The 72,089-nt window shown below is 37.5% G+C and overlaps 3 protein-coding genes across 6 annotated transcripts; 2 read left to right on the top strand and 1 right to left on the bottom strand.

Moving 5' to 3' along the window:
* Positions 1 to 10,354: 10,354 nt before the first annotated feature.
* On the top strand, positions 10,355 to 24,511 carry LOC146002549 (AP-4 complex subunit beta-1-like). Of its 4 annotated transcripts, none has more exons than XM_083140474.1 (3): positions 10,355 to 10,501; positions 19,115 to 19,230; positions 22,993 to 24,511. In XM_083140474.1, the coding sequence occupies exons 1-3, from the start codon at positions 10,406 to 10,408 to the stop codon at positions 24,383 to 24,385; spliced, it is 1,605 nt and encodes a 534-aa protein (XP_082996600.1). In that variant the 5' UTR covers positions 10,355 to 10,405; the 3' UTR covers positions 24,386 to 24,511. The 4 variants fall into 4 exon arrangements, 3 of the variants coding, with proteins under 3 accessions (XP_082996600.1, XP_082996602.1, XP_082996601.1); XR_014443723.1 differs by lacking the exon at positions 10,355 to 10,501 and adding an exon at positions 10,975 to 13,302 and having other exon boundaries at positions 22,993 to 23,010; XM_083140476.1 differs by lacking the exon at positions 10,355 to 10,501 and adding an exon at positions 13,175 to 13,302.
* A 13,116-nt stretch (positions 24,512 to 37,627) lies between these two features.
* Positions 37,628 to 53,724, bottom strand: Chmp1 (charged multivesicular body protein 1). The gene is made up of 4 exons (XM_083140473.1): positions 53,509 to 53,724; positions 45,228 to 45,472; positions 41,277 to 41,497; positions 37,628 to 38,138 (listed from the first exon to the last, which is right to left on the bottom strand). The coding sequence occupies exons 1-4, from the start codon at positions 53,528 to 53,530 to the stop codon at positions 38,021 to 38,023; spliced, it is 606 nt and encodes a 201-aa protein (XP_082996599.1). The 5' UTR covers positions 53,531 to 53,724; the 3' UTR covers positions 37,628 to 38,020.
* A 1,244-nt stretch (positions 53,725 to 54,968) lies between these two features.
* Positions 54,969 to 67,405, top strand: Polr2F (RNA polymerase II subunit RpII18). Its single transcript, XM_083139737.1, has 4 exons — positions 54,969 to 55,102; positions 57,700 to 57,763; positions 62,877 to 62,968; positions 66,920 to 67,405. The coding sequence occupies exons 1-4, from the start codon at positions 55,074 to 55,076 to the stop codon at positions 67,128 to 67,130; spliced, it is 396 nt and encodes a 131-aa protein (XP_082995863.1). The 5' UTR covers positions 54,969 to 55,073; the 3' UTR covers positions 67,131 to 67,405.
* Positions 67,406 to 72,089: the final 4,684 nt, after the last annotated feature.

The raw sequence follows: 72,089 nt of genomic DNA, 5'->3' as shown, positions 1-72,089 counted from the left end.
TTTCTTCATGTAATGGATTAAATATGGTGCATTTAAGGTGTATTCTTTTTACATATATTTTAGAAAAAATATAGTATAAATGTTGAATTTTATATTATTTGAAGGGAAAAAATCCCCCCCCTGTGTGCACCCCTGTGATTAGGTAAATTTTGAGGTGCATTGGAATCATACAGACCCTTTATAATGTTAATATATATGTGTGCGAGGGTAGTGACAGTCGGTCATACGTAAGGTTGGAATAGAGAAGCATCTGCTTCTACCCTTGAATTTTTGGAAAGTTCGCCTTCAAACTCGGGAATTATACTTGAACTTTATCCTGATCCTAGTGACCACCCTGAAACTTTTTCATGTTATCCACAGTCAAACTCCGTCTTTTGTCTGTGAGGGTCATTTCATATGCTGACAATTATCTTTCAACAGAAACATACTCAGTAGTGCAAATTCGAATGCTGCTACGTTACTTCGTAAGGTGTGAATGTCACAAAAGGGCAGAATTGACGCGAAAGTTAATAAAACCAAACGGATCAGGAGTTTGCACTTTGGACTAAGGCGTAACTGGAAAAGAGAGCAAGGACAGTTTACTTTCTCTTAGTAGACAAGGCTTATTAGCATTTAAAGTCCATATAGTGCTGCGGGGGGGGGGTGGAGGGTGGAGGGAACTTCCCCCTCTAATCGCCACCACTGTGTGCAGGTAACAGTGTCGTCAGACGCTTTGTTTAGAGCTTTGTAAAACATCATAGGCTTGGAGAGAGGAAAATCGACAGAAAATATGTTTCAAACATCAGTCATTGAATGTATTGTTTCGTCACCAAACCAAGAAAATGCCTCTGAGAGATATAAAAATTCTGTAAAACCTAAAACATTATATAAAAACCTAAAAAAAAGGTTTAACAAGCAGAAATTGGTTATTTTAGGCACTATAAAACTTCGTCAGTTATTGGACTTTTTATTGAAATGCTGACATAACGTGTTATTTCATATTTACCTGCAAAGGAAAAATAGGTTAAAAATCTAAAACCCGATGTCTAGTCATAACCCCATTTGACCAAGTATTCCTTAAACAAAAAACCTCAAAGAGGGCCTCCCTGATGGCGCAGTGGTAGCGTCGTTGCCTTGTAATCAAGGGGTCCCGGGTTCGATAACCGGTGGAGACACATGGCACAGTGGTTCGGATCCCATTTTAAACCGTAGGTCCAGTCCCGATTAGTCTTACTGTGCATAAAGTGAACTTAAAACACCATACCAAGAACGTCAAAGACAGAAAAGATAGCAAAATATGAGGACAAATCACAAAAAATTGTGTTCATAACCTGTCTCCCTTCCAAAAATTTTGGGCACGCCACTCTGTATCTCGGACACATTTGTTTTTAAATCAGCTCACCAGAGTTTTTATCATTTCGTATTTGAGACTGAAGTAAGATGTGTTCTTCCTGCAGGTTTGGTTATTATCCTTTAGGGTGCTGTCACCTATCTTCGCACCTAACCTTAACAAAGCCCTAATTTCCTCATCCTTGTGACTTGGATCTTCAAGACTTAGGAATATTTCAGACCGCAGGAACATGCGATACATGTCGTTTGGAATGAGCCAATCAACAGCAACGTTTCGCACAGTAGCGACACAAAAGACCGCACAAACCTACGTTAAACTTGTGGAATCCTTAGGCGATACGGTGTGAAATCTCCCTTAGTAGGCCACTGTCATCGTCCGTCACCTCGAAGCGGCAGCTCGGAAAATGTCTCCTCAACCGGGGGGAATGCCCCTCAGTTTTCTTCTTTCCCCTTTATTTTCTGTGCTTGTCAGTGACGTGCACTGAGGAGTAGCTAGTCTAGCAGAGATAGATCAATCAATCTCAAATCTCGAATTATTTTCAAATCACAATATTTATTGTTTTGTTGAAGCTACAGTTCATATGCAACACTTTTTTTTCACGCGCTTCTCGTCCCTCGGTGCGTTCAGCGGCCTAGCTCGCTCTTTCTCCGCCTCACAGTTCCAGGTAGAAACGGGTTTTCGAAGGGAAAGGGAAGATTTCTGCCTGTACCTCCCTTGCCCCCTCGCCCCCGCTCCAATGGTTGAAAGCCCGTGCTTTCAGGTCCTCCAGTCTATCTCCTATAGGACATAGGGGATTGGATTCCCTTCGCTTCCTTTGTAAATCCTCTAAAGAACTAAGGGGAAATTTTTCTGCAGTACTTCTGTCCTCTGTATTTACACCACTTTTTACACGTTGTACAATATGTATGTATAATATGGGATGTACTTTTATTATTTATGCAATTGGAACGTCTTATGTGCAGACAAAAATTTTATGTTTTTTTTTTTTTAATATGGAATATATATTGATTAAATAACAAATATTTGCTCACGCTCTCTCTTGCTCTCGTTTTAGTAGTGTTTTATTTAAATATACTAATCTCTTGGCCTCCAATAAAAAAAATGGATAAGCTAAACAATCATAAATACGGATGTATTTATTTGGGGAAGTGAACGCACGTTCTAATTCTTGTTGTTGGTTTGGTTTATTTTACTTCGCTTTTCTGCCACATTTGGTTATCGCGAAAATGAGGATGAGTGATGATATAATGAAATTGATGAAGGGACCTCGCAAAGAACAATTCAGGCCGGGATTCCTGACGAGCGTGCATTCTTGTTCTTATGTGTTGTACTCTGCTTGCAGTGAATAATGAGAAAATTAGAAATGAAAAATGTATCCCAGAACTCAAAAAGCCAAATGAATATCATTGAAAAAAGTACAAAAAGGTGTGTTTAAAGTTGTGTTTTGTTACCCATCGCTTTTTCTAGCTGTATAGATTTAATCGGAATAAGTAGCTAACAGCTTGGAAAATCGTGAGGGACAATCATAAACAGAGAATTCTAGGCTCTTGATTTCACAGTGCCCTGCAGATGCACTGGGAAGAAATTATTTGTATTTTCTTCTCTCTTCCATCGCTTTACCTAATTTCTGCCATGACGATGAACGTTGATTAAATTAAACGGGTGAAGAGTGGTTGCAAAGAAACACTCATGCAAAGGCCAGGGCTCGAGCCCGGATCCTTCAGTAACGAGATCGTGAGATGGGGAAATTATGGAAATGAAGCAATGCAAAATTTTTGGAAAAACGTTAATCATATATAAAGATGGTATTTCAAAAATTCAATTGAAAATTACTACTCAGGAAAAATACGGTTTTCTTTACCGATACCCACGTATCCGAATTGTTAGCGCTTTCCTCTCTTGTTTGTTGTCGGCCGACCTCCGTGGAGTAGTGCAAGTGGTCCCGGATCTGTACCCGATGGAGGCATATAGTGGTTCGGATCCCACATTAAACTATAGGTCTAGTTCCGATTAGCCTTTCTGTGTATAAAGTGGACTTAAAAACGTCAAATCAACCATCAAATCAACCAACCGTGGGGGAGTGGTTACCACAGCGCGCTACAACACCAGAAGTTCCTGGTTCGAACCCCTACCTGGATATGGGTGTTCTTTGTGTTTGTCCCTTCATTAATTTTGTCGTATCATCTTCGCGATTAACCAAATGTATAAAAAAGCGAATCAAATCAAATCATTGATTGATTGATTGTTTGATTTGGTTGATTTTACTTCGCTTTCCGCCATATTTGGCTAATCGCGAAGACGATACGATAAAATTGATGAAGGGGCACACACACAAAGATCACCCATTGCCAAGCCGAGATTCAAACCCGGCATCTCTGGCTCAGTAGTCAAATCAAAACGTTTTTGATTTTCGAAAGTGGGTGGAAGTTATGTGTACAATTTTTTGTAGTCATTCTTAACTTTGCAATTTTTCCTGTATTTGACATTCTTCTTTTAGGAATACTGGGACCTAAAATGGGGAGGGGATTATGAACCGTTGGGCACGCCACTCATTTCTACCCCAAGTGTCGACGTCACCGCACGTCACTGGTGCTTGTTCATTATACAGGCAACATCTTACGATTTGACATACAACACAGGACATGTACAGAGTGTCCGAAAAGTCACGCAACCCGGTGTTTACGACCGTATAACGGAATAGCGAAACGGAATTAGAAGAAACGCTTTCTGCCAAGAGAATGCCCTGTATATTGGGAAAATTTAGAGAGAAAAACATATGTAAGAACATGCATGTTTTAATAGCAAATAAGCAAAGTGTTGCCAAAGGCGGAAAAAAAATATTTGCAAATCTTGTGTATTGATGCACAGAACTCACTGAGGTAAATTATTGCAACATTTCACAATACCAACGAACAATTTGGATGGCCATCTATTGAATTTGACAGAAAAAGAACTTTGACGAAGTTTCAAAAACATTGCAGAAGGGAATAAATGGGCTGTTCCAAAAATCGATGTTTTCACAATATTACGAGGGACACTGGCAACACTGTTGGTGTCACGTGTCACTAACAGACGTGTTTCACCTCAGGCTATCACACTAAGTCACTTTTAACGACAAAGGAGAAAGTTGGTTATTCTCGAACATATGCAATAAATTACATACACCTTGTAACCCTGAAATGTGTGTTCAGAAGAACGTGTATCAATTGTCATGTTTTCTCTGCCTTAGGTGGTTGCTGTTTGCCGCGAACGGCATTCCAGATTGTGTCTACTTATGCTGACGTCGTGTGTGTGTTTTTAAAATGCCATATTCTACACAGGAAAGAGTGTTTATTGTTGAAGAATATATCCGAACATCGTCATATTCTTGCGTAAGAGAAGCATTTAGGGATACTCACATTTCAGGGTTGCAAGGTGTATGTAATTTATTGCATATGTTCGAGAATAACCAACTTTCTCCTTTGTCGTTAAAAGTGACTTAGTGTGATAGCCTGAGGTGAAACACGTCTGTTAGTGACACGTGACACCAACAGTGTTGCCAGTGTCCCTCGTAATATTGTGAAAACATCGATTTTTGGAACAGCCCATTTATTCCCTTCTGCAATGTTTTTGAAACTTCGTCAAAGTTCTTTTTCTGTCAAATTCAATAGATGGCCATCCAAATTGTTCGTTGGTATTGTGAAATGTTGCAATAATTTACCTCAGTGAGTTCTGTGCAACAATACACACGATTTGCAAATATTTTTTTTCCGCCTTTGGCAACACTTTGCTTATTTGTTATTAAAACATGCATGTTCTTACATATGTTTGTCTCTCTAAATTTTCCCAATATACAGGGCATTCTCTTGGCAGAAAGCGTTTCTTCTAATTCCGTTTCGCTATTCCGTTATACGGTCGTAAACACCGGGTTGCGTGACTTTTCGGACACTCTGTACTATGTAGACGTTTTAGCGAAAAATCATTCAAAGTTCAAGGGTGGCTCAGTTGGTATGTCAGAGTCCTGATTCGGGTCCTGGTAGAACCTGCAATATCCTCTAAAATGTCTAGATATGCAACATCTTGCTCTCTCTTCTCGACATTCATAATATTTTCGGCTCTCCCTTCATGATAGTTAAGTGTTTGAGTGTGTGTCGAACCCAGTAGGCTTAAAACAAAAGTATTTTTTTATTCCATGAAATTATCGGACAGCATACACAAAATTTTGTCTGGGCACAACTAAATCATCACTCAAAACTTTTATATTCTGTTGATCTGTGCAGCTTATTTATTTTTTAATAAACCGGTCCAACACCCGGTCCTGCTGAAACATTCACTTTAGAGAGAGAGAGAGAGAGACCTTCGATCTCTTCGGCCCTCGACCCGAACTATACCGCGTTTGTTACAACCTGTCCCGGTTCCCGCGCTAGCTGATCGCTGGCTATTCTCGGTGCTGGAGAAAGTCAAAGCCAGGCAGCCAATTAAAATACGCAACGTGGCAACAGCGTCTAAGTAAGCGCCTCTCTTCTGGCTTCCATTCGCTCCTCGCTGTCCAGCAGACGATTTTTTCCTCGTTTCTCATTGGCACCGAAACTGTCGAGCGATCGCTAGCGCGGGAAACGTGATATGATATATCAAATCAGGCTAGAATTTCACGAGAAATGCAATGGTGGAGGTTTTTTCGACGTACCTTTAACCAGTAAAAAGTTATGACTGAATTCTTGTACCAATTTGCTCCTTTTCGAGGTGTTAGAAAAATGCCTTAAAATTTGTTTAGCGCATCGGTAATATATCGAGATCAAAGTGATGTCTAGGGAGAGAAGTTCGCATGCCATTGCACAAGATTTTAATCGGATACATCCAAGAAGAGCTGAGCATTATGAATGGTTGTCGCGAACAATTTACAGTGTGACGCTTCCATTGAATTAATAGTCCTTCACAGTGACAAGGCTAATGTTTATGTTCATAAGGAAGTTCATAAACAGAATATGCTGATAACTAACTTTTGGACAGAAACTGCTTCACAACGTTCCCATAGTGTTCTGGTGTTCCTCCCTATTGAAAAAAACTCTGTAAAAAGTACCTTCTTCCATAATCAAGGATGAAAAAAACCTGTTTATTTAACAAATCCAAGTAGCCCTAAGCATTTAAGGTTCCGTTCATGGAAAATTGACTAACCAATCGTGTTCCACACAGCACGCCACACCATTAACTTACCATCCCTAACCATTCAGCTTTGATCTGATGAAAATGAGTTGTCAGATAAAAAGCATCGAATATTCTGTTTATGAACATAAACATTAGCCTTGTCACTCTGAAGGACTTTTCATCTAATGGAAGCGTCACACTGTAATTGTTCGCGACAAACATTGTTCATTAACAATAACAAAAGTGACATAAAATGTAGGAGGAGAAGATTCTTGGCTTGATTGAGAATTACATTAGAGATGTACAGGTTAGGAAAGGGGAGGGAGAATTCCCTGTCTTCTTCCTCTTCAGCGCGAACCCTGCCTCCTACTTCTACATGTCCATTCAAAATGTCTTCTTAGTTTCGGATATATTTTGCCTCCCCTATTCGCGATTAAAATTACCACCTGAGCGCTAGTGTCGCTTCCAATATGGCCGCTCTAAGTAGGATAGATCTTTGTTTACATTCAGCAGTAGTACAAAAGAGCAGCGTGTTGTCATGACTGGTATGGTAGAAAACGTTTAAATTACGCATTCTTTTTAAATATTGCGAATGCGATGTGAATTCCAGGTACTCTAACAAACGTGAAGCTGTACTGAGAACGAAGCATTTAATTATGATAGGCAAAAATAACACGGAAAATGCAGACGAAACTATGTATACGCACTGGTTGTCCAAAGCAGTGCTGTATCATCTGCACGTCATGTAACTGGGGTTTTCGGAAATTATTTGAAAATAAAGGAATTGAAATTGACCTGTACTTGAAAAGCTGGGACAGGAGAAAATTGCGAACATATCGTTGCAGTTCTTTCTCGAAAGAGAAAGGCTGGTTTAGTAATAATATTCATGATTTCATGACCAGGCTATACTCACTGAAAAATGACATCGTACTGAATGACACAGTAACATTAGCATATCCACTTTTTTTCTGGTTACATTTGACATTTATTCATTCTCAAACTATTTTCATCTTCCCTCTTAATCGACTTGCACCTGTTCCAAATTTCACACATACGTAACACCGGTAATACATGGACGCATTGGTTAAGACGCTTCATGATTTTTCGGAAAAAAAAGCTTTATTTATAAAGTACAATTTAAAACTTTACTTTCATGGAAATATATATTTATCTCTCGATAAATAAAGTAAGCAGACTCGTGCATTCTTCGTAATTTCCTTGCCGAATTACAGTGTTATATCCCCCATACCAATCTTCTGTCAATTACGTTTTCCCTGATTTATTAACAAATTTCATTTTGTTGATTCCACGGGGTGGAAACACATGAAAACTTTTAATTTGTTCTGACCCATAAAACTATTTAGAGCAAAAAAAAAAAAAAAAAAACCTGAACAGTAAACCTTACTTTCTCGCATATTCACCATGCTTTAAACGACTTCAACACAACGTATCCTACTTAGAGTACTTCCTGAAAATCCCGGCAGATGGCATATCGGTTAATTTTAATCGCAAATAGCGTAATGGTAAAGATGACCCTCGTAATGTCAAAAGGTCCCGAGTTTGGTACCTGGTGGACGCCCAATAGTTCAATCCCACTATAAATGTAGGTCCAGTCCCGATTAGCCTATCTATACATAAAGTAGACTTACAGAAACTCAAATTCAAGATACTCAAACGACCGGCATAGGGTTGACGGCGCTTGGTGCTGTGAGAGAGCCCCCTTTGCCAAATCAAAATTAGGAAACAAAAACTTATCTTCAATTGTTCCCCACTTTTTCGTCATTAGATGCTGTTCTGCATCGTGACCGTACGGTCTAATGCTTCATGCTTTGGGCTCCAGCTACGGGACGCGCGCAGGTTCGAGTCTCGTGGATGAAGCGTAACAACTTATCTCCTGATATTTCGGCCAGTCAAACTTGCGGTCCGCGGGCCGCATGTGGGCCCCAGCATCCGTTAATACGGCCCGCCTTGGCCCCACTTAACACTTCATGGTTGAAATTATCTATACATTTGTAGTTATCCCGTTTTCTCTTTTCTCGTGATACAAGACCAGACTCATCCAAACTTCAACACATTGACCAATTTTTCCTACACAGATATACATTCCATTATAGACTAGGTGTTGTGTCAACTAAGCAAGCTGATTGACAGGTTACTTCTGAAGTACGAAAATATCTTGCCAGCTGGGGGAGAGCAGCGTGCATACTTTCTGTCGCCTATGAGTCTGTTTCTTGATTTTCAAGGATTTGCCTGGAAGAAAAGCCAGTTTCTGTAAAAGTTTCAGAGAACCATATCGCTGCCCAAACTTCGTTGGAGTAAGAAAAGGACTATGGAAGAGGAATGTAGATTTTTCAAGTGAAATGCTCACTTTCGTTGTGAAGTGAATAGCGAAAAACGTAGAAATTTTGTACCCTGATAAAGTCAATTCGTTCAGAAGTATTTCTTTATCACGAAATAAATTTGCCAGCCAGCAGTGAATATTTTGGCAGTGGAGAAATCTTGAAACAAGCCAGAACCAGAATGAAATGAAACACTTTCGCAGCTGTCACGGATGGGTGGGGGTGGAGAAGGCAGGGAGGAGGCATAGTGGAAAGTCTTTCCACCATGGGGGGGAGGTCCTCTGGCCCACGGCCTGTGCTCTGGCCTGTGGTTTAGGACACAACAGAGAAGAATTCCTACCTAGACACTAAAAATAGTGTCCACCCCCCCCTCGAAAGGAATTCCTGGATACGTGCCTGGGGAGCCATGCCGCCTCCGGAAAATGAATGTCCACCTAAAACGTAAGTATTTCTCATAATGTCATTTCAGTCACAGTGATTTATGTTAATTATTATTGTTATAAGGGTGTTAAAGGAACATGATAATTTCAGACTGAAGCAGTGTCTTTTAAGGGAGCATCACTATTATTACGTCCTTTGCCAGCTGATATTCAGGACATTGGTCTTCCAGAAAATTTTAATCTAAGGCTGTGTCCAAAAGGTACAAAGTACATACTTGAAGTACAGTCTTGACGGAAGTGACGTCACCTAGTGCAGTTCGAAAGCGCCAAGCAAACGAGTGTACAAGACCAGAGGACGCAGCACACGAGCGGTGCACACTTGCGATCTGTGCTTGCTTTTCATTTGTTAAAAAAATGGACGTCTGAAGTCAATCAGCTGGTAGTTGTAGTTCTTCCATTGTGTGGAAATGTAAGTAAACAAGCTTTTAAAATACTATGTATTTTTATTTATTGGTTTTATTCATATATGCGTGGTTTCTTTCTTCTATAGTGAGAAGGTGTTTAAAAGTGAGAAAACAATTTCTTTTCCCGCGATCGTAAACCATGTTGCGGAATGTGTGAAAATTAATTTGAAAGAGCAAATTTCTTTCATATTTCTATAATTAATAACGTGCTGTGTTATATAAACTGCACGCCGAGTCATGTGTGTGTTGTTCACGGAAAACAAGAGTGGCACATACAGTCGATGTTTGATAATTTTAGTTTCGAAGCAACTTTTGTTGCATTCCTCACTTGTGTTGGCGCTGCAGTCGAAGTGCAGTTCGAAAGCTTTCCGCTTCCAGGCTTCAAGACCGCACTGCGAGTATGCTCTCGAAGTATGCTCGCTTCAAGTATGGTCTTGCAGCTTTCGGACACAGCCTCAAGGCTTTGAAAGCTGTAAAGAAATCTCCATGAATTTTATTCTTCATTATTTCCTAGTTCGATCTCCGATGGACGCATATTGCATTGATTCGCATTCCATTTTGAACTGAAGATACAGTTCCGATTAGACTATCTGAGTATATACGAACCTTGACAAATGTTTTTTTCTATTATTTTCTTTTTCTTTCCCCCCCCCCTTCCCGAATATCTAGTATCAGCATCGGCGTGGTTCTTTTATATATCTTATGTGGCAACACTGTTGTCGCGAAATGAAGTCAAGCTAAATACCACAGTTTTTTTATCTATGCTGTATGTTTTGTCGGTTGTCAGACATGGAGGATCTCGCTTCACAACTTCATCGAGCAATTCAAAACAACAGCCCCACTCTGAAGACTTTGCTTACACAGGTAAAAAAACTAGTTAAAGTTATAATGAAATGAAACTAAACAAAGCAGACATTAATGGCCGCCAAAGTTTTTGTTCCAAAGAATTCAATTTATTTAGCCTTTGTAAAGAAAGCAAATTTTAAAAGGTTATTGATAATACAACAAAGTAATGATTGCTTCATATCAAGATATTAGAGATGATAAAATTATAATTACTTATTATGTTTATTTTTTACAAACATCTTTTCCAGAGTGCTGAGTTGCCAAAAGTGCACTTATCTTATTTAATTTGTATTGATTACGTAAAATGATGCTGCACGTAATGAAAATAATAAGATCTATTTTAAATGGTTTTAGTGTGTGTGCTGAAATTTGTCAAGTAATAATTTTTACTAGTTTCCTGCAAATAAAGGTTTGGTGCAAATGTGAATGTCCACCCTCCAAAATTAAATTTGGCAACATCAGTAAGCCGAAGGCGCGTGAATCTGTGGTCATTATAAGTGAACTAGTGAAGTGATTGCAAATGTTAGCTGAATGCTATCTTATGCATGCAGTAATACAATTATACATTGTGTGTAACATAGCTCGAAAAGCTCTTTCAATAGACATAAGTGTGTGTCCACTGAATCCTTACTTCCCTGTGTTTTCTTTTACGCATGTATGTCTAAAATGACCGAACCATCAATGCAGCCACAAGATATAATCCAAGAACTCTTAGAAAAACCATTCCGTGGTCGTACTTCTGAAGAACAGTTGTTAATAGTGGACAAAGGTAGACCGTGCCCTGAGTTACCTGATTTAGTATGCACTTACAAAGGTACTAAACGCTCGTTTAACAGGCGCTTCAATATTTCCCATTACAAACATTGCCCGTGGCTAGCTGGAAGTAAAATATTAAACAAACTCTTCTGTTGGCCATGTCTATTGTTTTCAGAAGAAAACTCTGTGTGGAACAAATTTGGATATGATCAGTTACATCACTTGTGTACATCTCAACAAAAACATGAGAAGTCTCTAAATCACATGCGTTGTGTTCTGAAGGAGAAAACATTTAATAAGGAAGGAGTAAGTTTAGTTTACAGCGAGCAAATTCAGATAGATAAAAGCCAATGCAATGAGCAGGTAAAAAAGAATAGAGACATACTCACACGAATAATTGATGTCGTTTGCTATTGTGTGCAGCAAGAAATTTCAGTTTCAAGTCATTGTGACGATTCTCAGATTTCATCAATTTCACGTGATGGGATTATTATTTCAATGATAGATCTTCTGAGAATTTACGATCCTCTCTTGGATAGTATTTTTAAAACCACTAGTGAAAGTTTTCCTTCTTACTCTGCTATCATAGATGATATTATCAAAGCTATATCTGATGTACTTAAAGTTGAAATAAAAGATGAAATTAAAGATGCTCCTTTTGTAACAGTCATGGTTGATGAAACTACAAATGTTTCGTCAGAATCACTACTATCAACTGTTTTAAGATATTATTCGAAAGGTGGCATTTGTGAGAGATTTGTTGGTTTTATTGAAAGTGATGAAAGAACTGCTAACAGTTTACTTAGTCATGTTTTAGATACAGTTGAAGAATTTATGTTCGGAGACAAATTCATTGCACAATCTTATGATGGCGGGTGTGTGTTAGGTTCTCAACTAAATCACCTGCAAAAGAAGGTATTTGAGGTTTATCCTAGAGCACGATTAATGCATTGCTATGCACATGTGCTGCATTTAGTTCTTCAGCAAAGCCTTATGTGCATACCAGAGTGCAATATTTTCTTCAAGACTTTGGATTGCCTTGCACTTTTTTTCTCTAATTCTTCAAAAAGAAAACAGGCATTGAATGATTTTGTTGGAGAACGACTCACCAAAGCAAACCCTGAACAATGGAATTTTACCACTAGGGTGCTTCATACAACAAAGAGGTTCAGACCTGAATTGATTAAATTTTTAGAGTCAATAATTTCCTCTTGTGACAAATGGGATAGTGATTCTATTTTAAAAGCACGTGGGTTTGTTGTGTTTTTGAACAGTTTCCAAACTGTGTTTCTGCTTGAAGTATTTGTGAAGTTATTCGGCTACGCTGAAGTGTTGGAGGAAGAAAGGTTTGATGTGTATGAAAATGTTGTACAAAAGTTGCAAAACATACAAGAATCTGCATTTGAGGAAGTATATGAACAAGCTCTTAGTAAGCAGCTTGTTTCAGATGAACCTCCATGCAAGAAGCGTGCTGGTGATCCTTCAGAAAAGGAAATTTATTTCAAGTTATTCTGTAAGATTGTGTTAGAGATTTGTGTTCAAATCATAACAAGGTACGAAAACTTCGATAATCTGGAATTTTGCCACCTATTTTTACCTAAGAAGATTGCTAAATATACAAAGAAATTTCCACTTACGGTATTAGAAAAATTGAGGGAGGTGTATGGTTCTGTGTTTGACTGCTGCCGTTTAAAGAATGAACTTCAGGTGCTGTATTCATCTCGTGTTTTATCTGGAAAAAATTTGCCTGAGATGGTTGAATTCTTGAATGCAGCTGATCTTAGTGATGGATTTAGGGAAGTGTTCAGGTTGATTCAGCTTGTGATGACCATGCCACTGAAGATTGGCATGTGTGGGTCATCTTTCTCACCAGCATTGAAGCGTGTGAAAGCATATTACCAACATTCAACAGGACAAGAAGAGAGGGTAAAGTTTGGTTTCCTTTCAATAGAAAAAGACTTGCTTGCACAAGTACAGAAGAGGAGTACCTTTCATGAAGACGTTATTGAAAACTTTGCATCCCTACAAACTGGGATGGATCTTCATTACATCTGAATTATTTTGTAAGTGAATGATAAGTGAAGAATCAATCTCTTTCTGTGAACAAAATTCGGTACTACTTTACTATAGGGGTGACACCTATAAGTCATTTATTTCACACTTTTTTTACATTGCTAACGTAGTATTCTGCATTGCGGAACATTTCTTTAGGTGAAATAATGAATTTCTAAGGAAAATAATGTCTATTTCTTACATTTACGAGTACTTACTGTTACTCGTTATTTCAATTCTGTAACACACATTATGGCAATAGTGTACTGGTTCATCGTGCGTTGTGAGTGTTTTGTCGATTTATGCAGTGTTGCAACCTTGTTAACCGGAAAATACCTACGTTCGTGCCTGGATATGAAATTATGCTAATACCTCGCAAACCATTGACGTTAGGCAAACAAATTTTAAATAAAATTAAAAATGCATGTTATAGTGAAAACATGGCAAGTTTGAAATACTGACTATGGGGTTTACGTCATCTAACACACACAATATTGTGCTCTTGCGCAGAATGCAAATGACGGCAGCAGAAACAGCGTGTCGGACAGAGATTTTCGCAGAACACAACATGCATTCGCATTAAAATGGATCAAAACTACATTCACGAACTTCCACAACGCTACAGAAAATGATTTGCGTAAGTACTTTCTCCTGTAAAAAGTATGAAATCCGTCACCCCTATAGTAAAGTGTTACCCAAAATTCATATTGTCTAATTTGCATCCACTCAGTTATATTATGACACCATTCTCTATCAATTGCTGTTGCTTTTCAATTTTTATACTATAAAAATATATATTTGTTCTTGAAGATATTTTTTTTCCATAATTTTATCCTTAGTATTTTGCCAAACAACATTTTTTCCAATAGCTGTTAAGGCTCTTGGTTGTTTAGTCGGTAGGATGTGTGACTGCCATGCGGGAGACCCAGGGTGAGTGATGTAAGGTCAGAATTTTTCCAGCTTTGTTCCTGAATAAAGTGGCTCTGAGGGGGGGAGGGGTAGGATCCCACACATTCTTGCTCTCTTGCCATTTTGGAGGTGATGTGATGAGGACAATGCTCCGGTCGCCTTTACTCCCCAGGATTGCCCTCGGGTACCCATTTCATTGAGGCTGGGTGAGCCCCAGATCCACTTTATGTGGGGACAAGGCCAGAAAATTTCCGACCTTAGATTGACCAGCCCGGGTCTTCCATGTCGTAGACAGACACCTTACTGAGACCACCGTGCCTCTCATTTATAATAGCGATGGACCAATATGAATTTTTTTGTTGCTACCAATAAAATACCGTACTGATATTCTATTGATCCGATATATTGTAAATGCTCCTTTAAATACATGAATGGTTTATATACTTTACCAAACTCTTGCTTTATCTTGTTTACATCCACAAAAATAACAAAATGGCAGAATTTTGCACTAAATTACATTCTATTTATACATATGTTGGACCAGTAGAATTATTGGTAATTCAATTTATATTACCACCTGGATTTAAGTTGAGGTGTCTGCCAGCAAAGATATAATAATGGCAATATTTAAATACTTTAATAATTCTATATTCTCAGCTTTAGTAGGCTGCTGTTCCATATATGTACCAGCTCTACATGACAGCAATTAATATGTCATTTTCCTGAAAGTACACATTATATTTGGGTTCTTTTATGGATTTTTCGCTTTTAGGTAATTTTTTCGGTATTTTTTGCAGTTTGTTGCATTTTTCTTCATTTTTTTAGGTTTGTTTTTCTCCCCACATGTTGTTTCATGAATTTTAAATGCATTTGCTAGCGTAACTTAGGCATGAGTTTACAATACCGGACCACTCTCCAATTTCTATAAAATTTCGCCTACTTACTAATTTCGATGTCCTGATGACGTATCTGTAGTTCATATTTGGCGGTCACTTGTTAAAACTGTACATTTACGTGTACAACTTGTAAAATAACCTTGCGATTTACCACGGTGATTGTCCATACACAGCAATTCGGAACCATCTTTCTTTCGCAATTAATTACCTAATGGTCTTCCTTTACGCACAACAATCTTGTTGACGACAGACGAGGAATGCCTACGAGGTTAGGTTAGGCCTGTTAGGTTAGGTTCCATTAGCATAAATACAAAGAAAAATTAATATTTTAGCTAAGAGAACTATACCTTATCTTGCCTGTTGATTTCTTCATGTTGGGAAAATGGCGTCTTCCGTGGAGCTATTGTTCTTATGGTAGGGTTACGTTACGTTAAGAAAACATAGTTTCTTTCATTTTTTTCTCGATTTCCATACTTGACCGCCAATTATTACATTCAGATTCGTGATTAGGAGTTCACAATTAGTGAGTAGGCGAAATTTCATAGAAATTGGAGAGTGGTCCGGTATTGTAAACTCGTTCCGTAACTTACACTTGAATCTATGGTTTTAAAGTAAAATTTGTCACTATTTAAAAAAATAAATATATATTCTGATGTACATGAAATACAATTCCTTTTATCACTTTGCTTCAGTAGTTTAAACCACCAAACAACAGGTTTTATCAAATTATTCAACTATTCTCCTGTAATGTAGGAAAAATCAAGCTTTCACTTTCAGAGCGAAAATTATTTTTAGGTCAAATTTTAATAATTTAAGGTCATTCTATAGAGCATTTTTAACATTTTTTAGGTCATCAGCTTCCGAGCCCTAGTCATAATGAATTTTAAAGAGACTACTTTTCAAATGCATTGAAATGTTTTTAAAAAATGGTATATTAAGAACTATTGGTCATGGAGAGTTGAAGTTTGTTTCATTTTTGATTGGATGGCTAAGACTTTTACACAGTGTTAATGTTCCATTTTGATACATTAGAAACATCAAAATATTTCAGAAACCCCCGGCCACCCCCACATTAAACCGCAGAGAAAATAATAATTCTGAAATGTAGCACTGCTATGTACCTACAATTGTAAAATTGTCCCACAGTTTATCATAAAAATTAATAATTAAAATATATTATGCAATATAATAGTGTTACCAACTTAGCTAAGTAGGTTATTGGTCCAGCAACAGGCTGTGTAGTTGAATTTACATGATATAAAAGACCACTCTTTTGAGAAAATATTACTTTTTAATATTTTTTAAATCTCTTGTTCATCCCCCCTTTTTTTTAGCCCAAGCTGAAGAAAAGTCTGTGATAGCAGGATGTACATATCTATACATGGTACCTACAATAAAACCAAATTTATCTAGTGTACTCGTAGACTAGGATACTTATGATCATCTTTATTATTATTGCATAATACCGTGTAAAAATTTATTACAATGAACAATTATCAACACAGCTTTGCGCAGTTGTAAGATGCTGATGGAACTACAGTTTAAATTTATTTAACCACGGTAGTCTATTTTTTGTGTAGGCTGTGGTAGCTCAGTTCGTAGAGCATCTAGCTACCACACGGAAGACCAGGGTTCGAACACCAGGGCAGGTGATCTAAACCATGATTTTTTTTTCCAGTCATTTCGCTGTTTCTGCATGGCTCTGAGGCCCACCCAGCCTCATATCAATGGGTATTGTGTAGTAAAGGCAGCCAGTTGTGATGCTGATCACATCATCCCGACTATGGCTGAGATCAAGAATATGTGGAGCACTACCTCCACATCGCCCAATATTCCTTCATGGCATGTGTGCACATGCACAGGGGTCCCTTTACCTTACTGTAGCTATTGTGAAGCCTCACTACCTCTCTAAGTAGGATTTTTTGTGTACAAATGTGAAGTTCCTTCTTCTTGTAATTGTGTTTTTTTTTTGAGATTTTGGAGAAGGGTATATAATTTCACTTCCTGGAAGAGCGTGATTTTTTTTTTGGGGGGGGGGATACAACCCCAACTGTCCACAGTAAGTTGTTTCTCTTCTACAATTTTCTTTTTGTGCTGCACTGCACATTTGAGAAGCACATACTTGAATGTACCTAGACAAGAGGTAGGTAAAGTTCCTTGTGCATGTAGCGCCATGCCATGAAGGCACATTTAGGGGATGTGTGTGTAGCGCCCCACACATTCTCGATCTTGCCAATTTTGGAGCTGATGTAATCAGCACCATGCTCCAGCTGCCTTTACCCAAGGGATGCGCTGAAGCCGATTACAGATGTATGAAAATTGGCAGAAATTGATATATCGGGATCAGCAAAAATCCGATATTTAAACCGGTACAGATTATACTAGAGTTTTACCTTCTAATAAGTTTTATATTCTAGTTTTGTAAGATTTATTGAAAATTTGGTTATGATTCGTCATTATTGTAGAGTTTTTGTAATAAAATTATTTGAAACTCTCATTCAGAGGATCAACCTAATTATAAATCAGAAATAAAACAGTATATTGCTGAACCAGGATCTGCTGTTGTATTGGAAATTCAAAAATGAGTATTCAAACCTGAAGCAAGTGCTGAGAAAATACTTGAGCATACCTGCTGCATCAGTATTCAGTGATTGAGTGATCAGTGTTGCTGAACAGATTTGCGATAAGAGAAGAAGTAGGTTACTTCCGGAAGTGCTTCCAAATCTTGTATTTCTGAAGTTGAATCTGGCAGAACAGGAATTCATTTTGCATTTCAAAGAAATGCTTGTGTACTAATGTTAAATCTCTAGGTTCATATAACCTTTTGTAGATGCAAATGTACATTCGCATCTCTTGAGAATATATATGTATATACATATGATATGCAATAGAAATGTACATACGAAATTTATTTTGGTCATGCAGAAAATAACATCCCATTTCTGTTTAATAATCTTTATTTATCGGAATTGGTTAAATATCGGCATCAGTATCGGTTCCAAAAATTATCGGTGAGTACATCGGCATCGGTAAATTTTCAGCTTCGTCACATCCCTACTTTACCCCCAACCAGGGTTGCCCCCAGGTACCCATTGATTAGAGGCTGGGTGAGCCCCAGATCCACTTTATGCAGGGACAATACTGGGAAATTTCCAACCTTAGAGCACCCTCCCTGTGAATCAAACCTGGCTCTCCTGCGTGACAGTCTCCTTACCGACTAGACTACCATCGCTCTATTTTGGACATAATTACTTTTTTATTTGATTTTTCTAATGTATCAAACTGGAACATCAACAACATAAAACAAACTCTCTATGACAGATAGTTCTCAATGTACAATTTTTTAAAAACATTTCCGTGCATTTGAAAAGTCAGCACTTTAAAATTCATCATGACTAAAAACAGCTTTGATAATCACAATTATTTTGACCAGTAATTCTCATTTTAGACAAGAGAATGTTACTTATTTTACAAGTTAACTTCATCAGGATTTCACCAGACTTTCTAGAAAAAAAATTGTGTTAGGGCAACTGGGAGAACGAAAAGTGTAATTTGGAAAATGTAAAATCTAGGCTCCATTATATACCTTAAAAGCCCAAACTACCATAGCTCTCCGATTGCTAGTTAATTCACATGTTAGATTATATTGGCAGAGTTTCTTCTCTAAAATACCATGCACAGGGTATCCTGAAATCAATGTATCAAGTGCAATTCAATAGTCAGATTTGCTTAGAGTAGCCCATTATTAGTATCAAAGATCATTTCACAACTGTCAGATCTACTGGCCAGCTAATAAGGCATGGAAATTGATTGTGCGAGATTCACATTGTAAAACAATACAATAAGTAAGTGTTTTTCCCTCATTGTTTTGTTAATGTAGAGATACTGATGCAGATTTTAGGAAGCTGTATTTTCCCTAGGGCTATATTTCATTTTGAAAATTTATCATTGTATCATTACAATCTAAATATTTGGGTTAATTTATTAAAATACATTTTCTTGTTTTCTTATCTTCCAGCTCTCTGAAACAGTCAATTCACCTGGGGATACAAGTTGTCTAATAGGGCCTGTAGTAAAATTGATGCCAAGTCATGATACACATGTTAAAAAAGTGGTCTACACTGTGTTTCCAAAGTAAGAATAATTACAACTACATTTATATAATAAAAATTAAGTTAGATGCAATGTACGGAGTGTCTACACTGAAATGCCCCAATTTTATTTTGTCCCCAATTCCACAGCTTATTAGAAAAAATTATATCACTTCCACATGAACCCCTGTGGTGGCACAAATGATGTCTAGTCTGTACCCAATTTCCATGCAGGTCCACTCCAGCATGTTTTCCGATGAGGCCACATTTATTGTCTCAGAAACAGTAAATAAGCATATAAGCAGAGCAACCACATCACATCTTGGAACTTGTGCAGGATAGCCCAAAGTTGAACCTTGGTGTGGCCTGATGTGTAATTTGATCACCAGAACTTTTTCTTCGCAGATCAGACTGTCACAGGGACCACACATCTGGTTTCAACAAGACTGTGCCCAACCCCACTTGTTGCTACTAAACACGTGGAAGTGTTGTGATGTTTTTAAAACCTTCGTACTCTAATGCTTTTGTGTGTGAAAATTGGGAACAAAATGAAATTATGGCATTTCAATATAGACACTCCGTATTTATATTTGTTAGTTCTTCAGGAGATTAACACCACAGTTCATGTTTGATTGGTGCAGCAATTTGTCAAAGCTGGTTATAAAAAGGACTGGCTTTCTATAAATTCTTACATCGTAATCCATACAATTTGTCTTGAGATTTGGTACTGTTCATTTAGAGTTGGAAGTGGTTGAAAAAAAAAAAACAGCTTTTTTGGGGGGGAAAACGAGTTTTTTTCCATGGCTTTTTTGGTTGGGCTTGTTCGGCTTTTTTCACAAAAGTGTCACAAATCAATGAAAATACAGTAGTTGGCAGTATTTTTCCTGTTCTATGGTTTTCGTTTATCTCCCTACTGTAAAATAGACACTCATTTCTAAATATAAAATACAATTTGCAATATGAAATTCGTAGCTAGACATAAAAAGTGTTTTCAAGAAAGCTGGCTTTTTTGAATGGATAGTTCTTTCCGAGTGCTGTCTTCATATTTCGGTAGCCTTATTTTAAATATATCTATGTAGTATAAACATATTCACATAACTTGAGGGGCCTCCCTCCCCGATGGTGCAGTGGTTGCGTCGTCGCCTTGTAATCAAGGGGCCCCGGGTTCGATACCCTGTGGAAGCACAAGTGCTTCAGATCTCACTTTAAACTGTAGGTCCAGTCCCGATTAGCCTTACTGTGCATAAAGTGGACTTAAAAACACCAACTCAACTCGCATAACTTGAGAAGTTTTGTACGTGTTTTTAATAGAACCTAATAGTATATGATATGATTTACAATGTTTGAATTTGTTATACGAACACGTGCATGAAGCAAAAAAGAAAACTCTGCTCTACCTTTTGAAAATCGAGTATCAAATCTCTCTACATTAAATTTTGTGTTCAGTTAACTATATATTTGTATTCTGGCTTTCCAGTACATCGTGTATAATTTGGTTAAATGGCCGCTAAACCTGGTCACGGAGCAACTCGTGATGTATTTTTGTCTGTTTGTTGCAGTGATTCTCAACCTTTGTGAGACCACAACACAGTAAATTTATTTCTTACAAGTCGATGGCCTGATCCCAACAATTTCACTCATAAATATATTTCTGATTTTTAAAGTTTATATGGAAATTAATATGTAACCTTAATTAATATTAATATATCAAGTATGGCATAATCATAGTTCAATTATATATAGACTTGTTGTCAAATATAAAATTAGATTTAAAAAGTTAGTCTTTAACCCCTGGGTGGAACGGACCTTTTGCAGCCCGGAGGTTGAAAAACACTGGCACTAAAACTGAAGTAGAAGCAAATAAGACTGGGTACAAATGGTGAAAAAATCTATTAAAGAAATCTGGACTGGACCTACAGTTTGAAATGAGATCAGAAACACTCTGCCTCCACTGAGGATTGAACCTCAGACCTCTTCTTATTACAAGACAACAGCATTACTATATTCCACTCCAGAGGATCATTCGTGATTATAAAAGGAAACTTCTATCAAAAAGCCGGCCTTTTCCATCAACAGTACTTGTAATTTGTGCTCTGTGATTTACAAGCTAGATAAAATCTTAATCTCTGATGAAGTAGCTAACAATCTTAAGTATAAAAAACATTCAGAGTGAAGCAACACATGACATTGGGGGGGTCTCACATTGAAGTTTCAAGCGACATGAGCCCCTTCAGTCTGTAAGCAAGCATGCACAAACGAGACCAAGGCTACATGGTGCACGCCTATGAAGGAGCTTTCAAACTGAAGTCACAGATGACAAGCGACACAGACTTCTTTAGTATAAAGCAAAACGTTCACCATGCATGCAAGAAACAACAGATCGAAGCACCATGATGCACGCCATTGTGAAAATAGTATAGTCCGAGCAACATGCAAGTGAACATGTTAAGCTCGTTGTCATGCTTCAGTTCAAAAGGTTGAATGGATTACTTTACAGCTATCGCCCGGTTTATTTAAAATACTAAATAGTTGACATATTGTAATATTTGAATAGAATTTATGAGACCAAAATGAAAAACTTAAAATGCAGGGATATGTAAAATCCCTGAAACACAACATTGGGGTTCCACTGTATAAATCACACTACAAATCTACTGCAAGCAATATATATTCCTGTTAGCAGTGTTTCTGTTGTGTACACTAGCCTTTCATAATTTCACATGTGTAGAGCCAAAAATTTACCAGGAAGAATTGATATTGTTTGCAGTTTGGTAGTGTGACCAATTATTTTCGACTAGAGAATGTGCATTTGAATGTCGGATAATATTTAATTTTGCTCTCTGTACAAGGTTTGTCCAAAAAAGAAACCTAACTTTTTCAAAATATATTTATTTACCTTGTACACAGCTTAATCGGATTTATCACCTTCAAAGTAGTGTCCTGTAGTAATACAGACTCCCACTGTTGGAATGTGTTCTTGTGCACATTTTTGGGAATAAGCTGCAGTTACTGGAGCGAATTTTGCTTAATCTCTTATATGGACTGGAAGCGGTATCCTTTCGGGGTGGATTTTAACCTGGGAAACAAAAAGATGTCCGAAGGAAGCTATCGTCCTCATTTGCTTGATTCAAAATAGCCTTACTGATGTCAACACGTGTTTCTTTTTGTTCATCTGTCAGCAACTGTGGAACAATTTGACAGCAATTCGATGCATATTGAGTTTTTCCACCAAAATCGTATGACACATCGTTTTGCTTATTCCTACATCATCTGCTATTTTACGGATGGTGATCCGGCGATTTTCCTGCACCACAGTATGCTTTTCCTCAACATTCATGTCATCACATGATGTTGATGGCCTTCCAGGCTTTGCATCGTCTTGTTCTGCCTGCTTTGAACTGCTCATAACATTGGGCCTTTCCCATATGCTTCTTGTAACATTTTGAACGTTTCTGTAAATGTCTTGCCCAATTTGAAACTAAATTTGATGCACATGTGTTGCTTTTCGAGTATGTTCATTTTCTGTGTATCAGAAAATCAGCGCAATCATGCAACACAGCTTCACTTAACTGCTCACAGGATGAAAACTAAACAGTGTAGAGTAGTGCCATCAACAGCATAGCACTACTGAAAAATCCCTCTACGCAGTGCTAGTAGGTTGACCAACGTGGACTGTTGCATTGGTGGGCAAATTTGAAAGTTAATTTTCTTTCTGGACAAACCTCGTAAGTGTGCATTCCATCCTGTATGAAATGATGTGAACATTCTGAATTCACTGACTTTACACATTTTCTTGTCTTTTTAGATTGTGCATCAACAACCCAGACAGTTCTCTTCTGGCAGTAAATACAATCCTCCAGGATTGCAGAGATCCTAATCCTGTGGTGAAATGCATTGCTTTGAATACCTTATGTTCTATCCCTTCTCTGGTTGACCAGGTGCCTCCAGTTCTAAGGACAGCTTTCAGCGATGGCAACCCAAGAGTGCGCAACACTGCCGTTTCTAGCTGCAACAAAATCTTCAAACACACACCTAGCTTCCTTTCTGAACATGGCTTTGTGGACAGATTGTACGAAATGATCCGAGATAGTGATCCTGTGGTAGTTACAAGTTCCTTGCTTGTTTTGGATTCAATTCTTGCTACCGAAGGTGGCGTTGTCGTGAATCATCACATGTCAGCTTACTTACTGTCACGGCTGTACGATTTCCCCGATGCCCAGCTCGTTTCAATTTTCCAGGTATTGAGAAAGTACAAACCAAAAAATGAAAAGGAACTTTTTGAAGAACTTGATGCTCTGGATCAGTTTTTGTCGCATAGTTCATGTGCTGTAGTGGTGAACTGCATAGAGCTGTTTTTATTTTTGACCGAAGATTATCCAACTCTTAAGGCAGAAATTATTCAAAGGTCTTGTGTTAAATTAAGAGAATTTCTATCATCAAATTCGAGTGAAGCCTCAATCTTTGTTATAGAATTCCTTGATCATCATGGTCAGGAATGGTTAACTGAATTTAATGATTGTCATTTAGTCTTTTTGACAAAGGAGTCTGACTCTACACTGGTCGTGTTAAAGAAGTTAAAAATAATTCCTTTAATATGTACTGAAAGAAATGTTAGGAGTATCTTACAATCTATAGTGTGTCATTGTAAGAATCCAAAGACTAGTGTTGCAGCAATTGAATGTATTTGTGCCATACCAAGCTTGCTTCCTACAACAAACCAGGAATGTTTAACGACATTAATGAACTTGTTTGATAACGAACCTCAAGTGACCAGTAATATACTGCATGTTTTACAGAACTTCGATCTACAAAATATAGATCAGACGGTATTAACAAAAGTAATTAAAAGGGTATGCTGTACAAGTGATGTTCATCACGCAGAGAATATTTCGTGTACTGTGCCACTTTTGCTTGGAAATTATGGACAGCTAGTTGAAGAAACTCCGTATGTTATGGAATTAATGATAGACAATTTTGATAAATATGATGATGGTTTCAGAAATTTGTTATTAACTGCTTGTCTGAAGTTGTTTTTCAACATGCCTCCACAATATCAAGATATGTTAGGAAATCTTATGGAGAAATGTGTTAAAGGTAGTTCGATTGAACTATCAGAAAGTGCACTAAAGTATTATTATTTAATGCAAAAGGATGTTGATCTAGTGCGAAAAATTGTTTTGGGGGAAGGATGTAACTGAGGTGCTTCATATATTTTTTATTAATATTGTTTGATATTGTATTTGTACAGTTTTCTTGAATGACTTCAGAAGAAATGTAAAATGTTTCTGTAGATCTGATAAAAATATATACATTGGTATTTGTAATGATATTTTCATTTGCTTATTTAATGGAGGAAAGAGGTGAAAGTAATGGAGACATTGTGAAGGCTTTGCAATATATTTCCATTGTAAAATATCAGAATCAGGTGGGGTATATTCATTGTCAGGGGTAAACAAAACTAAAAATAATTCAGGAGCCAGCATTTTTCTTTTTGCAAATATGGGGTAAGAAAACCATTATTCCAACCAAGATAAAGCTATACATTTTGAAATGTGACCTTAAGGCATTAGATTAGATTAAAATTAATTCATTCTTGGGTTGCAGTGGCCTTCCTAAGGAAGGCTCTACTGGGAACAGCATAAATAAGAGCAATACATGGCAGACTCCTTTTAAAATTTGGATAGCAACTGCAAAAATACACAATGCCATGTTTATTATTCTGATTTAATAATACAGGAAACAAACAAACATGAAAAAACACTTACTGTACTAATTGAAGATAAAACACGGTAAGTGACATTTTGGTTATATCAGAGTTCATTAAGAGAAAAGGTTATTAGAAGCTATACTGTAGATGAGTTGTTTTTGTGATATGTTTACCAATTTCACAAGGCTTCACTGAGTCCAGTGCAAATTGTAAGACATGGCAATTTCATTTGAAAATTGAAGGATGGCACCTTTTCTTTGTAACTAAAAAATGACCAAAATGTTGCTTGCCATGTTTTACACCCGAAACCTTCAATTATTCTTTAAAATAAGAAAGGTAAAAAGTTTCCATTAGTGAATTTGAATTCTTTTTAGAACGGTATTTGAAAATTCAGCTGCCATGGTGATCGGGCACCTTGCATTTTTCTACTCCTGTTTATTGGTACCTTACCTGTATATGGTCAATAAAAGGCAAGATCTGATCATTTCTACACAATCTAATTCAGATCCAATCAGTGCTCGCACAAAGATAATAAATTGAGAATCATTTGACTTGCATGGAGTAGAGTTTGAACATCAGAAAACTTTGGTATTGTATTAGTTACTTTCTTTATCTCTGTATAACCTGGGTGCCAATTGCTTTTGATCAAGTGAACAACTTCTAGCAGCACAGCACATGTCCCATCAGGTGATGTACTTTGGGAACATATGCTAGTATTCTGGAAGTCTGTTTGTATTGATGTATGAGCTGCACTGGACCATTGGCCTGCATCAACAAAGTTGTCAAAAATTCCTCTCATATTAAAAAATCACTATGGTGTTCCGAAAATTCTGAAAAATTAAAATTGTTTAGAATTCCTTTTAGAGAATTAAAGTGAACCTTCGTAGTTTGGTTTCACTGCCTAGATATTTGTGATAGCTTCATGCTGCTGTAAACCTGTTTTCTATCGCAGAAATCTAGACAACAGCAAAAGTAAAAAAACAAAGATTCACCTGAATGCTCTAAAAGAAGTTATGTCCAAAAAAAAAAGTGCCGATATTTTTTAAGAAACAAGAAAATGATAGGAGAAGATATTTATTGTGATTGATAAACAAGTACATACCTTGGCTATTTTTCGACATAGTCACCATTAACCTCCAGACATTTCTGATAGCGTGGCACAAGCTTCCGTATACCTTCTGCATAAAAATCTGCCATCTGAGAGTGCAGCCAGTCCAGAACTGATGTCTTGAGCACGTCACTGTCATTGAAATGCTTCGATGCAAGTCACTTTTTCAAGTGAAGAAAAAGAAATCACTGCAGGCAAGGTCGGAGCTGTAAGGGGGATGATTGAATAGTTCCCATTGAAATCTTTGAATTATCTCAACAGTACAAGCAGCTGTGTGTGGGTGGGTGTTGTCATGGATCAGAAAAATTCCAGAGCGTAGCATTCCTCTCCGCCGATTTTGGATGGCACTTCGCAGATTACTCAGTGTTTCGCAATACACCTCTACTGTAATTGTTCGTCCTGGTTCCAAGAATTCCACAAAAATCACACCCTTTTGGTCCCAAAACACGGTTGCCATGATTTTGTGAACTGATGGTGTTTGTTTGAATGTCTTCGCTCTAGGAGAACCAGAGTGCTGCCATTGCATTGACTGCTGCTTCGACTCTCCTGTGGCGTACGATATCCACGTTTCATCCCCCGTCACTATGTGCGAAAAGAGTTCCTCCCCCCAGCGGGCCAAAAAATCACGTGCAGCTCTCCTTCTTTGCTTTTTGCGAACATCTTGTCAGCATTTTTGGTACCCACCTCGCACATAGTTTGTGATACCCCAGGTTGAAAGTCACAATTCGATGCACTGTCTTCAGACATTTCTGGAAATTCTTTGGAGAGTTCAGATATTGTGAACCGGCGATTGGAACACGCTTTCTCGTTAACACGTTCCACCAGATCGTCCATCTGAACACTAGGACTTCTGCTACGCTCATAGTCATGGACATTTGAATGCCCTTCCCGAAACTCTCTGCACCATTGCCTGACCTTCCCTTCACTCATCACTGTCGATACATGAATGGCACACAATTCTCGATGGATGTCAGCTGCATTCTGTCCTTTGGCGTTCAGAAATCATATGACAGATCTCACTTCACATTTGGCGGGATTTTGTATTACGGCAGCCATTTCACCTTACTGCTACTTGCACGTAAGCAACCCCACTTGGACGATTGCAAGCACAGAATACTAGGGCATGCTCCTGTGCATGCTCAACTTCATCAGTGTTGCCAACCCTGCGTAAAAAAATTATCGGCCCTTTTTTTTGGTCATGCACCTCGTAATTAAATATTTGGAAATCTAAAATTGTATTGAGTTGTGGTTAAGATTTTTTCACGTTGTTTCTCAAGAATTACATTCTTATATGTGTGAAGTTTTGTAAAAATATTGAAGTAATGTGGCCATTCCCCATCTAGGATGAAGTCTGAAGCATTAATAGTTAAAGCAAGTCTAAATCTCTTGTTAAAGTACAACTTCAGTTTTCATCTTAACCGGCTTTGTGGTAGGGGTTTTTTCATTGAATAAAAATATATATTTTCTTAATTTCCAACTATACCTAACTATGGGCGATTAAATAAATATGAAAAAGGGAAAAAGGTCACGAGTTTTTGATTTGTTATTTTGGTCGACACCCAGTTGAAGGGTTCAGAATGAAATAAAAAGCCATCCATATAGTATATGAGCAAATGGAACATATCGGGAAAAGTGTTCATCATGTCACATTACTAGATTTATTTGTTTGTAAACCAGTAACTTTATTTTAGATCATTCAATTAAATGAATTACAGAAAGTGTAGTAACTGAATGGTTTGTGGCATTGCCTGTTTCAACAGGGGCATTTTATAGAATGTGTAACAGGAACCAAAAGTCAGTTTTCTTTGTTCCACTTCGAAACTGTTTGTTACGAATTGTGGACCACCACTACACAGCAGTCAATAATAAACATTGGCCGAACTGTACATGGTGTGGAGGGGGGAAGGAGTCCCAGTTATTTACGTAATTTCAAGTTTCGTACTGAAGCAAATACCATGGAAACCAGCCTGGGCATTTTAAGTGTTAATGCAGTGGCATGTAACCGCCATGATATGCCTCATTGGATAGGACTATTGGGTGCCACATATTGGGTTGGCAACTAAGTTCCCGCCGTTTTTTTTAATTGGAAAAATCTCTATGACATTAAATACGTTTGGCACGAAGGTGTACATCATGCGAAAGAGAATATATTGTTCTACCTAAATTTATGTTTCTTTGTTACTAAGACACATTTTATTGTTATTTACAGATCATTAAAATGGAATGTCAAGTTAAGAAGAATGAGCATTTTCGACACCTCCTCCTTTTTGCCTTTAATCAAGGTTCTAAGGCCGCAGAAGCTGCTCGCAACATTTGTGCTGTGTATGGAGTGGGTGCTATAGCTGAAAGAACCGCCCGTGATTGGTATGCGAAGTTCAAAAAAGGAAATTTTGACCTCAAAGACGCATCTCGTTCTGGCCGTCCAGTTGAGTTCGATGAAGAGCGATTGAACCACCTGTTGCATGAAAATCCGCGTCAAACAACAAGGGAACTGGCAGAGACAATGGGTTGCTCCAACACTACTGTAGAGAAGCATCTTCACTCGATGGGAAAGGTTCAGAAGTGTGCAGCATGGGTGTCTCACACTTTTAAGTGTCACCAACAAAAATCAACGAGCCACAATCTCCGTTGGTTTGCTTGCTCGGCACCGTGCAACCCATGGACACAAGGAACGATTTCTTCACCGAATCGTTACTGGCGATGAAAAATGGTGCCTTTACATGAATATGAAGCGGCGTAAAGAATGGCTGAGCCCCGGGAAACAAGCGACCCCACACGCGAAACAGGAACTTCATCCGCGTGAAACGATGTTGTGCGTATGGTGGGACTGGGAAGGGATTCTCCATTTCGAATTGCTTGAAAGGAACCAAACGATCAACGCGGAACTCTATGTGCAACAAATGGAACGACTCAACATGGCTATTCAAGAGAAAAGACCAAATCGGCAGCATTGTGTTCTTTTGCTGCACGACAACGCCCGCCCTCATATCGCCAATATGACCAAGGACGCCATTCAAGCTCATGGTTGGGAAGTGCTGCCACACCCACCATACTCTCCCGATTTGGCACCAATGGATTTTCACCTCTTTCGATCTCTTTCAAATGCTATGCGGGGAGTTTCGTTCAATACTGATGCAGAATTGAGAGCTTGGTTGGATGACTTTTTCGAGTCTAAACCACGTGATTTCTACCGACGAGGTATTGAAAACCTTGTTGAACATTGGCAAAACATTGTAAACAACACAGGAGAATACATTATTGATTAACTACTTGTATCTGTTTATTGAAAACTAACCTTTTAACACCTTCCTTAAAAAACGGCGGGAACTTAGTTGCCAACCCAATAGTATGAGACTATCCATATTCAGGTTTAACCTATAGCTGAGGATAGGCTCTCACAGTGGGAGGTTTTCAAGCACATGCTTTTCAAAAATGTGTCCTGAAAAAAAAAAAAATTAATGTAGAACATTGGGGTTGTTTTTTCCCCCTCAATGAATATCTCTTGTGGAAAGGCAACTCCACTCTCTATGACAAATAGTTCTCATTCTATGAATTTGTAAAAACATTTCCTTGCATTTGAAATGTCTCTTCTTTAAAATTCATATCGAATACAAATATGAACCAGCTTTTGACAAATTTTCAGCACTTCTATTGTGTTTTGAGTATGTGTTTCCTTCATGTGTATATAAATGAACAAATGTCTGGAGAAATTACATGATAAATGTTGCCCACATGGTGCCAGTCCATGTATGGAACACTTGGGTCTTGCATATTACCAATGGTGTTCAACATGCAGGCTAGCAGTAGTCTTCAAGTTTTACTGGAATGTTCTCTTGATGCAGTCTATGGTGAAATACAGCCATGGGGTAATGGTATTTCCAGTAGTAATTAGGTGGTGTGAAAGGCTCCTGAAGATAGTATCATTCTATTAGGAATTTGTGTTCATTCTGTCCATGTGCACCTGTGGGTGCACTTTCATCCGCCTCACATAGTCAGCATCTTTCTTGTAGCAATTGGCCAGACATGGCAGAAAAGCGACATAACTTAAACCAAATCATGATTTGATTACCAGGTGTGCCGGTTAATAATTCTTAATTGATCCGAAAGAAAACAAGTGTATCTGGGGAGAAAGGTAACAAATGCTTTATTCGAAGTATGCACCATCGCTAGCTATACATTTTGCCCATCTATCCGTCAAATTGTGGATGCCCTACCAGAAAAAACGTTCACATTTTGAGGTGATCCAGTCAGCAAGCCATTGTTCGACATCTTCGTAATTGTTGAAGTGTTGCTGAGAAAGTGAGCGAGACCGATGAAAACAAGTGGTAGTCCGAAGGGGCTAAGTCTGGTGTGTATGGTGGGTGGGGCAAGAATTCCCAGCCAAGTGCAGAAATGGTATCTCTGACGCCTTTCGCTGTGTATGATGAGGCGTTGTCGTGCTGCAAAATCACTTTTCCGTGTCTTGTCGCCCAATCTGGATCTTTCCCATGGCATGAAGATGATCAGATATGGTTTGGCGACCAACATTTAACTTCTCTGCCAGTCGTTGTTGCGTTTGCGTATCGTCTTCGTCCAACAGTGCTTGCAATTGGCATCTTGGATTTTTTTTGGCTGGCCCGGGTGATCTTTGTCTTTCAAGTCAAAACCACCACTTTTGAATCGTCGAAACCAACGCATACACGCGTCTTGCGTTAGGACATTGTCACCGTACATTTCCACAAGTATATGATTGCTTTCACTCACGTTTTTCTTTTGGTTTGAAGGTCGACATGTTTACCACACAAACCCAATATCAAGATCACTTGGTTGCACATCCACGGCGTTTTGACAGGTACTGTCCTGGCAACACACTGACGTAACAGTTGAGACTGTGCACCAACCCTTGCATCCAGTGACGAAATTAAGAATTATTAACCGGCACACCTGGTAATTTAGTTTTTTACTTCGCTTTTCTGCCACTTTTGGCTAATTGTGAAGATGAGGATAAGTGAGTGGCTACTCACCGGGAATTATGCATGAATTATTGGCTCCTGGAATTATGTGGGAATTCTGCTTGGCATGCTGCTAAGTAGACATGAAAAGTTGCAACTTTTATTAATCCAAATCCCATTGAATTTATACACATTTATAAATGCCTTAAGGCAAGGTTTTTCACAGTTTAGCTTTCATCTTTATCGAGGAAGAAAAGGAAAGCTCCATGGAAAATAGCACAGAATTCTCTTCATCCATTAACTTTCTTAGTGTCCTTTGTAGAACAATCTCTCTGAGAGACGTAAGATTACTGCAAGATAAAACATCTTGAAGTTTTCGTAAATTTTAGTTTGAAATTCTTATAACATTATCAATTTTTTGTAGATTAGTATATCCCATAACACTTTGATTTGTGTTTGTATATGATTTCATTTGCTTCATTTAGCTTACTTTACTTCAGTTTTCTGATATTTTTGGTTAATTGCAAAGATGGGGACGAATGATATCATGAAGTTGATGAAGGGTCACTCACATAGAACACCCATGCCCAGGCCAGGATTCAGATCAAACAGTTATATCTAGATGGGCATGTGGAAGACAGTACCGTGCGGTGACCATTTAGATAGCCAAAGCACTGAATATATAATTTTCAAATAAACAATAGTACATCAAGGGGCAGGCTTGCCTTGATAAAAAACCCATATGCGACTGCTTTGCAGCATTTTAGTCTTTCACGGGCTCTGGAAAAATGCCTCATGGGAATTATGCAAAATTCAAATTGCATGCCGAAGCAGTGATTCGGTAGCTTACCTTGTATGCACGCCACTGGTGGAAGAAGAAAATGTATTGTACACAACTTAAGTTTCATGTAGAAGTTTGAAGCACGATCAATTTCACCAACTTCTGGCAGCCTGTACAATAAATTACAGATTGATCATAGACACATTTTGGTAACAAAACCTACATGGATATAGTTTCATTTTCCTTACAGGAAGATTTTTCAAGAAATGCCTAATATGAAATTATTTAGACCTTTGTTAAAACAAAAATTGCAAAAACAAATTTAAAAGCATTTATGTATACAGTAAAAAAGTATTGGATGAACAGTTGTAGCAAATTGAAAATGTTTTATCTTGCACCTGTGTTTGAGAGGCCCACTGCCTTCATCGCCAGACTTGACTAACACAAATTGTATCACATTGTTGATGTTGAACATGGTTGTAAGGGGTGACTGTTTATGAAGGGACTCAAATGTCAACTTCTGACCTTAGTATTGGAGTAGTTATGATCTTTGAGTTTCCCTCGCCTTCATTTTTGCAATTAGTCCAAAGTGGCAGAAAAATGAAGTAAAATAAATGTATTAACCAAATGTCAACCTCACTTCCATATACTACACACTGGGTTGCATTTTACATAATACAGGTTGGTCATAAAGTGGGCGTACCCCTACTTTATTTTTGACACTACGATGGTAATAGTGAGGCCGTTTTTATGGATGTATAGAAAAAAAACACAGAGTGAGCACCGCAGTTTATCACGCAGAGGTCCCTAAACTACGGCGCTCACTCTGTGTGTATTTCTATACATCCATAAAAACGGCCTCACTCCATCAGGCCTTGTATCAAAGTCTCTGCGAGCCTGGGATTCTGAGATATGAGAGAACGTTAAGAAGTTAGAACTGGTATTTATACCTCAGACCTGCCCCCCAACCACCGAGGCAAGGTCCTATTGTTACCTTTTAAACGGGGAAGCCATTGAGAAAACCCAACTGTTGGCTTCCCGGACTACCAAGCAAAAAGCAACCTAGGCAGAGCATGTACGCCGACATACACTTTTACATAAATATTTCCCTTTTTGCAGTTGTGCGTAAAAGCTGTCATTGATTAACCACCTCTGGGACTTCTTGGGGAAGATCACCACCTGGAAAAAGGTCTTATTCACACTTGCATCGCAAAGTGTGCCAAAATATGGCACAGAGTTTGGCCGTGCTACGAAAAAGATTGTCTCCATACCGATGTTCCGGACACTTAAACCATCAGGTCTGTGTTCATAGGAGCAAGCATTCAACCATAACCATTGTAGTGTCGAAAATACAGGGGGATACACCCACTTTGTGACCACCCTGTAGAGAATATCTGGCATCCAGTATAATCCTATATGGGACTTTTTTGATAAATTTATTGAGAATACTAATTAATCTAATCAGAAATACAAAAGTTTTGTACTTGTGTAGTGACTATCTATTATTTCATACGACGTTTCGGGAACAACTGTTCCCTTCTTCAGGTTCTTTTTCTCAGCTACCAGAATTATGTCATAGCCATGTCAAATCATCTGGTGCTGAAGAAGAGAACAGATGTTCCCGAAATGTCATATGAAACAATAGATACTCACTACACGTAAGTACAAAAGTTTTGTATTTTTTATTAATTTATCGAGAATACGAATTAATCTATATAAAAGTGAGTAAGACGCACACATAAAAAATTATGAACTTGTTTGATTGATTTTACTTCGCTTCTTGTGCCACTTTTGACAAATTTGCGAAGATGGAGATGAGTGATGATATGATGAAATTGATGAATGGACACACCAACATCCATGCCCAGACTGGGATTCGAACCCAGGACCCCTGGGGCTTGTGTTGTTTGTGTTTGTGATTGTCCCTTCATCCTTTTCATCTTACACCATTCCTCCTAATCTTTGCGATTAGCCAAAAGTGGTAGAAAAGTAAAAGAAGTCAAAAATAGAGGGTCAACAAATTTAGTAGTACTTTACCATTTTTACAACGTAATATTGAAGGACTCATTTTCACTCTTATTGAACTTGTTAGAAAATTTTTCACTAAGAAGAATGAGAAAAACTTTTGATGAAATGAGAGAAAATTAAGCTTTAAAGTAGTTGAATAATATCAATCGATTTGCATCTTTACAAATGTGCTGTACATAAAAACGAAATTCCGCATTATTAAGTTAGGTCAGTGTACAGTAGCTGTGGTGTAATTCTTAACCATGTTTTCCACATAATTCTTATACTGTTACTTGATCGCAACCAAGTAGCATTCTCAAAATTTCAGCAATTTCTATCCTGTCACTTTTACAGGTGAAGTAGCATCCTTTGCAAAGAGCGAAAAGATACAAAAAAAATCTGATTTATTCAAAAATAGCCCTTGCAAAAATACTAAATACAAACACATAAAGTACAATGAATTGGAATCATGCTTTTTAGTCCATCTCAAATTAATTATATTTACATCTATTACTAAAATGTGACAAAGCTAGTGGATCTGGATTTTACATTTTTCAGGAGACAAAGATTAAAAAATATAAAATATGGAAATGTATATAATGCGGCAATGTAAAATCAAGATTCCACTGAATATAATTTTTACAAAATTTATGTTACCTTGATAGAAAGCACTGTTGGTATGAAGGTGCAAAGAAATTACCTGTATCACACATTGATAACCACTCATTTGTAGAATTTTCTAAATGTATGTATATGTGCATTTCAGACAACGTTAACATGTTCAATTTGGTAAGCCTAGTTTTTGACATAAGATTTTGGATTTAAAATTTAGGTCTGGACATAACATTCTTCTTCTACCACTCTTACAAAAGCACATGTTAGTAGGATTTAATGTTTAATTCTTTGTGACTGAATACATGTGTACTTCAGTGTGAAGTAAATTTGAACTTACTGTCAACAATTTGGTTTATGTAATACTTCAAGGTCCTTTTGGTTCCTTTACAAATTACTAAAATTCCTTTCGTCAGTTATAATTAGGGACCGGAAGTTGATGAAATGTCATCTTTTCTCTGACATCTCGGACACGATGCCCATTAAATATACACAATATTACACTTCGTCTAGAACAAAAAAAAAAGGTAATTTTAAAGTAATTTTTTTGCATTTTTTGCCAATTTTCAGGTTTTAGGTAATTTTCCCCGATTTTTGGCATTTTTCCGTCATTTTCGCATTATTCGGTGTATTGTCTCGTCATATTTTGTCACTTCTTTCATTTTGGTAATATTCTTGAGTCTTTTCACCAAGGTGATCATAGGCCTACATACATATCTCGCAGGATTGCAATTTACGAGCAAAAGAAATGCTCAGCTGGTGACAGTCTTTGTTGTGTCAGGAGAAACGACTTTTCATTAAATTGTTTTAAAATTATTCGGTTGTTTCCATTGGAAATCATCGTTGCATATTTTAATTGAATGTGTATGTGGTATCATTTGGTGCCTCTTTTTTTGAAAACAAGATTGCATTTTGTTTAACTTCCTTTTCATTTCAATTTTAACCTGAAACTAACAAATTTAATGGTCATTTCTTGCATTTTTTAAGTCATTTTCCCCATTTTTTAGAACATTCTATAGGTCATATACCTATATTTTTTACGTCATCAACTTCGGCTCCCTAGTTATAATACATCAATGTTTGTTAACAAATCTAGGTAGGTATGATCTAAATTCCTTAAAGAACACTGACATATTATAACCTAGAAAAGGGATTTTAGTAATTTTTCAAGAAAGCACTATACTCGAGCAGTATTTACCTATCTATTCCGTCTTTACCGAACATGTGGATGCTCAATTCCTGCAACACCAGGCAGATCGAACTTGTATAAAGTAACTATTTTAACTAAAAAAACAGATGAAAACGTAATAACTTATCATACATATAGGTTTACCCACTGAAACATACCAGCTAGGTACGTTCACTGAGGGAGCTTTCAGATCGAAGTATTTTCATTTGTGTTACGTGAGTGCGAAAATTGGCTGATAAAAAATTTAAAAAAAGGAGTGGTGGGCTCACTATTCAACGTGAAGTTGAAAATCAAGGCAAAACAATTGTGTGTGTGTTGTAATTTACTACCACGTGTACACAGTGGCAGCAGGCAGCAACTATGATGAGTAGTGACACCGTGATCCAAAAAAAAAACAAAAAACGCCCTTCTTGAGGTTGCACCACTGGCCAAGATGTTTATCCTCATTTGGTAACGTGGAAAACAGTGGTGTTTAAGTAATAATGCACTAATCCGAATTATCTTCACTCACTAACCTATCTTTTTATACACTACAGCACACTTCCCTAAAAACACAATAATTACAAGAGGAAGGGAAAAGCAAATCCTCTCACCTTCTCCTCCCTCATGCACACACATTCCAACTGCATGTCGAAAATATCCTGGATATTTGTTGTAAAAAGAAATTGTCGAAATGCCAAAGGAAACTGGCATCACCATAGGATTTTTTACTTTCATATTTTTAAAAAAGTCTGGATGGCCTTTAGGCGTATCTATCTATTATCAAAATGTTAATTTAACTTTGGAAAAATACTACGTTTTTTTCTCCAAAAGTAGGCATAAAAGTAGATAGTACCTTTCTCATGAATTACTTCCCCAACGGGTCTTACAAATCAGTTGTATTTAGCAACTTATCTCTGAAGGTGACAACTGTGTCAACACTGCGAAAGTTCCCTCACCGTTCCCAGCGAAAATAGGCTTGGCTGGTGTCTTATGACATGACTAACCCCAACCCCCACCACCTTGTTCCCCACTCATAGTGGAAACGTTCCCTGCTGAGACTTCTTCAACCCTCTGGAGGTGTGTCAACTCTTGGGCACCTCAGACTGTTGCCTCGCAAGGGTACGAAACAGCTGGCAATGTAGTGAGGAGATTGAGGCGGTCACCAGCTTGACCGATTGCAAGATTTGAATCTCCTTGTATGTAAATTATAAATGTATTAATTTAACAATACTTTAGCAAGGTATGAGTTTCCTGTGAGGGTAGTGCCCTGGCACGGCAAATCTCCCCCTAGAGCCACCGCTGTGTGTACATGGTTGCAAGTTATCCTTGGAGAAAAACAGTAGAAGTAATTAATTTTGTGATTTCTCTCAGATGTCCCAAACAGAGTCTATGTACATAAGGAAACAAAAATCTACAACAATATCATTTTCTCCAAAATACTATCCTCTAAACTTCCCTTCAGAGTTACCTAGTTGTTAGTAACATAAGTAACTGGAAAATATTTCTCTTGTGCATTGTACCAATCCAATCATAATGTGTCGTGCATACTTCATCACAAAATTGGCTCTTCACCAGTTTCAAATGAAATAATTTCCTTACATGTAACAATATTTCGTGTATGCACTGGTGATCTCTTAACAAAGTAAAAAACACATATCAAGGAACATATCTACACTCACACATGAAAAGAACTAATGTTCCAGTACACTCATCATTTCTCTGATCTGTGCCAACATTTTATGCACAATTTTGTTTACATATATTCAAATTTGTTACTATGACTTTGTGTTTTATATTATTCTTTGGTAGTTAAGAGTGCAGCAATTATTTGACATGACCTTAAAACACATTAATTATTACTTGTCTCCTTCAAATGGCACAACACTATTGTGGTCATGGTTTCATAATCAAACTGTACCACTGTTTTCAACATGGGGTTTCAAGCATTTTCCAAATTGTTACAATGGTGTTTCTTGTGCTAAATAAAAGTCACTCTCTTACTTTGGTTGGAAGTAAAGGTTTTAAAGTGTAGACAAACTTTTACTGCTAATGTATGAAAATATCTGTACACCTATTCTCTGCATTTTCAAATGTCATTTTCTGAAATAGTTAAATTACAACAATTTGTTTTATAACAGTTTAATCCCTGCTATACATATTTACACAATATTTTGAATGTAAAAGGAGATCAAACATTGGGTTACAGTGGTCTCCAAAGCAAACTTCCACCATGCATTGATTTCCTTTAACATCTACAGTAAATTATGTTCAGATTGTTATAATGCTGCTTATTGTTATATTTAAACATATGCATAAAGAAACAAGTACATTGATTCCTTTCTCATTCTGTGCACTAGAAAATAACATAAAACATGTTTGAGTCCATTCTTAAGAAAAAGTCATTCGTAATTTGAAACAAAATATCAGTCTGCAAAGTAAGCACTGAATGCAGTAACAGGTGTTGTTTTTTTTAATCATTATAGATTCCGAATGGATACTGCTTCTCCATTTAGATCCTACATTTGTCGTAGGCGAGCTAAACGCTGAGTCAATTCATCTTGCTCCGTTGAAGCTGCTGTAGGCACTCCAATTGAGCCAGTCTGTTCCTGCGGCAACTCCATTTTCAATTCCAGACTGCGGGAAAAAATATTACACATATTAATACAAGAATAAACATTAGGGTTCTTAGTCTACAACTAAAGAAGAAAAAATTAACACATGCAGTGGAACTCCAATTCTACATTTCCATATTTCTATTTTCCTGATAAACTCAACTTTCCTGGTTCCAATAATGCTAAACATTATATATATATTTCCTTCCTTGCATGTTCTTTAGTGAGAGTCTCGTAAACCGGGAATGTGTGAATGCAGTAGGCCACCACTTTCAACAACTCCTATAACGCAGGTTAGTACTCATTATGCAATATAAATATAATTGTCTGCATGCTAAAGATATGTGTGTAAAAATATAAGGGACTTTATGGATCGAAAATGACAGCATCTGTCCCATACCTCTCCCTCTGCCATCAAGCCCTATCTCGAGGCCCAAGCCAAACTGAACGCACTGTATATCTTGATATGAATCTGTGGAGTTCTGAATTTGAAAGTGTTAGCCACTGTAGGAACTAGTCAGAATAGGATTTATTTATTTATTTCTCCTTTCGGATGGCGAAGTTAAGGCACAAGCCATTTTTTACACTTAACCATCTCTACTTTACATTTTACAAATTGAGTTGAATATCTAACAGTTTGCGAAATATAAAACATTAATATATATACATAAAGACCCGTTTAGAAGACTGTCACTAAAGAACATGCAAAGGAGGAAATTTATATAATGTTTAGCATGATTGGAACCAGGAAAGTTGAGTTCATAAATCAGGAAAATAGAAATATGGAAATGTAGAATTGGAGTTCCACTGCATGTGACTGATTATATAAAAAAAAGAAACACCAATGATTCAACTGAATTAGGACCGGATCCTCTAATTTGTAGAGTTTGTAATGTCATTTTAAGTATTCAGCATATTCTTGTTGAATGTGCCAATTTTGCTTTCCTCGGGCACTTTTAATCTTCAAAACTGTTTGTTATCACTGTTGGGAGATGATAACCGAATTTTATCCAATGTTATTAGCTTTTTGCGAAGACCTGGACTCTTCCCTGTCTGTGAGAAAGCTTTTAATTATTCTTACTTTTAAATATGTTGTGTTTGTCTTGTGCAGGTCCCTTTACAACTTGCATTTATGCTAAGTTTATTTTTAAGCACTCTTCAACTTCTTCTAATGCCATGCTAAGTATAGCTCGAAAGCAAATTCTCCTCAAACTAACAGTATTTGTGAGAGATGAAAAGTATGCAAAAAACAAAGCAAATAAAAAAAGTCCTTTATTTTTGCATGTTCTCAAGGGGCTTTTTACACCCCTTGTTTTAAATTATTAAGTAAGAATTTTAGATAAGGGGATATTTCCCTGCATACATTGAAGGATGCAAAATGGCCTAATTTGCTGATGCACCCAACAATTTTAATTCAATCAATCGATCTAATTAGGTTCTAATTTCCATGTTCCACAATTAACGTAGTCCTGTACATGGCCATAAAATTAATTAATTGATCTAATTACGTTCTAATTTGCATGTTGCACAATGAACGTAGTCCTGTACATGGCCATTAAATTAGTGGGAATAGTTTCTAAAAGTCTTAAAGTTGCATTGAAATTAAACTAAATAATTCTTCCACCAAGGTATTTAATAATACACCGAAGTCACACTTTATGATGAAAACTCCGCGAGGACAAAAAATTCACTCGGTGAATTTCAGCATTGTATTGGAAAGAAAACAGAACATGAAAAATATTTGTACATATAATATATTTTGAGAAATGAAAAGATCGTTGAAAACTCTTTGGATTTAATCATGCCACAGTAGTCGATTAACTTCATTCTACTTTCAGAGCATTTCAATGAAATGTACCCAATTCTCCCTTGTATGTTTTATGTATGCAAAAAATTTGTTGCATCAATTTATCATGACTGGGGAACCTATGATATGACTGATAACCAAAGCATTACCACATTTCACAATTACAGGCTCTGTTCATTGTTCAACTATCTGGAAATATGTTCTTAGTTTTTCTGATTTTATGAGAAATAGCCTAATAATACCACTGTGACTTGTACTATATCAATTATTATTAACAGGGCACGGATTTATATGTATTTTCATATTTTTTTTAAAATGCCTAGCAGATCTCTGAGAATTCGCATGTGCACCAATCATGTGTTTTGGGACCCCATAACAGAATTTTTAGCACATAAATTACATATTTTCAGTGTTTTCACATAAAATCAAATATTTTAACGATAGAACATGTTTAGTACATATCTTCCCTTTTTAAATAACAAATTTTACATTTCTGGTAAAGGTAATCAACACTTTAGAAACCTCTGATTTGCCTTTAACTGATGCAGTACAGTGGAATCCATGAGTATTACCATGCAAATTGTCCATCACCATGTTCGTGCACTTTATTTGACCCAATAACAGCTTCAAGAATTAAAAGAACATTCAAAACAAGCTGTTGACAACTTCTGCACCAACATACATAAAAATCCATCGCTTAAAAACACACAGGATGTAAGAGAAAAATTAATGAAAATACTCATGGACAATTTGCACGGTAATACTCATGGATCCCACTGTACACAAGGTTGATAATGCCCTTGAAGGAGCCTGAAAGGTAGGCGGGAAGAAGGCTGACACAATTATACAAAAAGATTGTTCCCTATTTGAAGGAAACAATGGTTTTCAAACTATGAGTACTGTAGCTGCTGCTTTGAACGGTGACACTTTTGCATCGCTTCCAGAGGGATTCACAGTAAAACAACTGGCTTCATTTAAATATGCAAATTTGACAACCTGTGATGTGGAACGCACTTTTTCGCATTACAATGTCTTGTTGCGGGACTTCACAGATGACAACCTAAAGATGATATTCACCACCCACTGCAATGCAAGCTTGTAAAGGTAAGACAGTTTTTCCTTCCTTTTTTTTAAAAAAAAAAATGTCATATTTTTGTTTTATAACTGCAAATTTTCACTATTTTAGTGCATATATTATTTGGAGTATTATAAACTCTGCTAAGCCTTTTCTTTAAATGACGTTTTTTAAAAAAAATGTTGACAATCATTGAACTTCACAAGTATTTGATAATTTAAAATAAATGTGGGGAAACTCGTTCAAAAAAAAAATTCTCATTTAAAAAGAAAACTCACCCAGCCTCATCCGCAACCTGTTGCATCAGATGCTCAACATCACCCTGTGGCACAGCAGTTGTGGTTGTTTGTGACATTGTATTTTCCATGTAGGAACTCTGCACATCCAGATCTTCAAACTGGTGTTCAAATTTGTCCATGAGGGTAGAAATTTTCTCCAAGTTCATGGACTTCATGGCTGCATCCATAGCCTTCACAACACCCGCCATCGACTGAGTAACCTGTAAAGTCACGAGTCAAATTGCATTGCAAGGTCAGTAAATATGACAACAATCGCACAATACATACATTATATGCATGATTTGTTACCTCTAAATGCCACCCAGGAAAAATTGTCGCTTACCTGATGTAAGGGTGGAATCATAAATAAAACACGCTGTGCAGTAGAAAAATATTGCTGAGCCATAACACACTTTGTGGTTGAGTACACTAGAAAAAACACCATACACAACGAGCACCTTATCAAGTTGAAGATGCCGACAAATGGCCGCAAGTGCCTCTCTTGCCGGTAGTGCAAACACCCATGCAGCAGGCTACACTTCAATGGATCGCATTGTATAAAACAAACTGGGGTAAGTGCCACTAGAGAGGAAATACTAATTTTTATAAGTGTAAGTCAGAAATTTTCAGCCATAATATAACAGAATTTCATTTCCATGGCTATAATGCTTAAGGCAGATAATCCTTATCTGCATTTCAGTAAATTTCGAGACACTGTATTTTGCCTTTGGCTGAACTTTAAAATAAAATTTAGGAAGACATATTCCTATGATCCCTTTACGTCTTCTTAAATTTTATTAAAGGTGTCCTTTAATGTATTATTCACTTTCTTGAAATTATGTGAAATGGAGGGAAGGCTTTTTGTCTTAGTGGAGCAGTTTATGGAAATATAAAATTACACTTTTAATGAAACATTAGATGCGAGTTTTTCTCACAAGAATTCGAGTACTTGAAAATGTTGACTGCATGCGCTGTTAACAACCAACTAACTGTATTTTTCAGGGCACAATTTAAATTATCAAGTCATTTTTCTCCTATTTGTGGAAATAATAATAGTCCTGTTTAGTTTGTTGCACTTCTTGACACAAGGTGTAGTACAGGTGCATCCCGGTGTCAGGCTGGTGCAAGGAAATGATGTTCGATCAAGTAGTTGAATAATGGTGTTCATGTTTCGAAGGTTCAACAAATGTCTGTCTGCTGGTTGAACAGTTCATTTGATTAGTTAGCACGCACCGCTTGGCCATACACTACAAGTTACACTGCTCCAGAACGTGGTGCAGACACCAAATGAACGAAGTAGACGAGCCGGTGTTGCACCATGTAACCAACTAGATGTGCGAGTGCAGAGAGAGTAGAGTTGCAAACAAGCCAGCTTTTCTGAATGGCTTTTTACCAATTACAGCTAACCTATTTCACTTGAAGTTACTGTTATGAGTTTACAGGTTTGTAATGACACATTTTACAACTAGCTACAAAAATTTAGATGATGTAGCAACCAAGAGACAGACAGATATTCACCAATCTCAGTGGACAGATACTGCATAGTGGTTGAGATACAATTTTAACCCTAGTTTACCAAGGGTGAGGGGGGCTTGCAGGCCCACCGCCTCTATATTTTAGATCTTTCAACTGTTTGAATATACATTATATTGTTCCCTAAGATGTTCGCAATATTTCTGTATTACTTTTGTTCATAAAAACATAAATGTAATGTAATTAGGTGGCAAAGTGCACTTGGTGGACATATCAGGTGCCATCTTTGAATGCGTCTCATTTGAGACACTCATGCCAGTGAGTGTACAATTGGTTGGTAATTATAATATTTAATAAACAACTGCACTTCTATAAACAAAATTGCATTAATAAAACAATTTAATGGATTTTGTTAGTTCCCCGGAATGCAAGTTTCTTGTACGGCATGGGTCAGCTTAAGCTAGGGTTACAACTAACAGTGTAGTCCGGATGAGCACATCTGCCCATGAAATGGACTTGAAACAAGTTTCTACATGTTTTTATCTCACTTTAAATGTTGATTTCATAAAATATGAAACAAATGTTAATATCAAAATATTTGATATTTCGGGATAATTAAAAATCTTTACTGTTCACAACACATGTGCAAAAATATATGTATTCCATGTATATATCCTGTTTAACAGAGCTTTGAGACCAAAGTGACAGGTGACAAATGACACATGACTCTTGGAAACCAACCCTTAGAAGTAAATGCAACTTTTCGAACCGAAGGAACATAAACTGCAAGTGTCCTTGTCACTTGGCCTGTACAGTTTTCTCAGGGAACTTTCGGACCGAAGCAACAAGTGACATATGTCACTTGGAAGCAGACCCTCAGTAATCCATTCAACCTTTTGAACCAAAGTACGACAACGAGCTAAACATGTCACTTGCATGTTGCTTGAACTACACTGTTTTCTCAGTGGCGTGCATTGTGCCGCTTCGCTCTGTTGTTCTTACATGCACGGTGAATGTTTTGCTTTATACTGAAGGAGACTGTCGCTTGTCATCTGCGACTTCAGTGTGAAAGCTCCTTCAATGGCGAGCATCATATTGTCTCGGTCTTGTTTGTGCATGCATGGTGGATGCACTGCCATGTGTTGCTTCGGTCTGAATGTTTTCTATACTTAACAAGATTGTTAGCTACTTTATCAGAGATTAAGATTTAATTTAGCCTGTAAATCACCGAGAACAAATTGCAAGTACTGTTGTTGGAAAAAGGCAGGCCTTTAGATAGAAGTTTCCTTTTATAATCATGAATGGGCCTCTGGAGTGGAAAAAAGTAATGCTGTTGCCTTGTAATGAGAAGGGGTCTAAGGTTCAATCCTCAGTGGAGGCAGAGTGCTTCGGATCTCATTTCAAACTGTTGGTCAAGTCCAGATTTCGTAAATAGATTTTTTTGACCATTTGTCGCCAGTCATATTTGCTTCTGCTTCGCAAACGGTCCGTTGCACCCAAAGGTTGATAACTAATTTAAATCTAATTTTATATTTGACAGCAAGTCTATACGTAATTGAAAGTGTCATAGTTGATATATTAATATTAATTGAGGGTGCATATTAATTCCCATATAAACCTTATAGATCAGAAATGTATTTATAAGTGAAATTGCTGGGATCAGGGAAACGACTTGTAAGAAATAAATGTACTGGGCTGTAGTCTACAAAGGTTGAGAATGATGACAACAAGCAGCCAAAATACATCACTTAGTTAATCCATGACCAGGTTTAGCGACCATTTAACCAAATTATACATGCTGTACTGAAATGCCAGGATACAAATATATAGTTTACTGAACACAAACTTTAATGTAAAGAGATTTGATACTAGATTTTCAAAAGGTAGAGCAGTATTTTTCTTGCTTCATGTACATATTTGTATAACAAATTCAAACATTGAAAATCATATCATACGACATTAGATTCTATTAAAAAAAACATACAAAACTACTCTAGTTATGTGAATATCTTCATACTACATAGATATATTTAATAAGTCTACCGAAATATACAGATAACACTCGGAAAGAACCGTCCATTCAAAAAAGCCAAGGCTAATCGAGACTGGACCTACAGTTTAATGTGGGAACCGACCCACTATGTATCTCCACCGGGTCTAGCTACGAATTTCATATTGTAAATTGTATTTTAAATTATGAATGAGTGTTCATTTTACAGTAGGCAGATAAAACTAAATCCATGAAACAGGAAAAATACTGCCAACTCCTGTATTTTCATTGATTTGACACACTTTTGTGAAAAAAGCAGAAAAAAGCCTAACCAAAAAAGCCACGGGGAAAAAACTTTTTTTTCCGACCACTTCCAACTCTAAGAGAGAGTAAAAAAGTGCAGCGAACTAGATGGTGCTAATGACACCACCGCAACAGATATGATGACCACATAGTTTCTTGAAAAATCAGAAAAACAATTGCCTTACCTTCCTTGTTGTCAGAGCTGTTTGCACTCGACATTGCACAGCATCAACACGGGCACTCATCCGTAAGTAGTTGAGTGCCTGATTCTTCTGGCGGATTGCATTCTCAGCATGGATTCTTGCACCTTCAAGGTTGCCTTTCTGGATAGCCTTCTTACATTTTAGTTTCTCTGCTCGTTCGTCTTTCTCGCACTTCTTGGAGTTTCGTTCCAATTCTTTGACAGCAAACTTCAGGTTAAAAAGATGTTCTTAAATCATGTTAAGGAAACTGATTGAACTTTATGATTCTGCTAAATACAGTAATACGTGACTTATGTAAATTTGCAGTTACGTAATAACTGTACGTAGCTGTCACAAGACATTTTTTTTGTTTGAAAAGTATGATTTCAATTTGTTTTTATATTCTTTTATATATTTTTCATACTTTTATAGTTTATATCTGAGTAAATACAGCTGCATGGAGTTTCATTTATAAAATAATACTGTGTAAATAATACACACACACACACACACAGATAATAATAATAAATATTGCAGTTTCTTCTGAAGTTACACTTAAGCAATTTACAAATTTGACTTACGTAAAGGTTTACGAAACGTATTACTTACTGTTTAACTAAATAACAGAAACATTGCTTCATACATATCATGCTAAACAAAAAAAGCACCCCATGTCTTGTTATTAGAATATCATAAAAATCATAATCTCCATCTTCTTAATAGCATCCAATCTGAGTTATGGTGTGCCACAAAAAATTGATAGGTGGTCAAAATACTTTACACAAGGTGATTTATTTACATGTAAGTATAGAATTGTTTTGTACACTTTTAATTTCAAGTCATGGTTGTAAAACAATTTTTCTGTAGGTAAAACGTATAAAACAGCTTCTTTCAGGTAATATATTATGGACAATGGTTCCAATTGTTTAATGATTTTTTTTTTTCAAGTTTTGTAGGAGTATTAGGAAGTGCTTTAGAATACTGGTAATGATTCTGGAACTAATTTTGAAGCTTGGAGAAACTTATTAGCACAGTTAAAAGTTTCACTAAGTATTATTTACTGGAGAAATTATGATTAGAAAAGCAGCTTATGCGAGCATCTGTGCTTTACAGTGTGCAACGGTTCTTGGTTTTCAATAATCTCAGACACAGAGTTTTAGCAGATATTCACGCGAGAATCAAAGGTGGTTTCATGCTTGAGAGTAGATGTTACATGATCAGGTGATGGAAGCATCTAGGGGTAAACAGTCCTAAACCTGACCGGCCTAATGTAACAACAAAAGCATTTAGAGACCTAATACCCCTTCTCACCTCACATACATGAGTTGGAGATTTAATAGTGGCAACTATTTATTTACAAATGATACAAAAGATACCTCTGTGAAACTTTTACAGCCCATCGATGTGATCTAGTCACCAGCATTGTATACAACCGTTGCCAGTGACGTGGTAGTCATAGTATATCTGTAGCAGCATCTGTTCTGATGATGGTTCGAATGGAGCGGTCTATTGCCTGAAGAATCTCTGGAACAATTTGGAATCGAATGGCACAAAGTGGTTCCTTCATCTTAGGGAGCAAATCAATGTCACAGGGCCTTAAGTCAAGGTAGTATGGGGGATGGTAGAGCACCTGCAAGCCCCATCTAGTTTATAAATCAGCCACCGGTTGTGCTACATGTGCCCGAGCACTGTCCTGCAAAATGATGGAATGATTCAGTAGAAAACATTCCCTCTTCTTTCGCAATGCGGGTCGCAGGTTATGTTCCAAAAATGAACAGTAATACTGTGCATTGACTGTCTGTCTTTCAGGTATAGTTCAACCACAAGGAAAAAACCTTCGGTGAAAAGCATTTGCGCATCTTCCCTGCCATTACTGGTGCTCAGGGCAGTGTTGCCAGGTCAGACTGAGACATAACTATTATTAAAATTTCATCAAGTGATTTATAATTAAGATTTCTAAAGTCACTGAACTAAGCAATATAAAAATGAACAAAATATGGTAGAAATGTCTATCCCAGTAACACCACCTTTCAGATTATCAACGCAGAATATTAGGATTAATATTCTTTATCTCACCGATCAGAAGATTCAGCCCTATAATCAATACTTAGCTCAGCACTATAGTCTTCTAGTTAAAATAAAATAATTATTTTAGAAACTGCAAAACACTTTTTTAAACTTCATGGTTACACATTAATTAATACAATGTTACACTTCTTGAACTGCATTTGTTAAAATCAACAAGAATTATAAAGAAATAAAAGAAGAAGAAAATGTACATACTGCTTAATTGGCAGTTTCAGCCCATAATTGCGTTTCATATTACTACAGCCTTTCAATAGAAAAACAAGATACATATAAATTAAACATATTAAATTATTTGATAGGATTGGGCTCGCCTCAAGACTTGAAAAAATCGGGAGATTGTTCCTTGGGAAACCACAAGATCTGCTATAAAATCGGATGATCTGATAGTAGCAGATGAAGGATGTTCTCATGGGGGGGGGGGGGGGGGGACAAGGGGACGTCCACAGATTTTTTCCAGCGAGGGACAAACAATTTATTTTTATCATGCGTGTAAACGAGTCAAAATTACTCCGAAATAGCGTTGCCCTCTCAGAAAACACCACTTGAGTTTGAAATTATCACGTTCCTACATCCCTATTATAATAACGGATGTAAATTACTGCGACTGAAATCAACTCATGTGTCTGAAATAATAGGTAATTTTATGTCAACATTCATTTTCAAGAAGGAAAAGGACGAGAAGCAAACGTCCAGAATAAAAGCTCCCTGCTGCAGTGGCACGTGTTGTTTACGGTGTAAACGTCACAGATACTTTTGCAGCAATGATGCTACACCCAGCACCCTGTGTTTGGTGAAAAGAAACCGAACATCTCCATTTCAGGAGTGGACATGTTTAAAACTAAAGAAAGTAAACCGTCCGAGGGACCCAGAGGGGTGCGAGGAAAACAACCTCAAGTTTGCCCTTTCTCAGCACCGACACAAGGGGTTTGCGATGCCTCTATTTTCGCGAAGAATATTTATGATACAAAATCATAGAAAGTTGTGTTCACAAATGAAGCTAACATGCCACCTTTCATTGTCAGCTATTTTCCACACTCTTTCAATAACAAATCAATTTGCCTTCTGCTGGTGTTCATTGTACAGGTATTGTTACGGGTGGGCACGCGTTCTGCACCATAATGAGAAAATGAATTACTTATGTGAAATATATTGGTGAATTTTACAGCATGTCTTCCTCAATAATTGAAGATAACAACGCTTATGCTAGTGTGCCACCTATCCTCCCGAACTGCTAGAAATACACACCTACACGCACATATACACATGTATAAAATAATTTGCCCACACTACGAAGTTTCACGTTTCACTATGTTTGTGTCACTTCATCCATTTCATCAGTTTTTCATTCCTCCTTCTTGTCGTACTTACCCGTAGAGGCACCAAAGCGACGTAAAACAACTAAAATTGAAATAGATTTTTGGGTGGTATAAAATAAAACCATCTAAAAATAGTAATGGAAAAAAAAGGTAAAGTGCTCCCCTGTGCTTAGCACCATGCCATGAAGGCGCATAGGGGGTGTGGGGGTAACGCCCCACACTTTCTTCATCTGGTCGTGAGTAAGGGTGATGTGATCAGCATCACGCCCCTGACCACCTTTACCCCCAGGGACCTATGTCATTCGATGCTGGGTGGGCGCGGGGGGCCACTTCCACGTTAGAAAAGTTCCAGGATTTGAAACGGCCGGGGATCGAACCTGGGACCATTAGCATGGTAGTCAGACGCGTTACCGACTGAGCCACCATGGCCATAATGTAGTAATAGTAATAAAATAATAATAATCATCATGTCCTAGCACCAAACAGCAGCTTTCATGGCTGAGTGGAGTTCCACTTTACCTCTCCCCTCCATGCTCAAGTAAGATGAGCAGGAAACATGTTTTTCAGCAGGCTGTTGGAGGTTCCATAGCAATAGTTCATTAAGGAATTCTCCCGAGAAATCAATAGGCCTGGCTACACTGATGTGGGCCGTGTTGAAGGCCGTGCACGATGCGGTTCTGCGCAGGTTTCTATGATTGTGGTTCCACTATACACTATGCATTAAGATAAGACCATCACAGTTGCACACGAGAATCACCATAACTTTCACAATAGTTGGGTTCTGACTATGCACCTGCGCAACTTTAGACTGCCACCCCTACTAAACTCTATCACACTCGTCACTGCGCACGCACCTAGTTTTGGAAGGAAGAGTCCATTTACTGAGAGGTAGGTTAGATATTAACCTAAGGTGCGGTATAAGCGAGAAGCACCGGTCCCGTATCATGGTGAATATACAGCAGTGCTGCCACTATTAAATCTCCATCCCACGTACACTATGAAGATAGCAGCAGCATTCCATTTTTAAGCCAAGAGTAAATGAATGACTGCTTGCAAACAAAGCATCTCATAGGAGTGTATGGCAGGGAAAAATTGCTCTCCAGAGAAAACACACTCTCCTATAATCAGTGGGGGTGCAGATTTTTGCCTATTTGCCTTTTTATTCCTTTGGGTATGACTGAAGATGACCGGAGTCCTCTCCGATTTTCCTCATATTTGGCATACTTACTAATTGAGGCCTGCTAATGACTAATCTGAAGTTAAAATTTGTCGGAAACGTCTAGAAATTGCAAAATAATTGTGAACCATTGATGCTAGACCCACGAACCATTGACGTGTTTTAGGTTAGTTTCGGTTAGGTTAAGCAAACATAGTTAAAATTTCGTGTCATGGTAGTATCAGGATCTAGAAATTGCAAAATAATCGCAAACCATTGGCGCAAGCTCCACGAACCATTTACGTGTGGTTAGGTTAGTTTCGGTTAGGCAAACATAGTTAAAATTTGGTGTCGTGGTAGTATGGTATATTTGCTTGTGAAACAAAAAAATTCGCAAAAATAGACAGTTTCCATTCCGAAAAATAACGCCTTATTTTCGCTTATTTTGCAATTTCTTGATGTTTCCGACAACTTTTAACTTCAGATTTGTGATTAGGCCTCAATTAGTGAGTATGCCAAGTATGAAGGAAATCGGAGAGGGGCCCGGTCATCTTCCTTTGTAGTAAAATGGTCTTCAATGTTTTAAGTTCATTGCATTGTATTTTTAGTCCGAAAATACATCTTTATAGTGTATAGTACCTATTTTGAGTGCTACTGCCTATTTTGTCTAATCATGCCTAAAATGCCTATTCTGCAATTGCACACTTCACCTATATTTACGCACCTTTGGCTTTCCCTACACTGAAGAAGGTAAGCTTTTGTTTATGTTGAACTGATGAAATCTGTTATTGGCCATATTCGAGAGTTGCTAGGGATATCAGATTTTTGGAAATTTCAAATGTCCCTTAAAGAATGCAAATTGGACAAGTGGTTGGTGATTCATACTTGGGTAAATTTCTCGTATCGGACAAACGGATTTCTTCAAATTTACAGGAGAAATTACTTACCGAATGCAGTTTCTTTATACTTGTGGAAGTTCGGGGAAGTGTTTTCTCACATCGTTCATTGAATTTTGCCGGTAAATCATCTATTTTTCGATATAAATGAGTGACCAATGCATGAAAGCTCTTGCATCCATTTACTTCCAGGTGGATGTAGCCTGTGTGTGATGACGTAATCCCAGTCAGTGTTTTGAAACACGTGTTTTTGTAACTGAAGAAGGTACGTTTCTGCAAATGGTTCATGGGGCTATGCAAGAATGGTGCATGGGGCTACGCATATTTTTTCTAAACCAATTTTTAACTATTGTAACCTAAATGTGAAAACTTAGTCGCTATATCGCAAATAAAGCTTATTTCCGTGAAATAAGCGAAATGCCACCTTCAGCAATGTTTCTCAATGCAGAATACGTAAGTACTAATACTCAAATTAAATGAACTAGCAAATTTCAGTCGTTTGTCCGACACGAGAAATTTACCCATACTTGGACAAAAGGACGCTAACCCACTTATACTTTATTTCTAGTTAAAAGCTAGTAGGAGATAATCAGTACTCATTTGCTTTCTTGTGCGTGTGAAAGGAAGGGTACTAGTTTACTATCCTTCGGATACATTTCTTCATTCCTACAGAAGAAACTACTTACCATAATAAGTTCCTGTAGTATTGTCTAACATCGGGAAGGTGTTTTGTGTGAAATTCAGGTAAGTTTTCCGTATCCTGGAAACTGATTTCTTCAAATTTAAAAGTTTGGGGCTCATTTGGGGACAGGTGACTCCGGCCAATTTCTAAGATGCCTTTAACAGGGAGTCTATAGAAAAAGCCGGGGAGCCAGAGCAGAGTGGAGGCAGGGCCGCGTTAGCGGTTGAGGGTGGTAGGTCAATTACCCCAGGGGCGGAGACCGGAATCGGTGGGAAATTTGGACTCAAACTTTCAAACGAAAATAATTTTTTAGTTTAAATTTCGTACCGATTCCGGGATGGATAGCCCCAAAAACCATTCACGGAATGTTCCGCGAAGCAGATAGGTAAGTACGAATGTCAAAAATTGACGAAACTAAGAAGTTATAGGTGTCCGAAGGATAGTAAACTGTTACCTTTTTAAAGTACAAAATATTTTACACCTTGACACAGAGCAGCATCATGTGCAATGAGATGGGGGAGGAGGAATGAGAATATATTTCCTTAGTAATTCATTTACTTTAGCTGGTTACAAGTTATTTTTGCAGCAAATACCTCTGCGTGATATAAAAACCCTTAAAATATGCATATAAAGACCTTCAAAAAGGTTTCATTTAGGAGCAATGTGATATAAGCAGAAGAAAAGCAAATTCAAATGGTTAAGTAGATGGATGGTAAAGAGCATAAAAAAACAGTCTATCTAGACTATCTGCAGATAGATAGTGATGGACATTCCTTCATAGGTCCTCTGCTCTGGAGTTTTGGGTAAATGTCTGTTATATCGGAGACACATTAAAATCTGATATTTTGTGTTTCGGATGGTTTGAACTTACCAGTTGTGTATTGCGGTACATAGTTGAAGGTGCCATTATGCTTTTTACATGAAAATAACTTCGATTTTTCACATTACGAGTAATTCTCTTGGTTCATTTCTTCCGTTGCGGAACATACAATATGGCGCGCACAGCTGTGGATGATCGCGCGTCGTGCTTTTGTCTTGTGGATTTGGAGTGGGTATGCAGGGTTTCTATACTTTTTAACCGAAAAATATCTACTTTCGTGTTCATCATATCATCACAAACCATTGTCGGATAGTCCCAAAAAACATTCACGATAGCCCCACGAACCATTGACGGATAGCCCCAAAAACAATTCACGATAGCCCCACGGACCATTTCCGACAAGGTTAGGTTAGGTTAGGTTGGGTTAGGTTAGGTAAGCATAGTTAAAAAAAATCTCTTAAAAAAGGCATGTTTGGAAACACTGGTGAGACCGCGTGACTTTCGACGCTCGCGCCATCTGCAGGAACATAATGGAAACAACGGCATAATGTTGTCGCTTTGCACAAAATGCAAGTTTATTGCTTATTTCTTATTGTGCAGCATTCTACGGTTAGAAAATAACCTCACGAACTTTCAAAATGCTACAGAAACCCATTTCCGTAAGAAGTTTCTTCTGTAAAAATGAAGAAATGTGTCTCCGATATAACAGACATTTACCGAGTTTTGTAATCTTCCATAGCATAACCCTACAATAGGTTCTAATAACCAAAATCCTATAAAACTTCATGAATTGTTTTTTTAATGAATCTCTGACGTAACTTATTTCTTATTTAACTGCAAAGGCAAAGGTAGGTTAAAAATCTAAAATCCGAGGTCTAGTAATCACTAAGACTCCGAAGTATGCGTCACTAAGACTCTGAAGTAAGTAAATAGAAGAGCGCGACAGCATAGTATGTGTTAACAGATTTAAATATAAATCCAACCATGTAAAACACGCCTGGGCACCATGATTAATTCAGAATTAATCAATCATAACTGCGGGCAGTTCTTCAAATTATCTATTAATTTTTTCAGTTGGTAATTCATAAAGCATCAAAGAATAGTAAATGAAAAACAAACGATTTCATTACTTCTCATAATTCAAATTCATAATCTCAGGAAAACCGTAGGAAAAATAATGTGACAAGTATATTATGAAATTGTTCTGTGTGCATAACACTCAATTAAAAATCAAATGCATGATATTAGTGTTGTGTTATGCTCCAAGAAGGTAATTTCGCTATTGCAAACAGAAACTTGACAATGAGTCATTATCATAAAGGATACTTTCCATCGTTGACACGGACATGGTGCAATTATTTGTTGACTCTTCTAGCTCTCAAAGATTAGCAGTACTCGCTTAAAGTCACACAAATTTAACAGAACTACCAAAAGCAAACAACTTTTAAAATATTTCACAAAATTCCTCTCCTGTTTCCTAATAACACAGACCTTCCTTCCTAACTCACTGCAACCAACCCATCCACCACAATAAGATGAGAATTCACAGCTGATATCACATTAAAGCAGCTAAATTACTTTACAACGTATCACGCTATTGGTTTAGGAGCCACGGCTTTTCTGATTCGTTCAGTTCAAGTGAACTGGAAACCAAAAAGTAAAACGACGGTCTCAAACTGTTGCGTTAGGCGTCCCTTTTATACAGCATCTCACGTCAACGTGTCTTTATAAGCTATTTCGATAATAAAAATATATGCATCTTGAATTCTGATTCTCCTCGTTTCTTTCATTTCTATTTGACTCACAAAATCTATTTTCATATTAATTTAATAATTTTATTTAAATTTTATGATCAGAAAGTCAGTATACATGATTACTCTAACTTTCACTCATAAAAATGGCCGCGGTGTCTCAGGCCGTGTCCGGATTGGCAAGCGCTCCGTCCCGTTGCTCTCGCGTGCCGTCGAAGTCACGTCCAAGTCGTCCGAATCTACATGTCCCCTTGTAGTACGGTTGTCACTTTTCCCGCCAGGTGTCAGCCCGAACTTCACCCACCGCGCTCTGGGGTGCAGGCGCACCGCACGGAAGCAGATGGCAGACGCCAAACAAACATCACAATGATTTCCAACTATTTACTACTCATATTAAAAATGTAAGGTGCTATTCCATCATTTACAATTTTTCTACATTCAGTATTATCGATAAACTGTTAAAGTATCACTGAGTTTTACATCGTCTAATCAGTGAATGATGTCTGTACAAACTGAAAGTTGGAATATGGCTGCCAAGCGCAGGGTCACAGCTAGTTCAAGCGTGCATCTGTCGCGCCTCTCTGCTCTACCTCCGACTCCACGTCTGCCGCGAATTCGGACAACGGAGGTTGGTTGAGTCCCCGGATGGAACGGTGCTGCCGATTCGGACGCGGCCCCAGTCGGTAACGCGTAACGCGTCTGTGACTACCATGCTAAAACCCGGGTTCGATCAAATTCGGGAATTTTTCTAACGTTGGAAGCGCCTCCGGCGCCCACCCAGCATCGCATGACATTGATACCTGGGGAAAACCCTGGGGTGGTAAAGGCGGTCAGGGGAGTGATGCTGATCACATAACCCCTACTCATGACAGGATCAAGAAAGTGTGGGGCACAGGGGACCACTTTAGCTTTACCTTTTTTACTTGTAAAGTATATCTCTTTTCGCACAACAGGCTAACAACGTAAGCTTTGACTTGTGACGTCTGTTGGTAGCGCGTTGTGCGATAAAGCAGACGCAAGAAAAGACGAGTAGTAATCTGTGAGAAGACGATCAAGTTAAACAAACGTGTTTTCGTTGAAGCTGAAGAGTCCCTTTATAACTGAGGAGCTTAGCTAAGCTAGATATATACAAATATTGCAATGGCAGATGATGAGTATGAACCAGAAGAGTACGTATAAACTTTATATTCTTATGTTTGCACTTAGAAAATATAGCATAAAAAAATGTGCCACTGTTGATCTCTTCCTACCCTCGTCAGAAAGTGGTAAGAAAAGGAAATGGGTAAAAGAAAAGGTAAGAATTTACAATATAGAGAAAGTCTCCAATTTCGTTAATTTTCGGTATACTAACTAATTTTGGCCTCCTAATCACGAATATGTTGTAAAAAACCGGGGTCACGTCTGGAAATTGTACATTTTGATGAAAAATTGTTCGTTAGCACCAAAAACCATCCACGGGTAGCCCCACAAACCATTAACGTTAGCCCCAAAAACCATCCATGGGTAGCCCCACGAACCATTCACACGAGGTTAGGTTAGGTTCCATTAGCACTCATTTCACCCCTAAATTCATCGAAAAAATAGGGATCGTACTACAATTGAACATCATAAATCATTTTCGTGTAAAACAGGAGATTACATTTTTGTTCGTAAAACTACGCATATACACCTATATATAAAAAAAATTCAATCGGCTTTTTTTCAAATTTTCAGACGTGACCCCCGTTTTTTTTCAACAGATTCGTGATTAGGATGTCAAAATTAGTTAGTATACCGAAAATTAACAAAATTGGAGACTTTCTCTATATTGTAAATTCGCTCCAAAGAAAATAATGTATTTTTGATCCAATCCGATAAAGTGAATAAAATTGTGGTTATAGGTAAGGATGAGTATAAAAGAAAAATAGGTAACAGTTCATTATATCGGAGACATTTCTTCAATTTTACACAAGAAACTACTAACGGAAATGAGTTTCTGCAAGGTTTTCAACATTCGTCAAGGTATTTTCTTTCATCATGGAATATATTTGACCAGGAAATCATGTATTTTTCAAGAGAAATATCTCACCGACACACAATTGCCATTGCTTTCATTTCCTTGCCCTACGACAACCGGATGCTGTGTACGTTTGATGACGTAAGCCCCTGTCAGTCTTTCAATTTTTTTTTTTATTATTTTTTTTTTTACTATGCTTGCCTAACGTAATGTTATCGTAAATGGTTCGTGGGGCTATCCCTCAGCTACCTGTGCATAATGTACAGTAACATTATAGTATAGGGGTGATGGATTTCTTCAAATTTACAGGAGAAAGTACTTACGGAAATCATTTTCTGTAGCGTTTTGGAAGTTCGTGAATGTAGTTTTGATCCATTTTAATGCGAATACATGTTGTTTTCTGCGAAAATCTCTGTCCGACAGGCTGTTTCTGCTGCCATTTGCTTTCTGCATGAGAGCACAATGTTCCGTGTGTTAGATGACGTAACCCCGTAGTCAGTGTTACACTGTAATAGTACCTAATGTACAATTTGCACAAGTGACGAACACAGTAGTAGGTATTTTTCAGTGAAGGATGTTGGAAACCAGGGATGGCGACAGGGGTGCCCACCCAATCAAATTCAATAAGTACATATACTTGGGGATGTACGAATGATTCAATAAATGAGTGTATTCTGGTGTTCATAACATGCATATTTTGGTAAATGTCTGTTATATCGGAGACACTTTCCTTCAAATTTACAGGAGAAACTACTTACGGAAATGAGTTTCTGTTGCATTTATGAAACTTCGTGGAGGTATTTTGTCACTATGGAATGCTGCACAACAGAAAATAAGCACTTTTGATGTATAAAAGTAGCGTTTTGTGCGAAGCGACAACATTATGCCGTTGTTTCCATTATGAACCAGCAGATGTCGCGAGTGTTGAAAGTCACGCGGTCTCGCAAGAGGAAGAAGTGTTTCCAAACGTGCCTTTTTTTTACCAGATTTTTTTTATTTTTATTTTTTTAACTATACTTACCTAACCTAACCTTGCCAGAAATGGTTCGTGGGGCTAACGTGAATGGTTTTTGGGGCTATCGTGAATGGTTTTTGGGGCTATCGGGAATGTCTTTTGGAGCTATCCGTCAATGGTTTGTGATGACATAATGAACACGAAAGTAGGTGTTTTTCGGTTAAGAAGGTTGCAACACTGCATGCCCACTCCAAATCGACAAAATACAAGCACGACGTGTGATGATCCACAGCTGTGCGCGAAATATTCTATGCTCCGCAACGGAAGAAAGGTCCCAAAAGAATTACTCGTAATGTGAAAAATCGAAGTTATTTTCATGTAAAGAGCATAATGGCACCTTCAACTATGTTCCGCAATACACAATTGGGAAACGATCAGAACCGTTACTGAAGCAAGTTATCATAAGACCTGTTCAGTACATTCTGATAAACATATGTAGAATTCAATTAATGTAGAAAAATCATGTGTGTCGTGATATCGGAATTACACAGTAGGAACATGGGCCGTGCAGGGTATCTTAATAACAATATACTTACATGTATAAGCATTCACATCTCTGACAAAATGTATCATGATGATATTGGAATCGTTACTGCATGTTCTTGCTTGGTTAGAAATAACTTTCGCTTTGCTGTGGCCATATCTAACTTGGACACAATTGTCATCATTTTAGCATATTTATCTTCTGCATTGGAATGAACTGAAATTATATGCAGGTGAAATTTACTTCATTTGTTTTTCATTGTATTTTTCAGTATTGGAGATGAGTTTGATGAAGTTGACGAAGATGAAAATATTGAGGAATTGGACCAACAAGAAGTACGTTGAGTATGATGATTAACTCTCATTCTTTTGTATGTAATTTAACTAATATTCACAACTGTTCACAAAGTATTTTGAAACTAGGAATGTGTACTTAACACTGTGATTTTTTTTTTGTGGAGTTATATACATTTTGTGGCCCCTGGCAATTTATTTGTGTATTTTTTCCCACCACATGCTACTAGTTATCAGCTGTGGCCAGACATTATGGTGGTACCCTTGACCCTCTGTACCCCCTAGAGAAAGTGAAATAAATGGTATATGAAGATTTTGTTTATGAACGTTTTCAGTTGAATTTAACTTGCAGAAATGTGTTATTGTGAAGTAAAGTACATTTGTTACCTTATCGTGTTACTTTACCATGAAAAAGCACAGCCCAAAGGCTTCGTGCCACTGAATATAGCACCAAAAACTACATTCTGCAACAGAGTCATTCCATATGAAATCAACACATCCCATAACCTGACCATCTCAGATTTTCATGAAATTTGGGGAGTTCTAGCCTGATTTCATATATCACATCACCCCCCTTTCCTTTGAAATGTTTGCGTTGAATTCAATATGGCGGTCAGCAATATGCCAGACTTGCGCTTGACACACACACACAGCTAGGGATCTCCCTGTGCCTAGCCTATTTATTTCATGACCAGGATAACTCTTTTACATTTTGTAGGGGGTATTAAGGGACTTTTGACTCGTCATAGTTCATGTAATGAGGCTTTTATCAGTCACATAGTTACACATATTATTTTCTATCTTCTGATCCCATTGCAGTCCCAGAATGATTTTTTTACATGTTTTAGAGTATGGCATGAGAGACCAAATATATTTTTTTCACGATTTTTGGTGATGGCATGTTTTGAGATATTCAAGGTCACGTGACAAAATTATATTTTTATCCAAAGGTATAGTTGTTATATATCACAGGAAAGCTTGTTCAATTCCCTGTACAATAAGCTTTATTTGAGCTTCCTAGGCAAAATAGGGGCGGAGTTACAGCACATTTAGTATAGCTAAGCGGGCTCAAAAAGGGCAATTTATGTAAACTTTGACCTTGAATAATTTAACAATTGCAAGACGAACGATACTAAAAAAAATCATAGTTACTAAGTTCCATGCATAGTTTTAACTTCCCAAATTTCATGAAAATTGGAGATGGTCAGGTTGGAAATTGCACATATCTGTGTTGATTTGGCATGGAATGACTCAACAGCAACTATAATTTTAGATAGTTAGGTCAGGATTGCTAGGTTTGGTAGCAATAGTTATTATCAACGTGTTCTTTAGCTATTTGAGTGTGCATACAAAGGGTTTTAATAATAAAAAGCAGCAAAAGCACTCCGAAATGGCAGGTTTTTGCTTACGCAGGTCATACTTTGTGATCAAATATCTCCATTATTTGTGTTTTCTGCATGCTGGTACTAATTTTATAGTACATAAAACACCAAAATCTGTTGATTAATACAAAGTTCAACATAATTCTCGAGGGAGTACGGTGGGTAAACGGTCCCCATTATGGTTACTCTGTACAGACTAAAAACTGCATGGGAGCTCGTACTCATTCTAGTCTCCCATCCTCAACCGTGCTACACTCAAGAGTTTACAATGGCACATCATTTTAATATGACAATAATCGTAGAGACATATATGTTAAATATTCGTCCTGGCAGTTTCAACTGACAATCGTCTATTTCATTGTCACATATCACTGTATTGGTGAGATAGACTAAACAACATTTTAACATGGAGATAATGACTATGTATACTTAAGTTTTCATTTCACTGTGTGTTTCACTTCACAATTCATATTTGAGGGCCCACTAGCACAGACATTTTATGTTTAAGTGTACTACTGGGCTTTGAGTGTATACCACTTGCTTTGCCTGTTTGAACGTTATCAATTGAGCGAAAAGCTCTCAATTCTGTACACTATAGCTTCGTCCATGCGAACTATTTGGCATTCTAGCAAGATGCTCTCCCTGCAACACACTAGTACAGACCATGGGCATTCCAAGAAACCTTTGTTTGAGGGGAGGAGGTTTAGATGTTCAATAATCAATTGAATAGTAAAAATAACAATAACATATATGATAAGCCATTATTTTCTTGCCTGTAATTGTTATTGTAATATAATTGGGGAGAAACTGTTGTTCTATGTCTGTGCACATTAAGTAGTTAACTTTCGAGTCCTGGCCTGTGCATGTGTATTCTTTGTGAGTGTTTCATAATTTCATCTAATCATAATTCAATCTCATTCGTGTGATTAACCACAAGTACTGGAGACATCTGTCCCATCGTGAAACAGGTCCTCCTCAAGTGGAAAATTGATATATCTACAGACAGTGAGTGCTTGTGTTCCATTTTATGTCACGAGTTTGTCCTACTGCTGACTTTATTATTATTATTATCATTATCAGGGAACTGATTTATATGTAGTAAAAATGTACTATGTAAATACATATTTAGTTATTTTCACCAAAATATGGAGTTAAATAGGACTTAAAATCGTAAACATTTATCTTTTTAATACTATAAGACACTACAAGAGCTACATAAAATACACTCTCAACATTGTAACTATTACCGTAACTGTCTTGAGAATCCAGAAGCGAATTCTGTGTGTGTGCCACAAAATCGTTGCTTCTGGCGCTGCTGTCAGGCATGCAACCAATGGCGGCTTGTGAGGTCTGCAAGGGGTAGGGCACATTCAAAATATAGGCTATATCTTTGAACTAATGGCAGCGGCATTTAATATATATCAAATTAAAGTATGTAATACTTTAGAAAACACCTTGTTATATAATATTTCTTGTTTATCAGTTCTATTCTCATATTTTTGGCTGTAGCAAATTTCTCAATCAGTGTGTCTTTTCTGTTGAATAAAATGCACGGAAAACAAAAACAAAAAATAAAAGGGTGGGAATTAGCTACAGGACACCCACACATCTGCTCCCACTTTTCGTATATATTTTTATTAAAATTTCTGTTGTATGTTCTGTTTTTTATCTTTGAACACTTGATTTAGGCAAGGCTGTGGTTTTGGCAGGCCTAATTCTTTGGCCAACAATTGGTCTTGGTGATTTAAAATTTGACCTTTGCAATATCTCGCCTGATTCATTTGCTTTACTTTCACGTGCACGGTAACACATCAGTAAAAAAGTTACTAAATAACAGCAGTTTATGAAAATTTTTCAAAGTACATCGAACCTCGACAAAACTTCCCCAGCTCCGTCTTCCAAAGTCACCCCCCCCCCCCTTCATTCCTTTTGTTCCGTAAGGTACAGCAAATGAACCCAGCCACCATCTATCGGGAAAATGAAAAACCACCGCAAGTGTTGGGTCTCAGCGATATTGTGACCATTCACAATGAAAACACCCATAACCCCCCAGATCTCTCCCGCAAGTCAGAATGGAGGGATCAAAGAGGGATGATCTTAAAGCAGCAAGGCAGGAACTCCGCAGCCAGAATGTGAACCTTGCTATGTTGCCAAGTTTCGTCCAACCCGTAGCCGTCTTCGCTCCAATAAAGAGTGCGTGCGTCAAAGCAAATAAAATACAAGTGTTGCAAACAAGCATAAATTGTTATAATTGTAGTTTTTTTTAGATACATAATGGATGGAGGGGCACGTGACCCTGTGGCCTAAGGGTAGAACTTCGCCTGCATGCAACTAGTAGCGTAGGTGGGGTGGGACTCTCTTCAAACATTGACAAAATTGTAATAATCTGGAATTTCAAGTGTTTTACAATGGCGAAAGCAAACGGTCTGGAAGTAAAAAGAATGATAATTGTTTGGATGGCAGATAACTTGTAATTAACGCAATTGGAGTATAAAATAGGTCATAAACTTTTGTTTGTCTAACGACACTTCAGACTTTGTCAGTTATTTGCAAGAAATTCACCCAATACTTTCCATCACACAGGGACATGTACCTATTGTGCGAATAGGGAGTATATGTTGAGAAATGTCTTGAAATATGAAAATAAAAACTGACTTTTTCGAGTCTACATGCCATGTTGCGCAAAGGTAATACAAAATATAACTGATCTCAGCTTCATGCATATATATGGATTAACATATAAATGCATTTCCTGATTATTATCATCACCATTTATTTACAACAATTTTACCATATATTCTGTTTTATTTTTGCATTATCCTAAAATGCATATTAAAAATTGTTACTTTTTGTATCATCGTCTGGTACAGAAACTGGATAATGTTACCTGCAAACAGTGAATGCTCAATGAAAGTATGCTACATTCTCCTGAGTGAGAAACATGCGCAAAGCATGTATGCAGCTTGTAGCAAAAAACACGTGCAAAATTTCTGCATATATTTCATAATTATATTTGTGTTTTCTCTTTTGTTCTGTAAGAAAGCATAAACCTCTTTTGTTCTGCAAGAAAGCATAAACATTTATACTACCTAACATCATTTTGTGTTTTGTGAGATTGGCATGTTTTTAGGAAAAAGCCAAATGTGTATTAATTTCTTCTTCGTACCTAGGACGTATCCAGCATGGGACAAAATCACTTACCCCCCTTTCCTGGAAAACAAGTGATGAGACATTTAATTTTGTTCATTGTGCTTTTAACATTAGAATGTAAAATAAATGTTATTCCCTTTTGAAATAATTCGAGATAAAACTTTGCCACAATTTAGAAGTGCTTATTCCTTTCTCTCCCTGGAAAAGTGCCCCCTCCCCATTGTCCCAGGAAAGAAATCTGGGTATGTCTATGCCCCTTACACATATTGCTTTGTAATAACACTTAATATACATGCATGAGTTTTTGTATGTACAATGTACATTACGAATTTCAACAGCCACACATACATTATTGTAATTGTACCTTTTAAACACAAGGAGAAATTTGGGTTGAATTGAGACCCCCTAGATGACAGAGCAATTCACAATCGTTGCATGCCCAACCTATATAGTCAACCAACCATATCTAATTTTTACCTTGAAAATCCTGGTGCTAGTTAAAACTCTAGGTGAACTCTTAATTGGTAGTTGACAAACCAAAAAGTTACCAGACATTGAGAAACCATCCCCTACTTAAAAGTACTCAGTATATGAATTTAGTTAATTTTACTTTCTTTTTGTAGGATGAAGGCGAAAATATAGATATTCTTGCCCCAGGTGATTCAAGAGAAGGTGTACAGAAGGCAAAGAGAATTACTACACCATATATGACAAAGTAAGTTTCTTTAAATAAATTAACAAGGGTTTTTTCCTCTAAATTGGACAGAAATACACAAATAATAATAATTATTATTTATTATTTGAAGTAGGGTTACACTTAAGCTTACAGTTTATTTTACATTGACGCTGTAACAATAAAAACAGCTTTTTGTCCTACATAAATTAATGTACGGTTATGCTATTTGTTTATAAATATACATAATCTGGAATACTACAAATTTATATAATTGACAAGCATAAGAAATAAAAGGAAATAAACAATTTTGCAACTACGTTATGTGAAGGAGGCAATGAAGTACATGAGGCACGGTGTCTGTATTCATAGATTAATGGCCTAATCTGTCATTTAAATTTGGCCAAATTACTCTCCTTTTTGCAATTTTGATTCTTATTTGCCAGAAATGACGGATTTTGATCCGTATCTTGCCTTATTGCATTTTGGTCTTCGGAAACTATTGGTTTTATTAGATTGCAGACTGGGATTATGTATGTCACTAGATATCATTACTTTGTCACTTAAGTGGTTGTGTGTGTTAATTACCTGATGAATTTTTTTGTAGAAATACATATTTTCGCAAACTGCAACTTTTGTGGTGAAAAGAAAGGATTTAAAGTGGTTGTAACTAAAAACAAATGCAGTAACGAGACCAATATGTATGCATGCACACATGTGGTGGGGTGTTGTGTAGTCAATGTTGTAGGTTACACCAAGTCAGAACCTGCCACCACATGGAAATGGTTGCCAGCAATTTCCTTCCTATCTCACTTGTTGTCCCCCCCTCTTATTTTACTTTCTTTGTGCAAAGTGATCAGATTTCTTCTCATAGGATAGCAATCACTTCCATGCATGAAGTTTAGATGTGATATGAGCATCCCTTGCTCTTTTACTGCAAACAGAATCTGCCCATCATTGTAACAAGTGTCTCAACTGATTGAGTGTGACATGGGAAGTGAGCAGTTGCTGTTTCAGCAATATTGCAGTCATTCACCATCTTATCAATGTTGTCAGAATTTAATTGGGTAATTATAGGAGGCTCTGTTTCAATGCACTTGGGGTGTGCAGAATCCCGAAAAGTTGGGACCAGAATCTGGAAAAAAATGTCCCATCCTGATCCCGACTTCAGGAAATGAGTTCCCACCTTTTCGGGATCCCAAGCAGCCAGGAAATACCTAATGGTCATTTAAAAAAGTTGTTAATTCTCAGTGTTTTCTGCATTGTAAGTTTCTGGAACTTACCGGAAATTTTTAGTTTTTATTCCAGAAATGCGTTTCCCATCCCAAAAATTGTGGAAATTGCAAATTTTTCCCATCCTGACCCAAAAAATTGTCCCGCACACCCCTACAATGCACACATTTCAGGTGTTGTTGTAGTCCTCTGCCATGAAATTTATGTCTGGCACTTTGAATATACGTATCGGCACTTCACAGGATATTTTTCTTGCCCGAGCTTCAAAAATCCTTCTCACTTCATATCTGTCAACATACTGAGTGGCAGATTGGATGGGGAGAAAAAAATCCTGGCAATCACTTTATCCACTACAGTTTTCAAAAGTTCTTTAAGGTACCTTGCCAGGAACAAGTGCCTTACACTATCTTTGCCCATTGGATTCGATTTTACAGAGAACCAAACGGGCATACACATACACAACAAGCCTACAAGAATTTTAAGATGATGTTAAATTCTGTTGGGTTTTCTGTAAAGCCAAATCAGGTGACAGGCCATACTAAGCCACCAAGGATGACATCATATTCCCAGCTTTTGTTTCCTAAAGGCATGTTGCACTTGCTTTTGTTGACAGCTTGACATATTTGTTGAAGGTGCTGCTGATATGAGATCAAATCTTGCATGTGTGAAATTGGAATATCTACAGGGATATTTGGCTCGTCCTCACAATTATGGAGTATTTTTCCTAAAGGACCAAAAATGCATATGGTCCTGTTGTGTGTAGGGATTCTTTGCGGCAGGTGCCAAAGTGGTAGCTCATTAATGCTGAGACAAATAACCACTGTTTAGACCTTCAAGCATGGTTCTTGAAGAATTTTTGAGTCTCCCTCAAGAGCCAACATTAATATTAGTTTCATCACAACCAACAACCTGTAGAATAATAAAGTCCACATTATCATCTTCAAGCTTCTAAATTATTGCACTCCAAATGTTGGTAGCATTTGTGTTTTTGATCGCTAATATTTTTTTAATGTTACACTAAATAATGTATTTTTTAAAAAAACTTAAAAAACGCTAAAAATGCTTACTTACGTGTAGCGAGTAGTTCTATGTTGGTTGAGCAACGTTTCAGGGTTCCTACTTTCCGTTTCTTCAGGCTTCACTTGGCAATAGTATCCTACATGCCGCGTCACTTATTTTAAAACAAGGATTAGGTTAAAAGGTACATTTGGACATAAAAAATGATTTGTAAATCTTGTCTAAGCCTTGATAAAAACTTCCCTCCCATTAAGCAACCCCGAAGATGCAATAAAATGTCTACTCCTAAACTGTTAAAACTACTTGCCTCTAGTCATCCATGATGGTATCTGGTTCTCTTCGGAATGCAGGAAGTTGTCGCCATATTCCACTTCCGCTTCCCTCCCCCCTCCTTTCCTTCAAAGCCTACGTCATATCCAACACGAAGTCTCCTGTTTCCTGAGCTGCCCGGAAAACCTCTGGCGTAACATGGAAACCAATTCTGTTTTTCTTTTTACATTCTTCCAATCTTTTAAACATTCTAACCCAGATTTCGTCAACATTCCCATCTTCCCTGTTCATTTTCTTGTGTCTTTACTTACAAATGTAGGCGGCCTCGTAAACATTTCTACTTATAGGTTTGTGATCTCTCCTAATAACCTCCCTCTTTCTTGTTTTATGGGATTTTTCTAAAATATGTTCCAAGAGGCCTGTTCTGGGGACTCCCTCTTCAATATCTTTGTCATGTTATTTCCACCTTATACCCATATTCCCATTTTTTTAAAAAAAGACATTCTTTAGTTTACCACAAGTGAGTAATATGCACACGTGCTATTATGTATTTTTTTTAATGTTATAGTATTATTCTTACCATCGAAGTATAAACTTTACCTTCATGCCTGACCAAGAGTACTAAACACTTACTAATATTTGGGTGGGTATCACATAAACTTTTCCTGCTTTGCACAGAATTCAATAAAATTTTCTCTTCTTTTGTGGGATTATCCTCAAATTCTCCAGATCTCATAAGCACTACAGTACCTCATAACTCCTTGTGTCCACCTGGTTCTGTACCATTCAACACATCACATTTCATGTGGGTGTGAGTGTTAAGTCATGGTGAGAGGTTGGTTCACAATGTCACCACCAGTTGTTCCAGGTCTCAGTCTGTTCCGAGTATACTTCACCACAGTGATCTAATCTTCATTCATCCTTATCATAATTATCCTAAGGAGACAGATGACCAATGAAAAATAAGAAAATACCAAACATATAGGTCTGTGGGAGGGTAGTATGAGTGCAGAATATTTTATAGGGATGGGCCGATATGAAATTTTGGCTGATACCAATAAAGTATCGATATAAAATTTACCGATATTCTACTGATCCAATATAAAATTCCTAATGGTCCTTGAAGAACCTGAATGGCCCATAGAGCTTCTTAATAAATGTTTTGAGGTTACTGCAGTGCAAAAGAAGTTGCATATTTAAACATTTACTGTTTTAGAAAGTAAGGCATGGAGATTTTCCATAACAATTATAACAAAAGGGCAGAATTTTGCACTAAATTATAAGGTATTTATCGATATATTGGATCGGTAAAATAATCCATAACTTCACCAATGTTCTTATATCGGCCAATACCGATAGAGTACTGATTAATTGGTCCCATCCTTAATATTGTATGTAGCAATTTGTATTTGTTTCAAACATGTTAACTAGCAAATTTGAAGTTATGTAATTGATTTTTCTGCTTCGTTCCAGGTATGAACGTGCCAGGGTTTTAGGAACCAGAGCTCTACAAATAGCAATGTGTGCTCCCGTTATGGTAGAGTTGGAGGGTGAAACAGATCCTTTGCAGATAGCTATGAAAGAACTGAAACAACGGAAAATCCCCATCATCATCAGAAGGTATTTGCCAGATGGAAGTTATGAGGATTGGGGCATCGATGAGTTGATTATTACTGATAATTAAATGTGAAATTATGTCTGTGTTGTTTCAAGTTCTTATGAAGAATTTCTCTGAACATATACTTTTGCATTAAAATGTATCTTGTTACAAAATAATTTTAGTTGCTGGTGCAGCATTTTTCAAAAATTCAGTCTCATTGAGTGTTTCATTTCATGTTTTTTAGTATTTGTGTTCATAATAGTCTGAATTTTTTTTTCTGGTTTGGCAGAAGTTTTTATCAAGGATACATCTTTTGTGTTATAAGTGTTACATGTAAATATTGTCCTTTTATATTATTGAATAAAGGTATTGTAAATTTTTAAAATTTATTATACTTGTTATGTTGACTAAACTGACAAGACATACATGTACAAAATAGCAAGTTCATCCCTATGAATGGTCAGGAGAAATTTAGTGTTTTTTGGGATTAATGAATCATATGCTGAAAGTTCCACAACCTCTAATTTTTGCTGAAAGAACTTTGTATGATACATGATTTTGCATTTTCTGCTACTTACGGTTGTACATAGCATGGATACAAAGTAGTAGCAATACTGCTGTCACGTGAAAGGGGTGAGTCAAGTGTTTCGTGGCTGATAAGGGAATGTCAGACGAGGAAGTGTTGTGAGTGCGAACGGCTGAATGTTATTCAGTTAAAAATCAAAAACAGCAGTGCTCTGAAGCAATATGTTTAGGCAAGAACAACAACGTGTGTGGATCAAAATTGAAGTGGCACGTGGTCAGAGTGCAAAGGAATGTTGGCAGGGACAGCGTGTGGTGATGCAGTGTTGCCGTATCGTTCAGTGGCATGATGGGTGAAAGTGTTTCGGGAAGGCAGGGATTCCATGCACTACCGCCCCCCAACTGACACCACCACCATTGAGCTCCTGCTACATGTGGATCGCGGATGGACTGCGCGAGAATTAGCCATGGAGATAGGCATGTGTCACAAAACGGTGCTGCACATTCTGCATGACATTCTTTGGTTCCACAAAATCGCAGCATGTTGGATACCACATGAAATCACCGAGGTGCAACAATGGGATCGCTACGCACTTGCTGAACCGCTACCAGAGGGAGGGTGAGGACTTCCTGGGAAGGATCATGACTATGGATGAAACCTGGTCTCGGTCGTACACACCATGCTTGAAGCGGCAGTCCAGTGAATGGAAACACCCTGGTTCTCCTCGCCCTGCACAAGGTGGTGTGAAAGTGATGTTTATTGTTGCTTACGACAACCAGGGGGTAATCCTGCACCATGCTGTACCTCCCAGGCAGATGGTCAATGCAGCCTACTACTGCACCTTCTTGCAACACCACCTTCGTCCCACATTAAGGAGGAAGCGATGGCACGGTGTCCCATCATCCTGCATGACAATGCCAGGTGTCACACTGGGAACACTGACGGCGCTTCTGCATAACTGGCAGTGGGAGGTACTGGAACATCCTTTGTATTCACCTGATATGAGTCCATGTGATTACGACCTTTTTGCCAAAATGAAGGAACCACTGCGTGGGAAGGACTACGACACGTGCAAAGCCATCATACGTGCTATAGAGTGGTCACTGCAGGACATTGACAGAGATGGACGTGCTGACGGTGTACGACGCCTTCCATACGTGTGGCAGAAAGTCGTAGAGATGGGGGCGATTACATGGAACGAATGTAACATGCTCCTCTGCCAATACAGTCAAGTACCAATTATACCAGTGTTGCCATTACTTTTTATCCAACCCTTGTATATCATACAGGGTGGAGCAGAAAAACCTGATGATTTTTTAAAATAATATAACACATTAAATAAAAGGACTTAGTCTTTATTCATGTGCTAGCCATACATCCATATGTATGCCATTATTATTGAAAAAATGAAGATTATAATTTATACCAACATTAAGTGCAGAAAATAACATCTTCCAAATGGCACCCATTTTGGTCCACACACAGCAGGAGTCTGTCGCTGGAACGTTTCCTCTGGGCTTATTTAAAATGCAAAGTGTATGCCGAAAAACCACATTCCGTACCGAAACCAAAGGCAGCGATTCAACACGAGGCAGCCTCCATGCCAAGAAACATGCTGCAAAATGTGATTAGAAGTTTCAGCGACAGACTTCAGCAGTGTGTGGACCAAAGTGGGCACCATTTGTAAGATTTTATTTTCCGCACTTAATGTTGATGTAAATCATAATTTTATTTTTTCAATAATAATGGCATTCATATCACTAAGGCTAGCACGTAAATAAAGGCGAACTCTTTTTATTTACTGTGTTACATTATTTTAAAAATCATCAAGTTTTTCTGCCCCACCCTGTATAAGTTTCATTGATTCTTGATCAGCATGGCATTTCTCCTGATAATTTCCCACGAGCTTTCATGTAGCTGAATGGTTAGTGCTCTTTTGGTATGAGCAGTCCCAGGTTCAAAGTAGAAGCTTCAAACATTTATGTTGACAACATCTTTTGGGCAATTGGGAGCTACTAGTCTAGGACAGATTATAGCAGCAATGGGAGTCAATGTGCTGACCCAACATTGACAATAACAAACTGCTTGGCAGGCCTTAGTCCTGCCTCCACCGGAAATTAAAAGGTGACAGCATTGCCACTGGAGAATCCCACAAGAATGCTCAGGATTTAAAATAAAATTCAGAACACTACTGGGCACAAGAGGAGTGTCTGTTACAAGAAAAAGTATGGATCTAGGAGAAATTGGAGTGCATGACAATAGTTTATTTTATTTATTCTGTCTTATTTCATAATCAATGAGGCAACTTGAGAGCAATCAAGCATTGGCACAAACAAAATACAATTTTTCTTCTGTAGATATTATTGTGCATCTTGCTTTGGAATAAAGAGCAGTATAAAAATATTACTGCTACACTTTATTGTAAAAAAAAATACCATCCAGTTTAACACTAGAACCGAGGAAGCGGTCATTTCGACCACTGTTGAATTTCAAATTGCTGGTTAGACGTTAATATATCTTCGAATCATCTGAAATTCCTTGACTTTTGTTCTTTTTACGTTGAGAATATATTTTTGAATTAAAAATTTTAAAAAATAAATTTATTATGTAGTTATTCATTGAAATACCTCCAACCGCGGGAGTGGTCAAAATGACTGCTGTGCATTACCCTCCATTTTTTATGCAAAGGTAAACAGAAAAATGCAAACCTCCTTTTGGGAGATGTATTACAAAATTCGCCTTCAAGCTACTGCCACCTGGTGTGTCATTTATTAGATTTATCAGTAGGTGGCAGCAGCTTACAGGTGAATGTTCAATCTCTTTGTTTGAGCCGAATAGGGAGTTGCGAAACTTTGCAAGCACTGTCTTTGTTTGTTGTCTGTTCTTGATATTTGTTTCTCGCACACGTGAGTGATTATTGTGCTCTAAAAATGGCTGAACGTGGACTATCAGCTGAAGATATATCAAAGTATTTAGACTCAATTCAGGACATAGATGCTGATTATATCGATGGAGGTGAAAGTGAAGAGGATCCCGATTTTGTTCCACTAGAACAAGACATTGAATCGAACCATTCATCAGAAGATGAAGAAAATGAAGCAGCACGTTTCTACAGTTAAACGGGGAGCAAAAAGAAAAACCACTGTCTCCAGGTGAGTCTCCTTTTCTATCTGGAATGAAATACAGATCTAAAGATGGAAGCGAATGGACTGTAATTGATGCCGATGTAAATGTTCCTGGTAGGCATCCAGCACATAATGTTTTACAAGAAAAAGCCTGGCCCGTCAGGATTTGCTAAACGAAATATCCTTCAAGGAAAGGTTTCAAGTGCATGGCGTCTTTTTGTGAATGAGAGGATGCTTCGTCACATAAAATCCTGCACTGAAGCAGCTCATCACCTAACTGGAGGAAATGACTGGTCTGTTACATTACAGGAACTTGATTCATTTACCGCAATTTTGTATGCTCGCGGAACACATTGTGTGAAAAGTCTTGAATTAAACAGTTTGTGGGACAGTACCTGGGCACCACCATTTTTTCGTGAAACCATGGCTACGGACAGATTTCGTGAAATAATGCGATATCTGCACTTTGATCATAAAACAACAAGGTCCGAATGCATAAAAAGTGACAAGTTTGCGCATGTTTCCGAAATATGGAATTGTTTCATTGAAAATTGTGGCAGAAATTACATACCAGGAGCATACATCACTGTAGATGAACAGCTATTTCCTACAAAAGTTAGGTGTTGATTTGTGCAATACGTGGCAAATAAACCAGCCAAGTTCGGCATTAAATTCTGGCTTGCAGTTGATGTCGACAGTAAGTACCAGATAAATGGTTTCCCTTATTTGGGTAAAGATGAAGATCGCCCAGCAGATCAGCCTGTTGCAGAATATGTTGTACTTTGCTTGATGGAACCCTTTGTTGGAAAAAGAAGAAATGTCACAACAGATAATTTCCTTACGTCAAAAAAACTCTCTGAAAACTAAGAACACTACCTTGGTTGGAACAATAAGACGTTCAAGAAAAGAAGTGCCTCAGCAGGTATTCTACAGTTCTTCTGAGTAGTGCTGACAGCACACTCACTGTGTACCAAGGAAAGAGAAACAAAAACATTCTAATTCTCAGTTCCATGCATTCAAACATGTGTATTGGTGGTGGTGTAAAGAAACTCCCTGAAACTCAGCTTTTACAACAGCACAGTTTGGTGTAGATGTAGTCGATCAGATGGCTCGTAAATTTTCCGTAAAAGCAACATCCCGAAGATGGCCAGTTCATGTCTTCTACAACATTTTGGACCTATAACTTGACAAGTTTAAAAACAAGATGCTGCAATCCATTGATTGTGCACCTCACACCACATTTCCCCACTCCATTCTCCGTGGCAACGCTGGTTCGCAGTGTTGCAACCTGGAGGGAGCGGAATGGTCTGAGGATTTTCAACGAAATTTGAATGTGAAAGGCATGAATTAGTATCCCCTCACCTACGCTACCTATTGATTACGATAAATTCTAAA

Source organism: Lepisma saccharinum, chromosome 18 (genome assembly GCF_977018435.1).
Source record: "Lepisma saccharinum chromosome 18, izLepSacc3.1, whole genome shotgun sequence".
Lineage (NCBI taxonomy): Eukaryota > Metazoa > Arthropoda > Insecta > Zygentoma > Lepismatidae > Lepisma > Lepisma saccharinum.
The sequence above is the reverse complement of the archived record's forward strand: the minus strand, read 5'-3'. Positions and strand labels throughout refer to the sequence as shown.

What these genes read in the sequence shown, in the direction of transcription:
- LOC146002549 (XM_083140474.1), top strand. Translation starts at nt 10,406, where the DNA reads ATGTTTTGTCGGTTGTCAGACATGGAGGATCTCGCTTCACAACTTCAT. An exon ending in TGAAGACTTTGCTTACACAG is followed by an intron (nt 10,502 to 19,114) that starts GTAAAAAAACTA and finishes CTTATCTTCCAG; the next exon opens with CTCTCTGAAACAGTCAATTC. An exon ending in GTCTACACTGTGTTTCCAAA is followed by an intron (nt 19,231 to 22,992) that starts GTAAGAATAATT and finishes TTGTCTTTTTAG; the next exon opens with ATTGTGCATCAACAACCCAG.
- Chmp1 (XM_083140473.1), bottom strand. Translation starts at nt 53,530, where the DNA reads ATGTCCGTGTCAACGATGGAAA. An exon ending in CAGCTCTGACAACAAGGAAG is followed by an intron (nt 41,498 to 45,227) that starts GTAAGGCAATTG and finishes GTGACTTTACAG; the next exon opens with GTTACTCAGTCGATGGCGGG. An exon ending in CAGGTTGCGGATGAGGCTGG is followed by an intron (nt 38,139 to 41,276) that starts GTGAGTTTTCTT and finishes TTTTTCCCGCAG; the next exon opens with TCTGGAATTGAAAATGGAGT.
- Polr2F (XM_083139737.1), top strand. Translation starts at nt 55,074, where the DNA reads ATGGCAGATGATGAGTATGAACCAGAAGA. An exon ending in GATGAGTATGAACCAGAAGA is followed by an intron (nt 55,103 to 57,699) that starts GTACGTATAAAC and finishes TGTATTTTTCAG; the next exon opens with TATTGGAGATGAGTTTGATG. An exon ending in ACTACACCATATATGACAAA is followed by an intron (nt 62,969 to 66,919) that starts GTAAGTTTCTTT and finishes GCTTCGTTCCAG; the next exon opens with GTATGAACGTGCCAGGGTTT.